General features: G+C 45.9%; 1 protein-coding gene across 2 annotated transcripts; it reads left to right on the top strand.

Annotated features, from left to right (window-relative positions):
* Positions 1–46541: 46541 nt before the first annotated feature.
* ZIC3 (Zic family member 3) lies at positions 46542–57075 on the top strand. 2 transcript variants are annotated; one of them, XM_060138175.1, is made up of 3 exons: positions 46542–47592; positions 48712–48875; positions 56926–57075. In XM_060138175.1, exons 1-3 carry the CDS (start codon positions 46542–46544, stop codon positions 57073–57075), a joined length of 1365 nt encoding a protein of 454 aa, XP_059994158.1. The 2 variants fall into 2 exon arrangements, with proteins under 2 accessions (XP_059994158.1, XP_059994157.1); XM_060138174.1 differs by lacking the exon at positions 56926–57075 and adding an exon at positions 49696–49875.
* The last annotated feature ends 14364 nt before the right edge of the window (positions 57076–71439 follow it).

The raw sequence follows: 71439 nt of genomic DNA, 5'->3' as shown, positions 1-71439 counted from the left end.
GACCCCCTTCTAGTAACCCTGCTGGGTACAAGGGACATTTGAACCTGTCCCTTGCCAATTACCCACTGGATACATTTCCACAGAAGGAAAGGCAAATGGAGATCTGTCCAGGGAAGAAGACCCATGCTGGCCAGCCAATTTACTGGATAAAATTATCCTTCTTGCTCCCAAATACCCAAGTGGTTGAAAAGGAATGAGACCGCCAACCACAGCCTCCACCTGATGCTGCAGTCATCACTGGGTGATCTCAACCACATACTGTAGCAGTAAGGAACCTGTTATGTGGACTGAATGCTTGTGTGTCTCCCAAACTTCAGATGTTGAAATCCTAACCCCCAAGTTGATGGTACTTGGAGGTGGTGCCTTTGGGTGGTGATTAGGTCATGAGGGCAGAGCCCTCATGAATGGGATTAGTGTCCTTGTAAAAGAGACCCCAGAGAACTCCCCACTTCCACCATGTGAGGATACAGCAAGAAGATAACCCTCTATGAACGAGGAAGTGGGCCTTCACCCGGTGCCGGATATGCCAGTGCCTTGATTTTGGACTTCCAGCTTCCAGATCTGTGAGAAATATATCTGCTATTTAAGCACGCAGTCTATGGTGTTTTCGTTATAGCAGCCCGAATGGACTGAGACAGGCCTTCACTACACTGCATGATCCTCACCACCTTCACCTCCTAGTACCTGTGCTGGGGTTCTGCAAGGCAGTCAGCTCTCACTCCTAAGTGGGAAGAGCTGCCTCCTCACATCCGCCTGTCCTTTTCTCTACACAGGTTTAAGGAGTCCATTCTCCGAGCTCCTCTTTTGAAAGCACCACCGTGAGTCTAACTGAAGTAGTGGGTTTGTTCTCAGCAACTTATCTCTATCCCCATCATTGGCATTAGAAGAATAGTAAACTTTCTGTTCAAGCAGCTCAGCAGACACAGTTTTGCACTCAGCAGACCATTGGTTTGAAATTTGGCTTCATCAGTAATGACCTCTGTGACCCTGATCAAGTTACTTCCCCTCTTTGATCTTCAGTTTCCTCATCTATCAAATGTGGATGATAATAGTACCTTCCTCAAGGATTGATGTGAGGAATAAATGAGCTGATGCTTTTAGTAAAACACTTAGAGCAGCGCCTCACATATAACAAAAATTCTATAGATATTGACTATTATCACTATTATTATTAATAATAAAATTTTCTAAGTATAGTTAAGCCCCACTAATTCTGAATAAGGTGTTAGTGGCTGGTGGTTGAGGGGGTAGAAAACTTCCTATCAGGATTTATTATAATGATATGAAAATCATATTTATATAGGGCTTACAGTGTGTCCATTCTAAACACCTTATATATATTAACTTAATTCCCACAACAACCCTATGAAGTAGGTATTGTTATTATTATTACTACTATTATTCCCATGTTATAGAAACAAAGCAGTTGAGACACTTGTCTGTAGTCACACGGTTGGTAAGTGACAAAGTTGGGGCATGAGCCCAGGACACCCAGCCCCAGAGCCTGCACTCAGCCCCACTGGTAAACTGCCCCTACACAGCTAACTATAGAATAATGTGAATGGAAATGTAGCTTCACTACCTCAGACTTGGGGTGGTAACCCTTCCAATCACTCACTGTATCTTCTCCTGTAATAAACGGTCACTAATTAATTGTGATTAGCACATTATTCGTGTGAAATTGTTGTAGGCAAACTGCTGCCACTAAAGGTAGAAAGTGGCAAGAAATGTATTCTTGTTCCCTGATGAGAAGGGAAATGTTTCTTCTTCCATCTTGAGTCTCTATGGCTGGGCTTACCCGACCCTTCTTTCCATCAGTGGTAGACTTTACCTCAGCACACACAAAATTAATGCTTTTATGACAAATGACTCTTGTTTATACACATAAGATTTGCTCATTAAAGTATTTACAAGGTTCTTTGAGGTTGTTTCTATGTCTTTCTCACTCGCTACCCCACAAAAGCAACCAGTCTGTTCAGTTAATTCAGAGGGAGGAAAATCAAGCTGGCTACATTTTCATTCATTGAGCAATTACAACATGCCAGGTGCTATACATGCATTATCTCAAGTAATTCTCAATCCAACCCAATAAGTTAGGCCCTATTGTCAACCCCATGGTGAAAAATTAAAAAACAAAGGGTTACAAAATTTGTTACCTACCTGAAACCACAAAGAAAGTGGCAAGAGGGGCCCCATCCTCAGTTTGATACTTTAGAGTACCATGCTCTGGTGGTCCTCTAGCTGTGTCCCTCCGACGAGGCAAGGAATCTGTGGGGCCCAGTGAAAGTGTCCACCCAGAGCTGGGCCTCCGTCCACCCTGCTTCTAGAGCAAACACAGGGATCTTTGGACCCCAGATTTTCCTGCCCAGTGACTCCAAACTCACTTCTGGAGCCTGAGGGGGACTCGTCCTTGTGTCCATCCTCTCCAAGTGCATGATGATGCTACTAGTATGACACCCCTAGGTCTGAGGAGTGATCAAGGGGTGGCTCTTTGCGGGGCTTTTGAGGAATTCTGGATCTGAGAGCTGAGGTGTATACTTGCATGGGTAGGAAGCCCCCTGTGATGAGAACCAGAATCCAGGGTAGGAAGAGAGAAGAGACAAGCTGTAGGCCAGGGGACTGATTCTCCCCCACGTGGCCATGTTCCAGCCCAGAATTCCAAGGAGTACAAGAATTTTAAGTTCCAACCCAACCTTTCTGATTATTATAAAGGTATGTGTGTCAGGATAGGAAGACAGAATATATTTTATTGGCTAGTCTGCTCATGTGTCCCAGGTAACTCTTGTTAGAGGCAGGCTTGCACCCACATATACACCAGACACAATCGTACTCTTCTTTTAGGGGATCAGCTCAAATACCACTTCTTCCAGAAATTTGTTTCAAAGGGCACAAACCAGAACTGCTATCCCTCTCTCCTCTGGTGCCAGCCTTTCTCCCACCCTGCCTGGCCACACTATCTAAGCTCCATCTGTCTTCCCCAAGAGATTGTGAACTAAGAACTAAAATTCATCCATCTGCCTGCCCCTCAGTGCCCAGCATAGTGTCTCCCGCAAATATATGTCTGGGGCTTCCCTGGTGGCGCAGTGGTTGAGGGTCCGCCTGCCGATGCAGGGGACGCGGGTTCGTGCCCCGGTCTGGGAAGATCCCACATGCCGCGGAGCAGCTGGGCCCGTGAGCCATGGCCGCGGGGCCTGCGCGTCTGGAGCCTGTGCTCCGCAACGGGAGAGGCCACAACAGTGAGAGGCCCGCGTACCGCAAAAAAAAAGAAAAAAAGAAAAAAAAATATGTCTGGAGATGCTTGTTGAATGAAAAGACAACAAAGGAGAAAATAGAGGCAGTAGTACTCCTTGGGGAGAAAGGAAAGGGTGTGAAGCAATCAGGAAAGTCCTTGACATAAAGACAGGTGAGCTGACAAGAGTTTTCTTTTTTCTTTTCTTTTCTTTTTTTAATGGAAAATTTCCAACATATAAAAAAGGAGTGAGGAGTGTAATGAAGTTCCATATGCCCTTCTCCGCTGCAGCAGTGATGAACTCACAGCCAACCTTGTTTCATCTGTACCCTCACTCACTCGCTCCACCTCAATCTTGGATTATTTTGAAGCAAGCCTCAGACGTATCTTTTCAACTCTAAGTATTTTCAGCATGAAAAGCAAGAGTTTGTTTATCCAGAATTTGATGCTGTACACCTTAAACTTATACAGTGATGTATGTCAATTATTTCTCAATAAAACTGGAAGAAAAAATTTGGTATCATCATGTCCAGCTGAGCAACCACTGGAAACTGACAAGACCTGAACAGAATTAATTTGGGCAAGTGCAGAGGCTTGCAGGACGGGGGCTCGTGCAGACTGGTAGCCTGTGTGTGAGCAGGGAAGGCAGTCTCTTCTCCTTCCCACTGTGCTTCTTGGTGGCAAGGAGCTAGGCCAGCATGGGGCCCATGGCCGTGGTTTCTCACTGAGCCCGCCATCTTTCTTTGCTCGTTGCAAACCCCATACTTAGGATTTTAGACACCTTTGTGCACATCCATGCTGACTTGTCTTAATTCTGTCAAAGCCTTCTCCCTCTCCCCTGGAGCTGTCTGGGAATTCTGGTTCATTGCTGCTGGCAGCTTTTTACTCCCTTTGTGCTTAACTTGTTGAAATACGAAAGGGGTTGGACAGTGTCGGACAATATGGCCCCCGTCACGCCACATTTTGCATTGAAATCATCTTTAAGGGCTTTGCTCCTTGACACAGATGGTCTCCATATCCTAGGAGATGGTCCTTTGGCACGAAAATGAGAAAGCTGTGCCTCCTGTGAATCAAGAAACTTGGCGAGTTTATCCGGGCTCAAGTCAAAGGCACACTTCATTGTCCTAGGGCCTCTTAGTTTCTCCTCCTGGGGAGCATTTGTGACTCCTCTGTTAACACATATATGAGTCTGTGCTCCTCTTTTCCATTTAGTGGTGGGCCCCATGCATGCTAAGGCTCCTTCTCTTTTCTGGCCAAAACCAGCCTTCACCTTTTTGTACTGCCACATGCAAGGTGACCTGCCTGAGTCCACTCCCTGCTTCCCCAGAGCCCTCCTAAGAAGGCTCGTGCTTCTTCCTCCTGTCTGCATCTGGTCCATCCTTTTATAGCCTGCTGCTAATTGTTCTGTTCTTGCCTGTTTTAGCTCTGTGATTGCCACCTCTTAGAAGCCTCTCTTTCTTCTTTAGTGACCTTTTTGGCTTCTTCAGTAATTAATACGTCTCTTACAGTAAGGGAAGTAAGCAAATCTATAATCACCCTTTCAGTCTCTTTTCCTGACTGCTTTTATACTTCACTGACTCCGTGGCTTAGAGAGCCGTCATGTCCTCATTCTCTCTCCCCCTATTTAGTAACTCTTTGCTTTCCATCTCTCTCTTATGAATTTTCCACCCACTGGGCCAAACTGACATCAGACACTTAATTCTCCTGGAAGACATTCCTTTTCCACTTCATTGATGTATTCCATACTTCTCCTTCATAGCATATATGACTACAGAATCAGCTATTTAATGAGTATTCCTCCTTGCTACTAAGCTCCAGGAGGGCAGAGATGGCATCTAGGCCACAGTAGGTCCTCAATAAGTATTTGTTGAAAAGGAAACAGAATAAATGAATGAATGAACATCCTTGAACCAATTTCTTTCAGCATATCTTCTAAAATTTGATCTCTCATTACTTTCTTTCAGTTTTATTTTATTATTATTACAAACCAAACCAATTGTTCCTTGGGAAAAACTCTTCTTCCAAAATTCCATATACTGCAAGCCAGACACTTCTTTTTTTGTTGCTCTTTTGTTTTTTCAGCTATTACATTTGCCTTAAATCCACAGTTTAAAGTATTCAATGGATTCCTGCTTTTATGGGGATTTTTTTTTCATCTGACTTTAATAGCACAATCAATTGGATCAGCTATGCTACAACGTAAACATTCTTTTTTAAAAATATTTATTTATTTACTTGGCCACACCAAGTCTTAGTTGCGGCATGCGGGATCTTCGTTGCATCACACAGGATCTTTTAGTTGCAGCCTGTGAACTCTTAGTTGTAGCATGTGGGATCTAGTTCCCTGACCAGGGATCGAACCCGGGCCCCCAGCTTTGGGAGAGTGGAGTCTTAGCCGTTGGAGCACCAGGGAAGTCCCATAAACATTCTTTATGTAAACTGATCATTTCAATATTAACTACTTTTTAATAGTATCAATAATTCTCTAGGTTCTGTTATTTGGTAATAGGAAATGTCTAATTTTGTGTGGATATGTTATTAGTGTATAGATGTGTGAGTTGCATTTAAGAATTATGAAAAATAAAAGCAAATCCAAGGAGTTGTATGGACTTGAGAATAAAAGATGTTTGAATTTCTCTTACCTTATTTGAAGATATTAAGTTGAATCTTCCAAGATTAAGAGACTCTAAGAGGAACAATTTTGATGATCTCAGAAGCATGTATTTCAAAGGCTTCTTACTAATGAAGACTAAATGTAGGTGGATGGAATCCAGCTACTGCATTTTATGTTCAAATGTAGTCAGACCTGGACTAAAATCCTAGCTTCGCTAATCACTAGCTGTGTAAGATAAACAAACTCACTTTCCCTTTCTGAGCCTCTATTTCCTCATCTGTAAAACAGGATAAACAAACGTGTTTATGCTCTACGTACCAATACATAGAACTAACAAAGATTAGTATCTAGAATATATTAAAAGCCCCTTAAAATCAATTAAAAGAAAACTAACAACCCAAAAGAAAAATGGCCAAGTATATGATGAAGCAGTTCACAGAAGAGGAAACCTGAATGGTGAATAAACACATGACACTACATTAACTCTCCCTAGTTACCATGGAACAAAAATTAAGACCACAAAAGATACATGATTACACACAATCCAATTGGCAAAAATATTAGAGTCTGGCAATGTAAAATATTGCAAGAAGACAGAGAAATAGATCCTTTCATATTTTACAGAGGGGATTGTAAATAGGAAGACTGTTCTAGCAATGTGTAGTAACAGATATTCATACTACATGTTCTAGGAATCCCACTTCTTGATATTTACAAGAAGACATGTACAAAGTTGTCCACTACAGCATTGTAATGGCAAAAAACTGGAGAGAAAATGTCCACCAACCAGAGGAGTATGCAGGGGGCTTTAACTATATTTCTGCTGTTTTATTTCTTGAGCTGGGCGATTGGTGCACAGTTGCGAATTATCATATGGTCTATGGGTCTAAGTTTTTAAATGCCTACCTCATAATATGGCTGTAAAGTTTAAATGAGGTAATGGATTGAAAATACTCAGCACAATGTTTGACACCTAGCAAGTGCTCTATAAATGTTAATTTTCTGTCACATTAACACACACACACACACACACACACACCTGCCCGCGCCTCCCCACCTCAGCCTTTACATTGCACGTTTAACTCTTTTTTTTTTTAAGATCTAAACTTAAAAATAAAAATACATTGTACTGCTTGCTTTTATTTCATTTTTATTTTTGGCCACACCACACGGCATGCGGGAACTTAGTCCCCTAACCAGGGATCAAACCCGGGCCCCCTGCAATGGAAGCGTGGAGTCTTAACCACTGGACCGCCAGGAAAGTCCCAAGGTCTTTGTAAATATCCTTTGATGGTGACACAAGACTCCAAACACCTGAGCCCACTTTGTGCATCCTCACCTTACCCTGCAGCTTCCCTCCTCTCTACTCGAAGGAAGTTTGTCCCTTAGAACTAATGAAACTAAATTCCTCTTTTTAGGATTCATTTTTCGCCTTACCTGGAGATGGAAAGTCACAATCTACTCTAAAAGGGTTCCAACTGGGGACTTCCCTGGTGGTCCAGTGGGTAAGACTCCATGCTCCCAATGCAGGGGGCCCAGGTTCAGTCTCTGGTCAGGAAACTAGATCCCGCATGCCACAACTAAGACCCGGCCTAAATAAATAAATCAATATTTTTAAAAATAATAATAATAAATAAAAGGGTTCCAACTGTACCCAGGCCAGTCCTCCCAATATTGTTTGTGAAATGTTTCGGTCACCTATTGCTATGTTAACAAAGTACCTCAAAATTTAGTGGCTTACAGCAAGGCCCATTTTCTTTGCTCCGGATTTTTCAGCTTGGGCTGGGCTCATCTGGGTAGGTAGCTCTTCTGCTGTTCTTGACAGGGGCCTCCTGTGTGGCTGCATTCAGCTGTTGGGGCAGCTAGGGACTAGGCACGGCTCACACGTCAGGATGGCTGAGATCCCCGCTCTCCACGTAGTCGGAGAGCTTCTCTCTCTCCATGGGGACTCTGCATGTTTTCTGCAGCAGGGTAGCTGGGCTTTTGACATGGTGGCTCAAAGCTCCTAAGAGCACAAAACCCAAAACTGCCAGATGGTAAGACCCAGAACAGGCACAGTGTCATTTCTGCTGCATTTTATTAGTTAAATCAGGTTCCAGCCCCAGCCCAGATGCAAGGAGAGGGAGATCTACACAGATGTGAATACTCGCCCGTCGCCTCATTCATCCAGCCTGGTGACTCGAGAGAACAGAGGTGAGCCCTCTATTCTAGCCTCTGGGTCACTGAGGAAGACAGACTGCCACTCCGCATGCTCTCCCTCCACCCCAGGCTCACTGGTAGACTCCTCTTGATTTAGAAGCTCTCTTTCAACTCCACATACATACATTGTGTGATTACTGGGTGCTGGGCATTATGCTGTGCTCTGGAAGGAACTCCAGAGTAAATAGCAGCGGTTTGTGTCCTTGAGGAGTTCATAGTGCAGCCAACAAAGAAGGGGGCTTAGAACCTATCTTCCCAGCTGACAGGAGGCGACCTCACAAACCAAATCAAGAGCTGGGAGACATCCAGGCTAGATGATGGCCACCATAGCCACTTGACCTAACAGGCTGAGCCCTAGGTCACGAAAGGGCACTGATTAGTCTAACAGGCATCGTTTTGCTAAGGGCGTGAGGTTGTTACTAGCCTGTGGCTTTATTGTTTAGATCAACATTTTTTAGATTCTGAAACTAAAAGCTAGCTACTTCTGCCCTGTACAACCTAGTACTATCTGCATTGTTCATAATAGGAGCCAAACAAAGATTTATTTTTAAGTTGAAATGAATGAGTGTTTTTTTAATGTCTAAGAAATGCTGTCATACATAGAACACCACTATTACAAAAATACCCAGTAAACCTCCAAAGACACAGATACGCACCCATATATACATACATAAAATAGCTATTAGTCCTAGATTATTTTAGTCTGCTTTTAGCCGATTACATTTTTTAAAGTTCTAGGACACTTCGAGAAGCAAATAGGCACCACTTGTACTCCATAGCTAATCACTTTTAATTCTTCCAGTAGTCATTTTGATAATGTCAGACATAATTAAATCACTTTTCAGTAACGTGGGTCTAATTCCCCCTATGCAAAATAGTCCATTTTAATTCAGGTTTGGAATCCCTGCCAGAGCTCTTGAGGCTGCTCTTTCTATAGGGTCATTATGGAAGGAAGTTTATTTTTATGATCATAAATTCTTATACAAATAGATCTCACACAATAACACGGAACCCCAGCTAGTCTTTCCCAACTGTTGTCATGAGATGTTATCATACTCCATATTATATGAATAAATAAGAAGCTGGAAGTTTCTAAACTACACCAAGTATACTGTAGGGAGTTATGAAGGTGACTCCTGGATCCCTGTTAATCTGTCCTTGCACTAAGAATCCAGATTAAATGGAATCTTATCAAATCAGGTATGAAGAAACTGAGGGCAGAGCTGCTTTTATCTTTAATGTAAATAAGGACTGGAGCGCATCTTTTTTTTTTAAGGCATGATTTTTCTCTTGATGAATGATGTGGCTTGTCTGACATCATTAAGGCCCTTTGTGTGGTTTTAATCTGCAGTTTGGATACTAGAGAGTGTTACGCTATTTTCACTCCTTAAAGTGACATACGCTTGGTTAATGGAAGAAAGAAGATGAACCCCTGAGGGTCCTCAGCTAAAAAGCATTACTTACGGGATAAATCAGTCTTCTATTTGGGTTGGAGAAAATCAGCTGAAGAGAGGTGTTGAGTGGCCAGGAAATGGAAAGGAAGTTGAAGAAAGGAAAATGGGAAGGGAATGAGTCAAAGCCACCTCCATGGTCTTGACCATTCTTCTTCACAATGGGACACTTTCTCTTCTCCAAGCTCCTCCTTTCACACACAGAGCCTGACAGCCTAAAATTGCAGGAAGTGGAGAGTTGGTAACATTAATAGCTAAAAGAAAGAAACATCCAGCCCTGCCCCCAGATAAGCCAGATACTCTTTTGTCTTTCAGCATAAAACTTGGAAAATAAGGGCATGCATGGTATGAAATATAGCTTTGTCTTAAAGTATCTAAAGAGGAAAAAAAGACCAAATTGCAATCTTAAACTTGCTGCGAAAATGTGTTTTAGTCACTGCATTTTCCTTTCTTGGTACATCTACATCCTTACAAATGGATTCATGCTGTACCAGTCACTATTCATCTTAGAATCCTTGGACCAAATCTGCAGAGAAAGATTCAGCCCTAACTCTCTTGCATATTTGTTGTTGTTGTTTAACTCAACCAGACCTGGATTCATTAACTGCTTGTCATGTTTTGATATGTGGATCAGGAATTGATCAATAGCTGGCAAAATTTAATAAAAGGAGCTCATTTCTGGAGAAACGAGCTCGTTGCCATGCCAACTATCGATCTTCCCTGATGGAGGCTCGGCAGTCAGTCACAAAATGGGCCCTGTCAGGCAGACCCTACTGTCTGTCCATAGGAAATCACTGGGTCGCCAACCTCAAATGAGTTCCTAAAAATGACATCCGGTTCACAATGGAGAGAACTAGGCTACACTTGTCTGCAGGGAAGACTCTGCCTTACTATTGCTCGAAGCACATCTATTCCATTGAGCACCTGAGAATCTTGTCACATAGCTGGTATGGAATGCAACATGATGGAAATACAGCATTGCGTTCTTCTTGTGCAGTGCTTGCCATATTACGGCCATGGAGAAAACATGAACAGCTTAATGTATTACTGCTTCATGTTTATGAAGTGTAAATGGAAAGAAATCTGTTTACTCTGTGTCATTATGTACTCGCTTCCTAGGTGTGAGAAAGATTAATAGCACCTTTATCAAAGAGAGAACTGGGTCTGTACTATGTTGTATAACATAAAGGCCAGGGGAAAAAGAGAGTGAGAGAATAATAATCAAAGAACTCTTTGAACTTTTTCAAACTCTGAAAACTCCTTTAAAGTTAAGAAGTCATCAGAATATTTGAAAATGTCACAGATTCTAATTTGGGGAATTTCATTTGCTTTTATAGGAACTAAGACATCTTTAAATATAGAAATTGCATTTTACTATATTGTTAAGTGAATAAAGTGCTTTCATATTTGTTCAACAAATATTTATTTGAACACCCACTATGTAGAAGGGAAAGCTCATGAATGTAACTTTTACCTGCAGAACAAGCTTTTGGAATCATACTGTCGTAAGGATTGAGATATGAGGTAATGGTCTCCTGTTTAAGCTTTGTCCAGCAATCTTCAAGCCTCAGGGACATGATTTCTCCCTCCCCAATCAACTGAACTCAGGAACCAGTTTGTGATGGTGAGAGAGGACCACACTCAAAACAGAACCAACCATCACATATATAGTCAATAGATTTTTGACAAGGGTGCCAAAATCATTCAATGGGGAAAGGACAGTTTTTTCAACAAATGGTGCTGGGGCAACTGGACACCCACATGCAAAAGAACGAAATTGGACCTTCACCTTACTTCATATATAAAAATGAACTCAAAATGGATCAAAGATCTAAAAGTAAGACCTGAAACTATAAACCTCTTAGAAGAAAACATTGGAGGAAATCTTCATGACATATGGTTTGGCAATGACTTTGTGGATATGACACCAAAACATAGGCAAAAAAAAGAAAAAAAATAGATAAATTGGACTTCATCAAAATTAAGAACTTTTATGCATTAAAGGACCTTATCAAGAAAGCAAAAAGACAGCCTACTGAAAAAAAAAAGACAGCCTACTGAATGGGGAAAAATATTTGCAAATCATATACCTGATAAGGCAGCCATTTCCAGGATATGCAAAAAACTCCTGTAATTCAACAACAACAAAAAACAACCTAATTCAAAAACGGGCAAAGGATTGAATGGATATATTTCCAAAGTAGATATGCAAATGACCAATAAGCACATAAAAAGATGTTCAACATCATTACTCATTAGGGAAATACAAATTAGAACCACAATAAGCTGCCACTTTTACACCTACTAGGACGGCTACAATTTTTTAAAAAATAGAAAAAAATGTTGGTGAGGATATGAAGAAATTGGAACCCTCGTTCATTGCTGGTGGGAATGTTAAATGGTGCAACCACTGTGAAAAACAGATTGGTGGTTTCTCAAAAGGTTAAACGTAGAACTACCATGTGACCCAGCAATTCCACTCCAAAAGAATTGAAAGCAGGGACTCAAATAGATATTTGTACATAGTAGCATTATTCACAATAGCCAAAAGGTGGAAAGAACCCAAGTGTCCATCAACAGATGAATGGATAAACAGAAGGTGATATTTACATACAACAGGATATTATTCAGCCGTAAAAAGGAATGAAATTTGTTACCTTGCTACAACATGGATGAACCTTGAAACATTATGCTCAGTAAAATAAGCAAGACACAAAAGGACAAATATTATATGATTCTACTTACACGAGGTACCTAGAATAGTCAAATTCATAGAGATAGAAAGTAGAATACTGGTTACCAGCGACTTGGGTGAGAGGAAATGGGGAATTATTGTTTAATGGGTACAGAGGTGCAGTTTGGGAGGATGAAAGTTCTGGAGAAGGATGGTGGTGATGGTTGCACAGAGATGTGAATGTACTTAATGCCACTGAAATGTACACTTCAAACGGTTAAAATGATAATGTTATGCATATATTAACACAATTTTTTAAAACTTAACCTGAAACTAATATTGTATATCCATTACAATTCAATTTCTAAAATAATTTAAATTGAAAAAATACTAAACTTGAGAGATAGTCTGGTTTTAAAAAAACCAAAACAGAAGCAGAATCATCTGCTATCATTCCCTTTTCTAATTAATAAATACCCTCAGCAAAGACATATTTCTCCACTTTCATCCCAGCGTCCCATGGTGCTGTAATTGTCAGCTTCCTTCTCCATCTTCCCCACTGCTGTGAGCATCTTGAGGGCAGAGGTTGGCTTTTCTTTTCTTTATTTTTTTTTTTTTACGTCTTTATTGGAGTAGACTTGCTTTACAATGGTGTGTTAGTTTCTGCTTTATAACAAAGTAAATCAGTTATACATATACATATGTTCCCGTATCTCTTCCCTCTTGCATCTCCCTCCCTCCCACCCTCCCTATCCCACCCCTCTAGGTGGTCACAAAGCACCGAGCTGATCCTCCCAGTGCTATGCGGCTGCTTCCCACTAGCTATCTATTTTACATTTGGTAGTGTATATATGTCCATGCCTCTCTCTCGCTTTGTCACAGCTTACCCTTCCCCCTCCCCATATCCTCAAGTCCATTCTCTAGTAGGTCTGTGTTTTTATTCCCATCTTATCCCTAAGTTCTTCATGACATTTTTTTTTCTTAGATTCCATATATATGGGTTAGCATACGGTATTTGTCTTTCTCTTTCTGACTTACTTCACTCTGTATGACAGACTCTAGGTCCATCCACCTCATTACAAATAGCTCAATTTTGTTTCTTTTCATGGCTGGGTAATATTCCATTGTATACATATACCACATCTTTTTTTTTTCTCCACTGTATTTTTTTTCTTTTTTTTACATCTTTATTAGAGTATAATTGCTTTACAATGGTGTGTTAGTTTCTGCTTTATAACAAAGTGAATCAGTTACACATATACATATATCCCCATATCCCCTTCCTCTTGCGTCTCCCTCCCACCCTCCCAATCCCACCCTCTAGGTGGTCACAAAGCACCGAGCTGATTTCCCTGTGCCATGCGGCAGCTTCCCACTAGTTATCTACCTTATATTTGGTAGTCTATATATGTCCATGCCACTCTCTCGCTTTGTCACAGCTTACCCTTCCCCCTCCCCATATCCTCAAGTCCATTCTCTAGTAGGTCTGTGTCTTTATTCCCGTCTTACCCCTAGGTTCTTCGTGACTTTTTTTTTCTTAAATTCCATATATATGTGTTAGCATACGGTATTTGTCTTTCTCTTTCTGACTTACTTCACTCTGTATGACAGACTCTAGGTCTGTCCACCTCATTACAAATAGCTCAATTTCGTTTCTTTTTATGGCTGAGTAATATTCCATTGTATATATGTGCCACATCTTCTTTATCCATTCATCCGATGATGGACACATAGGTTGTTTCCATCTCTGGGCTATTGTAAATAGAGCTGCAATGAACATTTTGGTACACGACTCTTTTTGAATTATGGTTTTCTCAGGGTATATGCCCAGTAGTGGGATTGCTGGGTCATATGGTAGTTCTATTTGTAGTTTTTTGAGGAACCTCCATACTGTCCTCCATAGTGGCTGCACCAATTCACATTCCCACCAGCAGTGCAAGAGTGTTCCCTTTTCTCCACACCTTCTCCAGCATTTATTGTTTCTAGATTTTTTTATGATGGCCATTCTGACCGGTGTGAGATGATATCACATTGTAGTTTTGATTTGCATTTCTCTAATGATTAATGATGTTGAGCATTCTTTCATGTGTTTGTTGGCAGTCTGTATATCTTCTTTGGAGAAATGTCTATTTAGGTCTTCTGTCCATTTTTGGACTGGGTTGTTTGTTTTTTTATTATTGAGCTGCATGATTTGCTTGGAAATTTTGGAGATTAATCCTTTGTCAGTTGCTTCATTTGCAAATATTTTCTCCCATTCTGAGGACTGTCTTTTGGTCTTGTTTATGGTTTCCTTTGCTGTGCAAAAGCTTTGAAGTTTCATTAGGTCCCATTTGTTTATTTTTGTTTTTATTTCCATTTCTCTAGGAGGTGGGTCAAAAAGGATCTTGCTGTGATTTATGTCATAGAATGTCCTGCCTATGTTTTCCTCTAAGACTTTGATAGTTTCTGGCCTTACATTTAGGTCTTTAATCCATTTTGAGCTTATTTTTGTGTATGGTGTTAGGGAGTGTTCTAAACTCATACTTTTACATGTACCTGTCCAGTTTTCCCAGCACCACTTATTGAAGAGGCTGTCCTTTCTCAACTGTACATTCCTGCCTCCTTTATCAAAGACAAGGTGACCATATAAGCATGGGTTTATCTCTGGGCTTTCTATCCTGCTCCATTGATCTATATTTCTGTTTTTGTGCCAGTACCATACTGTCTTGATTACTGTAGCTTTGTAGTATACTCTGAAGTCAGGAATCCTGATTCCTCCAGCTCAATTTTTCGTTCTCAAGACTGCTTTGGCTATTCGGGGACTTTTGTGTTTCCATACAAATTTTGAAATTTTTTGTTCTAGTTCTGTGAAAAATGCCAGTGGTAGTTTGATAGGGATTGCATTGAATCTGTGATTGCTTTGGGTAGTAGAGTCATTCACACAATGTTGATTCTTCCAAATCAAGAACATGGTATATCTCTCCATCTATTTGTATCATATTTAATTTCTTTCATAAGTGTCTTATAATTTTCTGCATACAGGTCTTTTGTCTCCTTAGGTAGGTTTATTCCTAGATATTTTATTCTTTTTGTTGCAATGTTAAATGGGAGTGTTTTCTTGATTTCACTTTCAGATTTTTCATCATTAGTATATAGGAATACCAGAGATTTCTGTGCATTAATTTTGTATCCTGCTACTTTACCAAATTCATTGATTAGCTCTAGTAGCTTTCTGGTAGCATCTTTAGGATTCTCTATGTATAGTATCATGTAATCTGCAAACAGTAACAGCTTTACTTCTTCTTTTCTGATTTGGATTCCTTTTATTTCCTTTTCTTCTCTGATTGCTGTGGCTAAAACTTCCAAAACTATGTTGAATAATAGTGGTGAGAGTGGGCAACTTTGTCTTGTTCCTGATCTTAGTGGAAATGCTTTCAGTTTTTCAAAATTGAGGACGATGTTGGCTGTGGGTTTGTCATAAATGGCCTTTCTTATGTTGAGGAAAGTTCCGTCTATGCCTACTTTCTGGAGGGTTTTTATCATAAATGGGTGTTGAATTTTGTCGAAAGCTTTCTCTGCATCCATTGAGATGACCTTGTGGTTTTTCTCCTTCAATATGTTAATATGGTGTATCACATTGATTGATTTGCATATATTAAAGAATCCTTGCATTCCTGGAATAAACCCCACTTGATCATGGTGTATGATCCTTTTAATGTGCTGTTGGATTCTGTTTGCTAGTATTTTTTTCAGGATTTTGGCATCTATGTTCATCAGTGATATTGGCCTGTAGTTTTCTTTTTTTGTGACACCCTTGTCTGGTTTTGGTATCAGGGTGATGGTGGCCTCGTAGAATGAGTTTGGGAGTGTTCCTCCCTCTGCTATATTTTGGAAGAGTTTGAGAAGGATAGGTGTTAGCTCTTCTCTAAATGTTCAATAGAATTTGCCTGTGAAGCCATCTGGTCCTGGGCTTTTGATTGTTGGAAGATTTTTAAACACAGTTTCAATTTCAGTGCTTGTGATTGGTCTGTTCATATTTTCTATTTCTTCCTGATTCAGTCTTGGCAGGTTGTACATTTCTAAGAATTTGTCCATTTATTCCAGGCTGTCCATTTTATTGGTATAGAGTTGCTTGTAGTAATCTCTCATGATCTTTTGTATTTCTGCAGTATCAGTTGTTACTTCTCCTTTTTCATTTGTAATTCTATTGATTTGAGTCATCTCCCTTTTTTTATTAATGAGTCTGGCTAATGGTTTATCAATTTTGTTTATCTTCTCAAAGAACCAGCTTTTAGTTTTATTGATCTTTGCTATCGTTTCCTTCATTTCTTTTTCTGATCTATTCTTTATGATTTCTTTCCTTCTGCTAACTTTGGGGTTTTTTTGTTCTTCTTTCTCTAATTGCTTTAGGTGCAAGGTTAGGTTGTTTATTCGAGATGTTTCCTGTTTCTTAAGGTAGGCTTGTATTGCTATAAACTTCCCTATTAGAACTGCTTTTGCTGCATCCCATAGTTTTGGGTCGTCGTGTCTCCATTGTCATTTGTTTCTAGGTATTTTTTGATTTCCTCTTTGATGTCTTCAGTGATCACTTCGTTATTAAGTAGTGTATTGTTTAGCCTCCATCTGTTTGTATTTTTTACAGATCTTTTCCTGTAATTGATATCGAGTCTCATAGCATTGTGGTCGGAAAAGATAGTTGATACAATTTCAATTTTCTTAAATTTACCAAGCCTTGATTTGTGACCCAAGATATGATCTATCCTGGAGAATGTTCCATGAGCACTTGAGAAAAATGTGTATTCTGTTGTTTTTGGATGGAATGTCCTATAAATATCAATTAAGTCCATCTTGTTTAATGTATCATTTAAACCTTGTGTTTCCTTATTTACTTTCATTTTGGATGATCTGTCCATTGGTGAAAGTGGGGTGTTAACGTCCCCTACTATGAATGTGTTACTGTCGATTTCCCCTTTTATGGCTGTTAGTATTTGCCTTCTGTATTGAGGTGCTCCTATGTTGGGTGCATAAGTATTTACAATTGTTATCTCTTCTTCTTGGATCAATCCCTTGATCATTATGTAGTGTCCTTGTTTGTGTCTTCTAATAGTCTTTATTTTAAAGTCTATTTTGTCTGATATGAGAATTGCTACACCAGCTTTCTTTTGGTTTCCATTTGCATGAAATATCTTTTTCCATCCCCTTACTTTCAGTCTGTATGTGTCTCTAGGTCTGGAGTGGGTCTCTTGCAGACAGCATGTATATGGGTCTTGTTTTTGTATGCATTCAGCCAGTCTGTGTCTTTTGGTGGGAGCATTTAATGCATCTATATTTAAGGTAATTATTGATATGTATGTTCCTATTCCCATTTTCTTAATTGTTTTGGGTTTGTTATTGTAGGTCTTTTCCTTCTCTTGTGTTTCTTGCCTAGAGAAGTTCCTTTAGCAGTTGTTGTAGAGCTGGTTTGGTGGTGCTGAACTCTCTCAGCTTTTGCTTGTCTGTAAAGGTTTTGATTTCTCCATCCAATCTGAATGAGATCCTTGCTGGGTAGAGTAATCTTGGTGGTAGGTTTTTCTCCTTCATCACTTTAAATATGTCCTGCCAGTCCCTTCTGGCTTGCAGAGTTTCTGCTGAAAGATCAGCTGTTAATCTTATGGGGATTCCCTTGTGTATTATTTGTTGTTTTTCCCTTCCTGCTTTTAATATGTTTTCTTTGTATTTAATTTTTGACAGTTTGATTAATATATGTCTTGGCGTGTTTCTCCTTGGATTTATCCTGTATGGGACTCTCTGTGCTTCCTGGACTTGATTAACTATTTCCTTTCCCATATTAGGGAAGTTTTCAACTATTATCTCTTCAAGTATTTTCTCAGTCCCTTTCTTTTTCTCTTCTTCTTCTGGAACCCCTATAATTCGAATGTTGTTGTGTTTAATGTTTTCCCAGAGGTCTCTGAGACTGTCCTCAGTTCTTTTCATTTTTTTTCTTTATTCTGCTCTGCAGTCGTTATTTCCACTACTTTATCTTCCAGGTCACTTATCCGTTCTTCTGCCTCAGTTATTCTGCTATTGATCCCTTCTAGAGAATTTTTAATTTCATTTATTGTGTTGTTCATCGTTGCTTGTTTCATCTTTAGTTCTTCTAGGTCCTTGTTAAATGTTTCTTGCATTTTCTCTATTCTATTTCCAAGATTTTGGATCATCTTTACTATCATTATTCTGAAATGTTTTTCAGGTAGACTGCCTATTTCCACTTCATTTGTTAGGTCTAGTGGGTTTTTATCTTGCTCCTTCATCTCCTGTGTGTTTTTCTGTCTTTTCATTTTGCTTATCTTACTGTGTTTGGGGTCTCCTTTGTGCAGCCTGCAGGTTCGTAGTTCCCATTGTTTTCGGTGTCTGTCCCCAGTGGCTAAAGTTGGTTCAGTGGGTTGTGTAGGCTTCCTGGTGGAGGGGACTAGTGCCTGTGTTCTGGTGGATGGGGCCGGATCTTGTCTTTCTGGTGGGCAGGTCCATGTCTGGTGGTGTGTTCTGGGGTGTCTGTGGACTTATTATGGTTTTAGGCAGCCTCTCTGCTAATGGGTGGGGTTGTGTTCCTGTCTTGCTAGTTGTTTGGCATAGGGTGTGCAGCACTGTCGCTTGCTGGTCGTTGAGTGAAGCTGGGTGTTGGTGTTGAGATGGAGATCTCTGGGAGATTTTCGCCATTTGATATTATGTGGAGCTGGGAGGTCTCTTGTGGACCAGAGTCCTGAAGTTGGCTCTCCCATCTCAGAGGCACAGCACTGACTCCTGGCTGCAGCACCAAGAGCCTTTCATCCACACGGCTCAGAATAAAAGGAAGAAAAAGTAGAAAAAAAGAAAGAAAGAGGATTAAAGAAAATAAAGTAAGATAAAATAAAGTTATTAAAATCAAACATAATTATTAAGAAAAAACAAATTTTTAAACAAAAAAAACAAAAACGGATGGATAGAACCCTAGACAAATGGTGAAAGCAAAGCTATACAGACAGAATCTCATACAGAAGCATACACATACACACTCACAAAAAGAAGAAAAGGGGAAAAAATAATAAATCTTGCTCTCAAAGTCCACCTCCTCAATTTGGGATGATTCATTGTCTATTCATGTATTCCACAGATGCAGGGTACATCAAGTTGATTGTGGAGAGTTAATCCGCTGCTCCTGAGGCTGCTGGGAGAGATTTCCCTTTCTCTTCTTTCTCACAACTCCCGGGGCTCAGTTTTGGATTTGGCCCCGCCTCTGCGTGTAGGTCGCTGGAGGGCGTCTGTTCTTCGCTCAGACGGGACGGGGTTAAAGGAGCCGCTGCTGATTCGGGGGCTCTGGCTCACTCAGGCCGGGGGGAGGGAGGGGCACGGAGTGCGGGGCGAGCCTAAGGCGGCAGAGGCCGGCGTGACGTTGCACCAGCCTGAGGCGCGCCGTGCGTTCTCTCGGGGGAGTTGTCCCTGGATCCCAGGACCCTGGCAGTGGTGGGCTGCACAGGCTCCCCGGAAGGGGGTGTGGATAGTGACCTGTGCTCACACACAGGCTTCTTGGTGGCGGCAGCAGCAGCCTTAGCGTCTCATGCCCGTCTCTGGGGTCCGCGCTTTAATCGCGGCTCGCGCCTGTCTCTGGAGCTCCTTTAAGCAGCGCTCTTAATCCCCTCTCCTCGCGCACCAGGAAGCAAAGAGGGAAGAAAAAGTCTCTTGCCTCTTCGGCAGGTCCAGACTTTTCCCCGGACTCCTTCCCGGCTAGCCGTGGCGCACTAGCCCCCTTCAGGCTGTGTTCATGCCGCCAACCCCAGTCCTCTCCCTGCGCTCCGACCGAAGCCCGAGCCTCAGCTCCCAGCCCTGCCCGCCCCGGCAGGGGAGCAGACAAGCCTCTCGGGCTGTTGAGTGCCGGTCGGCACCGATCCTCTGTGCGGAAATCTCCTCGCTTTTCCCTCCGCACCCCTGTTGCTGTGCTCTCCTCTGCGGCTCCGAAGCTCCCCACTCTGCCACCCGCAGTCTCCGCCCGCGAAGGGGCTTCTAGTGTGTGGAAACCTTTCCTCCTTCACAGCTCCCTCCCACTGGTGCAGGTCCCGTCCCTATACTTTTGTCTCTGTTTTTTCTTTTTTCTTTTGCCCTACCCAGGTACGTGGGGAGTTTCTTGCCTTTTGGGAGGTCTGAGGTCTTCTGCCAGCGTTTAGTAGGTGTTCTGTAGGAGTCGTTCCACGTGTAGATGTATTTCTGGTGTATCTGTGGGGAGGAAGGTGATCTCCGCGTCTTACTCTTCCGCCATCTTCCCCCTCTCTCTGGCTTTTCTTTATGATAGAGGCCTGGATGGAAGTGGGCTTTGGATTCAAATAGGCCTTAGAGTCCAATTCCAAATGTACCAATAACTAGCCAGGGGGCCTTAAGCCACCTCTTGAAGTCTCTGTGACTGTGCTTTCTCACCTGCAAAGTGGAAGTTGTTTTAAATAAGGTGATACATGTAAAGTGCCTGGAATCATAAGCATTCAAAACATCTCAGTTACAGGAACAACATTACTTTTAGTAATTAAAACTGGATGATGTTTAATGTAAAAAATTAATAACTTTAATCAATACAATGATCTCTATTATAATTATTATACCCAACATAGGCCTCACACATGCCTGGCTAGTGGCAGGGGAGTTTCAGGGGATGTGCTCTTACCACACTGTAATTGCCGATTGCAATGGGCTCTTTTCTTGTTTGTCTTCCCACTAGATTGGGCTTTCCTGGAGGGCTGAAACAGTGTCTTATCTCGGTATCTGCAGCATGTTGTATAGTACTTGGTATACAGTAAACAAAAATCAGTACATGTTTATTGAATGAAGAAAATGAATGAATCGGGGACTGGGTACATTGGGAAACCAAGTGAGAGAACCCCAAAGGAGAGGGAGGAGAAATGAGGAAGGAGATGATAAGGACTGCTTGTGTGGCCACTTCCGTCTATGTGGAAGTTTTCCTAGAGCTCTTCTCAAGACTTGCGAGGTCTTCTGATTATTCTGAAAGAATGGCCTTTCCTTGTTCATGCTTCCTAATTAGAATGTAGCAATGTAGAAAGTTACAAGGTATTTGCCTGTTTCCTTGTTTGCCTCCCTCCTCTAAACTGGGAGCGCCTGGAGACAACAAACCATCCTTCATTCGTCTTTGTGTTCCAGTATCTAGAGCAGTGCCTGACACACACTGGTGGTGCTCAGTGCGTGTATAACGCACGAAAGAAGCAGAACAGTATTGGATCCTATGTTCACATTTTACTTTACTAAAGAACTCTTACATTGGGAAGGGGGCAGTCCTGGCACAGTCAACGCTCTTGAATAAATGAATGAATGCATGAATGAACCTTATTGGTTAATGTTAGGTTTGGGCTTTTCTTTCCCTGAGAAGAGGGGCACAGTAAAACATTCCTTCTTCAACATCCTTTAGGCATGTTTAAATGATCTCCTGCTCATCATGAACTTAGGCTTATACAAATAAATAGGAGTCTGTCCATGCTTTCAGGATTTTAGGAAGTAGGAGATGGTAACAAATTGAGGGAGGTATAACAGGGAAAATAATAAAGGCCCAAGAATTTTCCATCTGAAGGACGTTAAAATAGCAGACAAAGGGGAAGAGAAAGAAAAAATAAGGAATGCAGAAGAGAGAAAACTCATGGATGTTTGCACCCTGCAATCTGGAGGAAAGAAATTCATAGAGCATCACTTTTATTTAGAATGATAGTGTTGTCTTATTTTGATGCTGCTCTCTCCCTCCCCTGCAGTCTCTTCCTGCTGCAAAGCCCTTAGGAAATGTTTTTGAGTTTACTGGCTAGTTCACATCCTCTCACTATTTTCAGTTTGGGGAGTCTAGGTTAAAAACAGTCCAGTGACTTGACTCCATTTTGCATAATTGTCCCTGACTTCTGAGTTCTATATTGAGATCTCCTGACTTTCTTTTAAAATATCATTGCAAGATTTCCTAGAGTGGATTTTCATCGTAGGAAATGCTTTATCATTAGGAGCAATGAGTCACTCCAACCTGGAATATGTGTTAGTTCATCATCACCAGCAAATACACCAATGTGTGGTCTAGCCAGGGAACAGTTGCCACCAGCCCAAACCTGCTCCTCCTGGTGACATAGGGCTGTCAGCTGGGCCTGCAAGCAGCCCTGCGTGGCATCCATTCTCCATGGCTGATCCTGTACTCCATCCACAGTCCAGTCAGGCCTCACAGGGACCCAAAATTTAGCTCCAGTGACAGGTTAAATCCTGCTAGAACAAACTGTGCAGTCTGGCGCCAAATTCCTTTGCTATAGAGGAACTCAGCTATAATAAATAGTGCTTGAAATCCAGCCATCAGTGGGACTTCCTGCCATATGGAGTTTTTTGGCGTGTGTGATGGTATTTCTTGTAACATAAGTTGACCTGCATCGTTTGGGGTCCTGCTGTACTTCCTTTCTGGGCATGAATGTCTGAAGAGGCCTGGTTACTCAGGCTATCACTTTGAAAGAGTCCTTCCATTTTTAAATATATGGTAGCAAAGGGAGTATTCAGATACACAAAAGTGGGAAAGCTCCGCTTTCACAAAGAAGAAGTCTATAAGTATCTCTAACTATGAAAGGCAAACTGCCTTCAATTTGTCAAATATGCCAGCAAGACAACAATGCTAAAACCTTTTGGGAATTTACAAATAAATTGTACAAATTGTACACATGGTATATCTTTATGTCTCACCGTACAACCTCATCTTATCTGTAGACACCTCTTTTCAATTTCCTTTGCAGTTTTGGAGGAAAGGCAGTTTGAAAGTTCCTCCACATCTAGGTGTGCCCCATCCACAGAGTGTTTCAGGACTTCTTGAGCCACGGCCACTCAGAATTCCCATGTTATGTGACATCATGGCTTTGCTATATGCCATTAGCACCTAGAAATAATCTATTGTTCCAAAAAGAATAGCTCTTATATCATGAGAGCAGGGCACAAACTTGGCTACATTCTGAGGATACAATGAGGAGGAGGACACAGTTCTGATCCTTCCTTGGGGAGTTTACAGGCTAATGAAGAAGGGAGTCAAGGAGCTGTGATCTGTTGTGATTCACGGTGTAGCGAGGGGCACACAGCAGATACTTGAAACTAGTCATTGATTTATTTTCAGATACACAACCAAGCCAATAACAAAATCCAAATTCCGGCCTTCTTTTGATTTGTGTATCTACTCTGCACTGCTTCTTAAAATTGGATTGAATACAGATAGGCCCCAACCCAGTAATAATTTAAGCCAAATCTTTCCCTGTGTTTTTATTTTATTTATTTATTTATTATTTTCGGCTGTGTTGGGTCTTTGTTGCTGCCCGCAGGCTTTCTCTAGTTGCAGCGAGCAGGGGCTACTCTTTGTTGCAGTGCACGGGCTTCTCATTGCACTGCAATGGCTTCTCTTGTTGTGGAGCACGGGCTCTAGGCACGCGGGCTTCAGTAGTTGTGGCTCGCGAGCTCAGTAGTTGTGGCTCACGGGCTCTAGAGCGCAGGCTCAGTAGTTGTGGCGCACAGGCTTAGCTGCTCCGCGGCATGTGGGATCTTCCCGGACCAGGGCTCGAACCCGTGTCCCCTGCATTGGCAGGCAGATTCTTAACCACTGTGCCATCAGGGAAGTCTCTCCCTGTGTTTTTATTTCCTAATTTTAAAGGTCTGAGGAGTTCTCTTATAGACACAGAAAGAGATTTTAAAAGAGCACGTACAACACCTACTCAGCACTAACTGGGTGCCAGACACTGTACTAACCCTTTAATCACCAACATAATTCTTTTTATAGATGGGGAAACTGAGGCTCGGGGAGTTTAAATAACTCACCAATGTGACACAACTAGTAAATGGGAGGGCCGAGAAGGATTCTCCACTTCTTAGGAGCATGTGAGGCTGTTTCTTGTACATAGGTGTTAACATAATTACAAATGACTCTTTCTCTTCCAATGACTGAGGCAGGACATCCCAGATTGGAATTTGAAATGCATTTTACCTAAGGAAATATGTAGATGGTATTCAGGTGTGGTTGAAATGAGGTAGAAAACATACAGGAAATTAAACCACAGAGAAAAGTCAAGTCAGAAACCACTGAACAATGAGAAGGATGTCTCTTACCACTATACCCACCAAAACAGATTCATGTTTTACAAATCTGATAGATCGTCCCAGGTGTCAATGATTGTAAATCTCGACCCTGGAAGTTTAAAGAAGACTGCTACCTCTCCAAGCCAGAAAGAAAAAGACTGTTCTCAGCAAAGTGCACTTCCGTAAAATTATATTCAGCACTTCCCTGGTGGTGCAGTGGTTAAGAATCTGCCTGCCAATGCAGGTGACACTGGTTTGAGCCGTGGTCCGGGAAGATCCCACATGCTGCGGAGCAACTAAGCCCATGTGCCACAACTGCTGAGCCTGCGTTCTATAGCCTGTGAGCCACAACTACTGAGCACACGCGCCACGGCTACTGGTCCCGTGCGCCTAGAGCCCGTGCTCCACAACGAGAAGCCACTGCAATGAGAAGCCCACGCACCACAACGAAGAGTAGCCCCTGATCGCCGCAACTAGAGAAAGCCCAGGTGCAGCAACGAAGACCCAATGCAGCCAAAAATAAATAAATAAGTCTAAAAAAATAAAAATAAAGAAATAAAATTATATTCAAAGCAAATATCTGAGCATAAGCTATGCAAAACCATGAACACTAAACTCACAGGGCCAAAGCCACATAATTCTACTTAGTAGCCAGGGCAAAGCCACGATATTTTTAGAGCCTTTTACTCCAACCACATTGTTTCTTCTTCTCCTCAGAAAGTCCAAAGCAGAGGAGAACCCAAGTGTGGATGTATTCTTCCTGAATCCAATGAGGCTGCCTGTCTAAATCCCCTACTGTTCAGTCTAACAGAGATAAGAGCCAAACTACAATCACCTAATGCCAAAAGAGTTTAGAATTCTCTTTCCTTTCTTCACACACGTGTTCAAACTTTTTGACACAAAGAAATGTACCAGCTATTAAAATGCAACTGAAGATATGCTGTGACTCAAGTCACGGTCACTTAAAGTTAGGGAGTCATTGATTCCAGAATGAGCTATTTAAAGTGAGTGTTACAGAGATTTAATAAGAACCTAAGTGGTACAAACCAACTCCAAATGCAGGGACTACACTGAAATCATTTTCTTAATTGAGAAATCTCTTACCTGTCTCATTACTTGTATGTTGGGAGATTATTTTTAATTGTCACAATACTCCTTGTGTTTGATATTTTCAGTTATGTGGATAGGCATCTGGGGACTCCAGAGTTACTTAGTCCGTGGCTCATAAGCGAAAATGGATGTGATCCTGACAGATATCAGTTGGCTAGGATTGCTAACCTGAGCACTGTCGGATGGTTCTGGAAGGTCTGGGAGACAGATGTGCCCTCCCTTGGAAGGATGGAGAGAAAAGATCCCACTGATTTTTCATCAGTGAACTCCCTGGGGAACCAACACCACTCCTTGCAATTAGGTTAACCAAGGCCAAGCAAAACCACAGGAGTTTAGAATAATTTCCCAGAGGCATCTAATGCTGTCCAGTATAGGTGCCGTTAAGGTATATAGACTCTTCAACTATGGTTGACAGATTCAGCTGGAACCTGGGATCACCATGACCCCAGGAAGGAGGTCAGGACATCCTTCTCAGGTAACCTGCTTCTACTTTCTCTGTTAGGTTGCACTTCCTCTTGATCTGAATTCTTGAAGCAATGGATCATGGAGATTTCTCATCTCATTCTTAGGAAAGAATCTTCTGCTCAGAAATAATCCAAAGGGCTTAGAAATGCCATAGCCACTCTCCCTCAGCCCCGTTCTGGCTCCACCCAGTTATTCTCTCAATGCTGTCAAACTTGATCTTGACTTTTTACGCAGGACTCTGGTCATAGATCCTTAGGAATGGAAGGGCTCGTAGGTGTCATCCAGTCCAGCTGCCTCAGATTTGCACATGAGTTCAATAGAAACCCAGATAGCTTAAGTAACTTGTCCAAGGTCACTTGGCTAGTTTAGGGCACTCCATTCAGTTGCCCATTGTGTCTCCACTTCACCACCTTCTTTGTCTTGAGATCATATTTCCAGAACTCTGCTACTGGCAGAGCTCAGGCCCAGGACTGACTCTAGGCATTCTGAAATACTGTCATTCTTCTGGGTACCTTGTTAGGGTGAGAGTTGAGTTGAGCTATTGAGAACTGGGCAGTGATTAAGGAAAGGAAAACTGATGGGGTTGCAGGAGTTCCATTTTCCCAACCCCACCATGCATGTAGCTCGAGGCTTGCCCAATGGGTTCTCCTTCCTCACCTGGTACTTCCAGTTCCTTAGGTTGCATTTTGTGACTCCTCCCACACATTCTGGACTGCTACTGATAATCCTCTTATTTTCACTTACCTGGGAACACATTGGAATGGAAATGAAGGGAAGGGCAGAGTCTCTTTGCTGGTCCACATCCCCTTGGGGCTGGGTCTTTGGCCGCCCTGGGTAGAGATGGGCCACTGGATCAGGGAAGACTTGCCCTATTTTAGAAAGAGGGGTTTCCAGCTTGGCCCTGGCTAGGTCTGAACTGATAAGGGGCTCAGTTAGGGTATCTCCAGGTGGCAATGGAGTTGCTCTTTGGGGATCTGAGGCACAAAAGCATCTGTCCTAAGTTGGTATGATGGCAGGTAGGATAAGGGGCTATAGTCATAGATTCATGTTTGGAAGAGATTTTAAAAGTAACTTCATACAACACACTTTTCTCCAAGACCCCACAAAGATGGTGAAGCACATTAACCCCTTCTAGCCACTTTGCCTGCTCTGACACATTACAGAGGAAGCCACTTTACCAGAGATTACTTTATTCATGTTAGTAGCCATCACTGAGTGGCCACTATGATGTGGCTCTATTTCATCTAATTTACCCGAAGACCATAAAGATAGGCACCATTATTAACCTTCTTTCACAGATGTGGAAACTAAGGTTCAGAGCTCTTAAGTCACTTGTGCCAGGTCAAGAAGCTAGTTAATGGCAAGACGTAGAGAATCAAACCTTCCTAAAACTGTTTGACTAAAGTCTGTGCACTGATCGCAGGACTTTTGAGAAAGAGAGAGGATGAGTGAATGAATGAATGAAGTGTGTAAGAGAGAGAGCGAAAGAGAGAGAGACAGAGACAGAGGGAGAGAGACGGGGGGCTGGGGGGGGGAGAGAGTTGTGTTGGGTCTTCTGTGGGGTGAAGAGGTTAGACTGGATTCCCCATAATCTCAGCTTGACCAGAGGGTGGGAATCAGTTAAAACTTTGCAAGGAATGGGACATTTTTAGGTGAGGCAGTGTGAGCCACTGTCCCCCAAGCCAGGAAGACTAACAGCAAAAGCCACTGCTTCCCCCAGAGCGCCCTTGAGGTCTTGTCCCAAAGCCCCTCAGGACCTACACCCGGCAAGCTTGTGAACGCCAGGGCAGTATTTATGCCCTCCCTCCCTAGATCCCCGTCCCCACCCCGCCCCGTTCCCGGCCTAAGACACTTCAGAGTGAGCAAAAAAGCGCCACCGCTTTTCCCACTTGAACTTTTCAAAGCAAAAATGCTGTGCCCATCCCCCCGCCCGGAGTCGGGGCCCTCAAGGCCAGGTTGGGTGCAGGTGGCGCTAGCCAGCACACCCTGATTCCCACTCTGTGCACAAGCTTTCTGGAATGTCTACCGGAACCGAGCGTCAGTACTTCTGTTTACACTTGACCCCGTGTTTTTCAGCCCCAAGCTGGGTGTGGCCCCAAGTAAGTTCGAAATAGCAAGCAGAGTAGCTGGGCCAGCTGGAACGCAAAGCATTTTCAGAACAGCCTCGGTCACCGGGGGCGGCGATTCTCAGGCTGCCAGGTGCGCCCGAAACCTTCCCCCAGACTCTGTGCGGGCCCGGCCCAGACAGTGGGACCGTCCTGCTCCAGAGGCGGCTCCAGGGTGGGGGGGGGGGTCGGGGGACTTCCCAGCCGCAGTCCCCGCAAGTCCGCTTCCCGTGAAGTGGGCTACTGGCATGCTGCCCGGCATGCTGGGCAGACAAGGACCCTCTAATCCTGCCTTTGCTCCCTGGATCAGCTAATTTCAACAGTGCACTGTGCTCGACAGTATCGCAGACATCTTCTCCCCAGATTCTGACGTCCACCCAATGAAAGGATAGGTGATTATCATTATTCCCAATATAAAGATGGGGGAGAAGCAGAGAGGCGACGTGACTCCCCCAAGGCCCAGGGCTGGTCAACAGCAGTCTAGACAGGGCTCTAGATCCTGTACCTCATGCCAGGCAGTTGCTGAGGGCAGACTCGGTGGGCAGTTGTGCCTCCCACTCAAAGCCTCTTTCATTTTGACCCTTGTCTTCCAGCCTCAGGAGGAAAAGAAGAGGTTAGGGACCACTAAAACCGGTTAAGAAAGGAGGCTTCACAGTTGGATCAAGTTAGGTGGTGGAGGGGCCTACTAGGTTCTAAACACTTGCAAACAAGTCACTTCAGCCCTGTGCCTCAGCGTCCTGATATGTAAAATGAGGGATAATAGTACCAACCTCGGAGGGTTGTGGAGGGGATTTCTTGGCAAGATGTACGTTCAGCGCCCTATATTTCGTAGGTGTTAAATAAATCGCTGTTTCGTTGCTCTCCCGGAGCGCTCTGAACACCCCAAGTCTCACAAAGTTGAGAAATCATTTTCTAAACGACTGGAAAGTCCAAGGTGACGTGGGGAAGCTGAGAGAGGAGGCAACTTTGAACTGGCTGGAAGCAGATGTTAATGGGGGACAACCAGTTGACATGGATGGAAGTCTAAAAAAATTATAAGCGCAAAGGGCAGAAGGGCCAGTCGGTGCACTGGGCAAACTGGATTAAGCCAGCAGATGTTTTTGTTTTTGTTTTTTTTGTGGCCAGACTTTGACAGAAAGGAGCCAGTTTGGGGGCGGTGGGAGGAGCGGTCGTGCCGGGACCCTTGAGGGTCCTCCGGCCTCCCGTGCAGGGCACCAAGTGTTTGCCCCAGGCATGCTCGTTCCTAATTCTCAACCCCAGGAGAGCAAGGGGCACGTTCCTCCCACCTGCCTCTTGGCTGGGGAGGTAGTGCGCAACGCCGAGGCAGGGGGAAGTCATGAGAAGACGCGGGCTGGAAAGCGGTGGCCGGGGCAGCGGCGGGACAGCTGGGTAGTGGGGAGCCCCGCACCGCGGACGAGCATCCCGCACGGCAGGGGCTCAGCCGACCGCCGGGATCTTCGCCTATCGTCTCTCTCTGGCCTGTGGGGAGAAGAGGTCCCACCGAGAAAATGGTCACACGGTGCGGGAAAGGAGCTATTTGTGTCTGGTGTTCTCGACCCGTGAGGTTGTACAGCCAGGCAGCGATCTCAGCCCGGCAGTGGAGAGCGAGCAGTAGGGCTGCGTCTGCACGCTCGTGGACCGCTCGGAACTGCTTGAGCACAGCCTGGGCTTGGCCTCGGCTTCTTAGCAGGAGCTTGGACAGCCTTATTTTTGCGATCCCTAAACATTTAAAGCCCCCCGTTTTTTGAAGAGGCAGCCCGGGATCAAAGTGGCCCTCTGGCCCCCAGAGAAGGGGCGCAGTCAGCCCCTTAACGTGGAAGTCCAGGCAAGGCAGGGCAGATGGCCCGATAAGCCCTCACTCCACCCTGCTGCTGCTGAGCGGCCACCCCTGTCCCTCAGGATCGTTGGGCTCAGGGACTGAGGTGAGGGGCGCTGCACCACCAATACCCCAGCAACCTCTGGCTGCTGCAGTGAAAAACTTCCCGCGCTGGCAGGGCTCTGGGGACAGAGGAGGTGGTAGAAGATCAAGTCCGTCCAGGGGACAGAAGGGCTCAAAGGAAGTTTTTAGGAGTCTCTGTGAGAGGAGGGCAAAGGGGAGAGGCAGGAGTCCATCCGTTTGCCAAACAAACATATGGTGAGCCCGCGTCTACCGCCAAAAACCAGGCGCTGTGCGGAATGCCCTAGAAGGACCCTTCCTTTTACAGGGAAGAAATCGAGGCCTGGACGGGAGCCAGGATTGTCCTGACGTCAGTCAACTTGTAGGAGCCTAGCTGAGACTGGAAGCCAGGTCCTAATTCCAACTTGAATGATGTGTGACACTGTCCCTTCTCTCAAAGGTAGACGCAGTAAATCATCGGAGCTCCTTGGCCTCTGGCCCTTATTGCCAACCGCTTCTCCAGGTACGGCCTAAGACAACAGCGGGCTCCTGGGTGGCGGTGGCGCAGGTGGGCTTTGCCAGCCGGGGAGAGCGTGGCTGCTGGAGGTAAACGCTATCCGCAAGGTCCTGGGTTCGGTCTGGGCTTCCTGGCTTGGCCCTGGGACCCTCAGCAAGGACTGGTACCCAAGCCGTGGAGGGAGCCTGGGAAGGACGCATGCGGGGGGCTCAGTCGGGGCCCGGGGTGGTGGGCGACGACAGCTCGGGCCAGACTGGGCGCTGCCTTTGCTTCAGGCTCTTCCACCAGGGTTCGGGGAGCCACAGGCTTCCCAGCGGACCGCGGCTTGTCTCCTGCGTACGCGGAAGTCCTCGTCTCCCCATCGCGGCTGTTGGCAAGCTGCCTATTACAGCCGTCGAGTTCACACTTGAACTGCTTTATGCCTGGAAGCAGAAACCTAAATGTTCACCCCGGATTCCCAGAGCCACGATGCAATATAAAAGAAGAGTAATAACGTGTTCACTGGAGACAAGCAATTCCCCGCATCAAAAGGACCCATTATGTCCAGGATTTTTTTTTTCTATATACATCCATACCAAGATTTCACCACGCTCCCCATTGCATCAAGCATTTCAGAAATTTCCGTGTGATCCGACGCTCAGAGACAGACTGGCGTGGTCCGGGAGTCACAGCAAAACCCCAGCCCCTGTCACCTTGCTAAACCGAGGCAGGTGAAACCCCTCGCGCCTGCATCCCTCCCGGTCCACAGGCTTCTGCGGCCCCAGGCGCCTGCACTGGGGCCACCTTCGCACTTGCAAACTTCGCCAAAGGCTGTGGCCAAACCCCACACTTTGTCTTACAAAGCACGGAAGGGGAGCATTGCCCCGACACAGGCTTCCCGGCAGGCTCCTCAGGCCTCCCCGAGGGCACCAGGCATCAGCAACTTTCCTCCTCACTGGGAGCGGAGGCGTCCCTCTTCCGCCCGGCGGCCCTACCTGCGGGGGTCCGGGAAGGGAACTCCGGAGAAGCTACCGACCCGCAGGGCTTGCGCTCCACGGGGCGGGGCCTTGGGGAGAAGACGAGGGGAGCCCCTGGGAGTCACGGAGCGCCGGGCAGGGTTGGGCGAGGATTCCTGCTGATCTGCACCCCAGCCACCGCGTGGAACCCGAGGCCCAGCTGAAGGGGGGCGGGGAGGGCTGAGGGCTTCTTCTTCCCTCGTTTTAGAGTCAGCCTGAGGACCTTGTCGTCACTGAAGAGACCCCTGGGAAGGGGCAGGGGGAACGGCGATTTCCCTTCCAACGGGAGAGAGCCGGGGGGTGGGGTGAGGGGGGTTGAGCAAAAATCCAGGGAACCTGGGCCCCCTCCTCTCCCCGCCCTAGGCTCCTGGATGGACCCAGGCCCCTCCCAACAAGTGAGCCCTTTGGGGAATGCTAAAGAAAGAAACTGGCAGGTGGGGGAAAGAGGTGCTCTTGGGCGCTGGAGGGGAAGTGTCGCAGTCCGGTGGACATAGAACATGTGCGCGGAGGGCGCGTGTAACTGGAGACTAGGGCGGGTCTGCAGGAGTGTGTGAGAGAGAGTGAGCGAGAGACAGAGACAGAGAAATGAGAGACAGAGAGGCAGAATGGACTCACATTGGACTATTTCGAAATGCAGACTTTTGTCTATTCTACAAATGCTTAAATCTCACAGTTTTCACTTGTTCATCCCCTGAGACCTTAGCCAAACCGCACTCTCCTGGTTCAAGTTCGAAGTGGAACTGGAAACAAAAGCAGGCGACGATTCCGGCGCTGCCGGAAAGGAGCACCACAAAGCCTCCTCCCCCGTCTCCCCTCCCGGAGCCGGGAAGCCAATGTGAAGATCAAAAGCTTCCACAGCACCCCGGCGGGGCGCGCGCCCCCAGCCCTGACAGAGACTGACTAAAGGATGGGGGATCGGGGGGAGGGGGAAAATCTGTGGGACTCCGGAGCTGGGCGGCTCCTTCCAACCCTTCCTTGCATCCAGAGAAGGCGCGGGCGTAGGCCCTCATCCTCGTGGGTTCTCGGCAGTGGTTTACGAGTTTATATTTGGCCTTTCAGAGCCGCCCGCGCCGTCCCAGCGGCTCCGTGGTCTATTAGGCCAGTAAGCGTCCCAATTGGGGAACTGTAAGCTCTGTCCGGCCCGAGGCCACCAATTCGGTACTACCGGTGGGCGTCCCTAGCCGAGCCTCTCTTTCAGGGCTAGGGTTCTGCGAGAGCTGCTGGGGCCTGAGTGGTTTCGTGGCCGCTCCGGGGGCGGGAACGGCCTTTCCCAGAAGGCTGGGGAAGTCCCCCGAACCTCTGGCTAGGATGGGGCTGGGAGAGGGGGCCAGAGAGGAGAAACCTAGGCTAAACCGGGCAAAGCAGGAGACCTCTCTCGTGGGTGTGGCCGGCCGTGCCTCCCCCTCCCCAAACTCGCGGGTCCCACAGCTCTGGAGGGGAGGCGCATCCCGAGGGCCCCAAGACTCCCTGTAGTCGAGGCGCAGCGTCAGGCTGCGCTGGGACTTGCTTTCCCGGGGCAGACCGGCCAGGAGGGCGGCTACTGAGCCTCGCCGATCCACGCCAGTGGCTGCTGGGTGGAAGCTGTCGCGCGGCCATGACAAGCCGGGTCCTCAGCATTGACCCGAGTTAGCGTCGGGATACCCCCGCCAAGTGACCGCCACCTGAGAAAGCCCAGGCGGCGCACAATGCGCCGGCGCCTCGTTAGGGCCGGGCGGCGCTCAGGGAGCCAGGCCTGCACTGTCCGCGGCCTCATCATTCATTTCCCTGGACGTGCTGGTAAAAATGCATCAAAACAGGCTGCGGAGCGCGGTATAAAAGCACAGCGGGATGAGCTGCTTTCCAAAAAGGATCTCGGTGATTGGACCGGGCTCTGTGTGATTGACAAGAGCTTAGTTTGGTAAAGGGAAGACACGCAAGCTTTCACAGCGGGATCCCTTTTCTAAAATATATCACACTAGCCTTTGAAAAGCGCCGCACACTATAAGGAAATAGCGTTTCACGGCTCGCTTTATGGTGCGATGACATTTCTTTAAAACACAGCGAAGATCAAAAAAGGTAGAGAGAGAAATAAAATGTGTTGCAAACACAATGTTTTAATTAGTTTATTCTGCGCGTTGCTTTTATCTGACGTATACATTGCGGGTTCCCCTTTAATTAAACAGCCCCTCTCAAGCGGCGGCAGGCAAGGAAGGGAGGCGAGGCGCTGCGCCCCTTGGTTCCCTTTAGGGAAAACGGAAGGGCTGGCCGGCCCCGGAGCCAGGCTCGCAGGCCCTTGTGCCCTCTGGGCCAGGATCAGGCGGCTGAGGCTTTGGGGCTTCGGGAAGCGGCAGGACCTGAGCGCCCCACGGAGGCAGAGAGGAGGGAGGGGAAGGAGAGGAGAGGAAGGGGAGGAGGTTTCCCTCTTCAGGGAACAGAATGGAACGAAGGCCGTCCAAGTAGCTCGGGCTCTGAGCCAACATCTTACCCCTCCCCCGGCGTCCCCCCAGCACCACTACTACCCCCGCCCCTGCTAGCGGCCGACGTCCCTCCTCCCCCGGGCCCTCTCGGCTCTCCAGGTTGGGCGGGTACGGGGGAACGATAGGCACCAGGATAAGCATTGGGGTCTCTGCCCACTCCCCGGCTTTCGGGCTCCGACTTCCGGCCACTTCGCCCTCCTTGGGTCCCAAAATAGCGGATCCTCTGTCCGGACCAACGGGAAGAGGAGACTTAGTCAGCGTCCGCTCACTGAAAGCGCGGGCGCCGCAAGCGCTGTTGTAAGTGACGCCTCAAGAAAGGCGAGGGAGAAGCTAAGGTAGGATGTGTTGTGAGACTAAGCAAGGCATGTTCTTACACACACACACACACACACACACACACACACACACACACTCACACAACGCGCTTACTTCTTGGGAAGCTCTGCAGACTTGAGCTCCACCAATAACTACCTTCTCCCTCCCAAACACGCCGTGGCCTGGCTTCAGTCTCAGCCCAGCCCTTGAGCCTAACACAGAGCAGGCCCATGCAGCACTCTCAGCAATATTTGCTGCTCCAGCTGGGAGGTAATGATGGTAAGCATGTTGTAGCCTTACACTCAGAGAGCACTGTTTGTTCATTCTGCGGTGAGACCAGAAAATTCAAAATATAAACCTTTGGGGGGCGAGGAGGGGGCGGAATAAGAGATGTGGATTTGGCCCTCTAGACAAAGCCAAACACAACCCCGTAAACTGATGGACTGGTCATAAGACCTCCTCTCCTGACCAAATTTGTTCCTTCTACTGAAACTAGTAATGAAAGTCAAGGTTTTCGGCCTGGGAGAAGAGATGGGGGTGAGGAGACCCACCACAGGGCTGGGATGCCTCCTTTCCACCTTTTGCTCAGAGGAAAATTTCCTTCTGACCTAATTCCACTCAAGGAAATGAGACAGAAGGCAGGATGGGCTGCTGAATACCTCTGTAGCGTGTTTGACTATGCAAGGAGGTCTGCAGTGTTGCCTCTCTTTGGAAAAGGGGAAGATCCGTTACTTCTCCCACCAATTTTTTTTTCTTTTCTTTTTCTTTGGCCCGAGCCGCGCAGCTTTTGGGATCTCAGTTCCCCGATCAGGGATTGACCGGGCTGAAAGCGCTGAATATTAACCACCAGACCACCAGGAAACTCCCAGTATATTTTTTAAGTATTGGAGTTTGAATATTGGGATTTGTGAAAATGTCTGGAAGTCATGATCCTCAGTATCAAGGACTCGTTTTAAAATCATGTACACTCTCTCTGTGTAATAGCATACATAAGCAACATATGATATGTTTGGATGGAAATGTAAAAAAACAACTGCAAAGACCATTTGATAATAATCAAAATAATTCACTTAATATGTGGTTTCTATGAATCAGAAAATGTGGTGTTACAGAGCATAGGCATAATATGCTGTCTCCATTGTATTATCCTCTAAAGCTCTTTCTTTCATTAAATTATTTGTAATGAGTCTACCCTATAAAAACAATTAAGAAAAATTAACCGATGTGTGTGATGACAAAGCAGTGCCAAGCCCACTTCCAGAGCAGTCTGCCTTCCAACCTTTTTGAGCATTATACTCAAAATAATGATTTGAACCTACCACCGCTGTAGAATAACAACGTAGCTCAAGAAATGAAGCTCATGTATGGAACTGAGCTATAAAGGACTCTCCCATGCTAGTCTTCTCTCTCTCTCTCTCTCTCTTTCTCTGTGTGTGTGTATTTCAAGGAGTTACGGAATTGGAAAATTAATAATAATAAAAAATAAGCCTCCAGTTGTTACCAAGTGATCTTTAAAATTGTTTTAGAGGGGCCGGAGTGTAAGCAATATTAAATGAAGCCTCTGAAGAGGCTTGAAGACTTTATATTGCAGAACAGGACAAAAGAAGAATACAATGGAAGAAGCCGCTCCCCAAATTAAGAAAGTAATAAACTCAAGCTGATTTCTTTTTTCTCACAAAAAGATAAACTCTTCTATAAAAGTTCAATTTGGGTATTCATCCCAGCAAACTCCAGTAACATATCTGAGTTGGAAAAGACATAACTCAGAGAGGCATGTTTACAAAAATAAATAAGCTCTGTTAGTTACTCCAAACTTCCAAGCAATCAATATAGTATTCATGAAATACCAATTCTAAAACTTCAAATCCTAGCTTTTGTTTTTAAGGTATTCAAATATTCTGTTGGTCCATGTGCAAGACTGTCACAATGTGCCATCCTTTACTCTTCTCTCCCCCACAGTGCCTAAGACAGTGTCCTGCATATAGCAGGCAAGTTGTAAATATTTTTTGAATAGAGCGAAACTAGCTAATGTATTGCTTGTGTGAATTTTAAAAAAGTTTTCTAAGGAAAAAAAGTTAAGTTTCAAATCACTCTGCAACTTGAGCTGCAACCACTTGCCCCCATCTCTCTCTGCCTTCCACAACTTCAGGGAGATGTCCCTGGAGCCTGAACCAAACTGCGCGATCCCTGGACAGCTCTGTTCCTCGTAATTGTCTAAACCTGAGAGGCCTAAGGCTCCCCTCACCAGTCGTGGCGAGTCCAGCTAGGGTAGGGAGGGGGAAGCAGAGAAAGTACTCCTGAGGAACAGTTCCAAGTGAGAGGAAATGCCTCCCCATCCACATCCACTTCTCCTTTCTTCTGGCAGGAAGTCAGGACTGGACTGGGTAAGATGGAGAGAAGTGGGATCAGAGCAGCCCTTTTGTTCAAGCAGCTCCGTCCCTCACTGTCTTCCTGTGGACTTTTTGTTCTGTGACAGCAAAACTGTAGCTCTTTAGTTGAAATAAAACAAATGGGACCAGAGCCAAGAGCAAACCATTTCTTGATCAGATGCTCGTGATTTCTTCCACCTCAGACCAGGGCACGGCAAGGGTGCATTTCTAGAAAGCAGAGAGTGAGGCAGGAGTTGAAGGTGAGGTTCTCCTTCATGGGAACATCTGGTGGGCAAAGGGAACAGATAGGGATAGCAGTCTGCAGTGGGGACTCCACGTTTACTCTCAGAGCACACCAAGTTTGTGTAGCTTAGACCTGCGTAGTGACGCCAGGGCCACAATGTGCTGGGGGAGGTTGCAGGGTTGGAGTAAAGAGGCTCCCGCCATTGACCTACCCTAGCCCAGTGATTCCCTCATTAGAATCACCTGGGGAGCTTTAAAATATAGTAATATGGTACCCCTCCCTAGACTAAGCTAGTCATAAGTTCCGGGGTGGTCTGGGCATCTGAATCTTTCAAAGATCCCCGGGAGATTCCAATGTGGAGCCGGGGTTTCCAATCCTGGGAATCCTGGCTCCATTCTACTGTTTCGGTGGCAGAAGGCAGGCAATTCCTCCCTCTTCCAAATTTGAGGAGGTGTGATGTCTGCAAAGGAAACTATAGATATTGCAATATAACTCTCTGAGAACCACAAAAATAACAGATTAGGCCAGAGTTGGAGCTTTTAAGTGTGTGCATAAAGGAAATGGGTCCCCCTCCACTCCTAGGGGGCGTATTAGAAACTGGGGAGGTCAGGCATGTGTATACTGATGTTCACAGTGGTAAAGGGCTATATATAAACCACCAAGAAGGCTAGTTTGCATCAGAAGGCAGTGGAGGCGCCCGTGGCTTCAGAAATACTTAGAGGCCAAAACCACTTCAGGAAGACTGGAGAGGTGAGAAATAAGAATTAGTGAACTTTTTGTAAAGTGGAAAAGGGGTACTTAGGTGATGGGGGGGTAGAGGGGTCTTCTGGAATGTTCTTGAGGCCACTGAGCTGAGGACAGATTCAGCCTGTGGAACTAGTACTGAGGGAGTGCGGAAAAGAATGTTCTAGGCCGTGCTTTTTTCCTCTACATTTTATAGGTAGATAGATAAGAACCTCTGTCAAGAAATGTGGGGGGCTTCCCTGGTGGCGCAGTGGTTGAGAGTCCGCCTGCCGATGCAGGGGACACGGGTTCGAGCCCCGGTCCGGGAAGATCCCACATGCCGCGGAGCGGCTGGGCCCGTGAGCCATGGCCGCTGAGCCTGCGCGTCCGGAGCCTGTGCTCCACAACGGGAGAGGCCCGCGTACCGCAAAAAAAAAAGAAAAAAAGAAAAAAGAAATGTGGGGTGGGGAAACAGGAGGGGAGGAAAATGGATGTCTGCTGATAAAATGTGTTTCACAAGGGCCTTGGTCCTGAGGAAAACTTGACCTTTTGCCCTGGAAGGGGTGTGTGTGTGTGTGTGTGTGTGTGTGTGTGTGTGGCCCATTGGGTGTTCTTGCTCAGATCGAAAGTCAGGGAGGGGGAGAGAGGGTAAGGAACAGTGTTCTTTGGGGTTCAGGTCGGTGTGGAATTTGGATCCTGGGGAGGGAGCCTCGGGTGCACACAGACAGAGCAAATTAGGAAAGGACAAGCAGACCAATCCCAGCCTCCAGTCCCACTGGGGTGGCAAGAGGTCACCACACGGGACCTCGAGGCCTGCAGGGCACGGAGTCTCAAGGTCCCCAGTGCACGAGTCCTTCCGCAACATCTGCTGTTTATGGGGGCCCTGCAGTCAGTAGCACACGGGGTTTCCATCAAGGGGTTAAGGACCTGCTCTGAGAGGGGAGGCAGGAGCCCTAGGGGACGCAGTTTGGAAGTGGCAGCAGGGGAGGGTGCTAGTCCCAGAGTTCTGCGGCCCCCTCTCGTCTTCCTAGAGCTGAGGGTTTCTCTAGGCAGGGCCAGGAGGGGGCTCGCTTTAAATATCGTGCCCTCGGGACTTCCCTGGTGGCTCAGTGGTTAAGACTCCACGCTTCCACCACAGGGGGCACAAATGCCAGGGATCAGGGAACTAAGATCCCTCAGCGGCTCAGTGCAGCCAAAGAAAAAGTCAGTCTTCCACATAGCCCCACCAAGATGGCTCCTGGCCCGCTTGAAGAGAAATGGCACCCTTGGGCCTGCCGGGGTCACGGGTCCCCAAGCTGATTTTTCGCAAACGGCACCTGTGGAAAACCCTAGGTTCAGGGAAGTCCCTCTTTCTCCACTCCCATAGGCACGTGATACCTGGTCCGGCCGCCTCTCCCAGTTGAGACAATTTAGCCTAGCTTCTCAGCTCATCTAGGCCTTCTAGGCCAGGTGCCTGAATCTTAGTGTTACCAGATAAGATACAGCTCGTTCAGTTAAATTCAAATTTCAGACAAAGAAGGAATAATCTTTCAGTGTAAGTATCTCCCATGCAATATTTGGGACATACTTATACTTAAGAAAATCATTGTTTATTTGAAATTCAAATTTAACTGAGCATCCCAGATATATGTGCTAAGTCTGGTAGCCCTACCAGAGTGGAGTGACTACTTGTGTCTGGAGGAACTGTTGACTCTGTTTGCCAGCCTGGGCCAGGTTCAAAAGGTGAAGTGTAGGGCTTCCCTGGTGGCGCAGTAGTTGAGAGTCCGCCTGCCGATGCAGGGAACACGGGTTCGTGCCCCGGTCCGGGAGGATCCCACATGCCGCGGAAGGGCTGGTCCCGTGAGCCGTGGCCGCTGAGCCTGCGCGTCTGGAGCCTGTGCTCCGCAACGGGAGAGGCAGCAACAGTGAGAGGCTCGCGTACCGGTTAAAAAAAAAAAAAGGTGAAGTGTAATCTACCAAAACCGAGTCTTGGTAGATTACAAGCGGGACAAAGGTTAAGGGCAGGGAGGAATTGCAACATTGTAGAGAAATTCCGGACAGGGCTGAAGTCCGGGAGGAAGGAAGAGGAGGGGAGAGATATACACAAGAGGCCAAGCTAAGGTTGTTGGGAGCACCCTGGGACCTTTATGGTTTTAAAGAAAGGAGGGGCATTCAAAGGGAGGGGGCCTAAAATCCTTGCCCAAGTGTACTGGCTGACAGCATTTGTCCATGGGAGAAAGGGAGGGTTTCTCGGAGAGAAAGAGGCGAGGGATGAAGTCCAGGCCCTCGCTGCGGAGGAGCAGTTGAATTGGGGAAGAGTTGTGACCTCTCTTCCTCAGAGACCCTCGGGCCTGGGAACTGGGGTCGCTTCCCTTGGGCTTCCTGAAGGCAGGCTGCTCAACGGCCTTAGCCTGGACTCACATGTCTCGCTGGGTTTGGCGGCTGCAGTTGCCCCTCAGGGCTCAATCATGCAGAAAGGGTCAATAAACTATGTATATCTAGCCAAAGAAGAAAGACAATAAAACCACCCTCAGGGTCAGAGGTCACCCAGTCACGGATTGAGATATTCACAACCCTTTTTCCTTTCTCCTCTCTTCTTGTCCTCTCATTCTCCCTCAGGCTCATCCTCCCTTGACTCTACTTTTCGCCTTTCTCCAAAGCCAAAGTTATCCCCGGAAATAACTGAGGTGTGAGGCTGAAAAAAAAATCATCTCATGCAAAATGAAGCTTGAAAAGTAGGAGAGTGATGGTGGATAAAACCCACCGGTTAGGAATACCTAGCTTCCGTGAAGGCTGCCGTCCAACCTCTAGTCCACGGGTCAGCAAATGTTTTCTGTAAAGCATCATATAGAAAATATTTTAGCTTTGCAAGCCACATTCAGTCTCTGTAGCATAATCTCCCCACCCCATTTCTTCTCCTCCTCCTTCTTTTTCTACTTCTAACTCTTTAAAGATTAAAAAAAATTCTTGGCTCCTGGGGCCATACAAATACAACAGGCCAGATTTGGTTTGCAAGTTGCTAAATCACATTCATGCTAGAAGTTAGTCTAATTCACCTCCACTCTGTTTGGGGCAGGGGTGTGTGTGTGTGGTGGGGGGAAGAGGTGAGAAGGGAGGCCCCCATGCTTTGTTTTAATATCAAAGCCCTTTCCTCCTGTCCCTTCACTAGGAAAGGACTAGAGGAGTGAATCCAAACCAAATGCAAAAACCACAGTCAATTCGATTTTTAAAATGCTGTTCCTGAACTATATAAAGTTCCTTGGGAGTTGAATGAGCCAGGGACAGCATTTCTTTAGGTGGCAGGGATTCTCACTCCAATTTGGTCAAAAGGGAAGATAACTCAGGTAATGCAGCATCTGCCCCCCCCCCCCCCCAGGGAGAAGGGGAGGAGGAAGGGGGAATGGTGGTGGAAGAGGCCTGGAATAGGTAAATGGAGCTAGGATGCTGGGGGCATCAAGGATGAGAGTCACTGCCAGAAACCATGATGTGCTACAGAGGTGCCCTTCCTGTCACCTTGGGTGCAGGATCCTGTCTCAAAGCAGAGAAATGAATAAGTAAGTACCTCAGGAGAGTCAAGGCTTCTCTCCACTTGTTTTGGAGCCGAAATCATTTACTAGAACTAATGGAACATTTAGCAGTTAGAAGGAACTTGGGACCCTGGGTAAATGAGAGCTCCAGAATGTTAGGCAAGCTTTGCACCCCAAATCCATTCTCCTTCCTCCATCTCTTCAGGTGACTGGGGAAGGACTTGGAATCACATATCAAATGCATCATTGCGTATTTCTGCCCCTGCCTGGATCTCTCTCTCCGCTTGCCTAAGTGCTTTCCTACCTACAAAGTGTTTTGATCCCAAGGGAAGGGGAAGTCTTCTTTCAATGTGACTTGTCCTTCTGGCATCCAGAGCCCCTCCCAGTGTACCTTAGAGTCTGGAGGCTAACATCTAGGCACCCCCAGGGCAATAAAGGTACTCATTGGCCGCAGGTCCTGGTGGGCCAGGACCACCGCTCACCATGAGCCTGGCACCCAGACTTGGCTAGTGACAGAACACCGCCCACTGCCTAGGGTTTCACTCCATTTCCCGTATTTCCAGGGCTGTCTTCATAATCTCAAACTAGATTCTGATAGCTCTAGTTCAACTTCCTGCCTTTCTCCAAGTTCAACCCTATTTACTTCAACCTGTGTCTCTGAAGTTCAAATATCTATCTATCGTTTATCTGTCTATCTATCTGCACAGCCTTGATTGACAAGTACAATGAATGAAAATGTCTCATTCCTGTCTGGTTTGCATTTCATTACATTGGGCAGCGATATGCGGTGGACTGCAGAGGACAAAGACAAAACAGATTTTTAAAAAGGGTTGGTTAACAATATCTATTTGTTCATTCTATATTGAATTTAAAGGTATCCAGGACTTATAAAATTTTTGTCAGATGATGAGAGGGTAGTGAAAACTCTGATCTAGCCAATAAAATCTGGACCCCAAATGAGCGGTTGGTGAGAGTGTCGCCTAGTCCCGGAGCTCCCGAGATCGATAGTTTAGCTCAGCCCCTGAAGCCAATTAAGAGCTTTATCTTAGCATAAAAATAAAGAGGAGTTAAAAACGCATTCCTTTCCCAGCTTTCTTCCCCCTTCATTTTTTATTGCGATTTGCAGTTTTTCTTTTAAAAAGATCTGGGACTCTGAAGAAAGGGTGGGGATTGATGTAAAGAAAGTGTCGTTTACCAGGGAAAAAAATTGCGAATAATGGTGAGTTTCAAGGACATGTTTCAACGAGAAACACTTTGTGCCTCGCTAGGAAGAGGCAGGGGCACCAAATTCAGCGTCTTGGAATAATTCCTTTCCTGGATTCAAAGATTCATTTATTGAAATAAATCAGGAAGCATTGGCAGAACGGAAATCCCCTTGCTGGGTTTAAAGGGTCTTTAAAATGTTGCGAGTGTTAGATTGCAAGTCTTTTCTAAATACAAAACAGAAGAAAAGACCGCAGTGTTTCCCTTGGACTTAAAATTGCTAGGTCTCCGACTTAGGATAATTTCATGTCCGCCACAGAAAATGTGTTTAGGAAGAAATTCTGCCCGATAGCACAACTGCTGTACATGTTTTGTTTTTTAGTAGGCTGGATTGAAGAGAAAAGTGCTGCAGAGTGGGGCTCTGGCTTGTATAGAGAAACCAGTTCGTCCCTACTGCCCCTCTGGACGTTCTGTTTCCCTCCTGCTTCTCCAAGATGGATCCTAAAATTCTGGCTCAAAAGCTTTGCTCGTTTGGCAATGATCAGTTTCTCTGATTTTATTTATTGCTTCAGATTTGGGCATGAAAATAAATCTTTTTCCTATTTACTGTTTGAACTCAGTGTGAGGGAAAGGATCCCATTATATTTCCTATCCGTACAGACATGTGGATATTTAGACCAGACCACATACAACTGGGGGACGCATAAAAGAGATTTATTGGTTAATTTACGCCGCCTAATACACATGTAAACCCCAGTAAGCCAAAGCTGCCGAGGGAGCCTCGGTTCTAGCGTAAAATAAGAACCACGACCCCTGGATTCCAGTCGCCCTGCCCTGCCCTGCCCTGCCCAGGGATTCTTTCCTCTACCTGAGAAACGAAGAAACCAGAGCTTTCTTCTGCCTCGCCTCAGCCTGTGTGCAGAAAAAAACTTTTCTTCACTTGCCTCTTTCCGCCACGACTCTGCTCTCAGACTCAGCTCCCTAAAGCCCCCTGTCCCCCGAAGTTGTTCCCAGGGTCTCCTCCGAAAAGTGAGTTGAGGGGCGCGGGCTGCAGGTAATCAGGAGAACTTTGCTTATTATTATTATTATTATTGCCCAACAGGAGTGGTTTGCTTTGCTGGGGGGGGGTGTTTTCTTTTGCAGCAACTTGCTGTATCTGGAGGTATTTCGCTTTCTATCGTGTTCCAAGGCTCAGGGTTCCCCCTCCCCAAAAAGAAACCTCCACTCAGACCAACCGAAATAGAATTCGAAATGGCCTGCCTCTGCCCTGCTGCTCACATAGTCCCCAGCCTTGTCCTCTTGGGGGCATCGGGGGTCCCTGCGCCCCAACGAGCAACGACACCCCCTTAGAGTCGCACACTCGGGCTGGGCCGGGCTGCCCCAGGAAGGACTCCACCGCCCGGGGTTTTGGCCTGGCTGAACCGCCTCAGGTCGGCCCCTTAACAAGCATCCCCCTCCCCACTTCTCGGTTGATGACCTAATTGAATTATGCCTTTTTGTTCCTGGGACTACAGAGCACGTGCTGGAGGCAATTAATTATCGGAATGTGGCCATATCAAAACGGACACTGGGCACCGGGTAGGTCAGCGGCGGCGACATCCCCTGCCCTGCGCTCGGGACCCCTCCCCGCAAAGGGGCAGGCGAGGCTCCCTCGGCGCCCTCCTTCCTCGGCTCCACGCCCCGCTGCCAGCCCGGACTCCCAAACGCGCCGGGCCCCTGGTTCTCGGGGCACCTGGCGGGGCTCCCCGGAAACCCTCGCATCTGCGCTGGCCGGGTTAGGACTCGGGAGCCGCCTCCTCCCCGCCCCAGAGCCCCGCTCTCCTCGGGGCTGGCGCCGGTAGGAAATCCAAACTTTTTCAGACCAACTGTGCGCCCAGGGTCCGTGGGGCTTGGTGGGAGGTGAAGAGAGGTAGAAGGAAGGGAGAGTATTAAAGGGGGAAGGGGGAAGAAATGGGAAAAAGAAAGAAAAGCAATCATCCCTTTTTGTAAACCTGACTCCAGGGAATTCATTTGCATGATTTAGGCTTATTTGTTCTTCAGTGAACATTTCCTCCCCCCCGCCCCGCCCCCCCCGCAAAGAAACCCTCTGCTGAGCGGCACGGAAGCCAGTCTTGGAGAGCTGTTTTCAGTAGATGTAATAATTTAAGTCAGCAGTGAACTCACCTTCCAACCTGGGGAGAGAGCTGTGATGTAGAGGGAGAATTGGGGCGAGTTTCAAGGGAGGGGGTGACTACGTAAGTGCGCTACCGGCAGGGTTTCCCCCCAGAAAACTGGCAAAGAAAGAAGGTGAAGTCTTGACCAGGCCAGGCGGATTGGGGGGGCAGGAAGTGAAAGGCTGCAGTTATAAAGCGCTGCTTGAGGCGGTCTCGCCAAGCGCCTCTGAACTTGATCAGATGTTCGGTTTCCTACAGAGACATGGCGGCCAGGCTGTGAGGCTGCCTCAAGGCGCAGACTTTGGGGCTCGGCTCTCTTCGGGGTGTGACAATCACAGCCATCTTTCTCTCCGCCTTTTCTTTTCACTCTCACTCTCCTACAGTCTTCGCAAATGCCCTGCTGGACAAAAAATGAGTGGATTTATAGCCCTGTCTGAACCTGCTCATTATGTCCAGAAAGACCTCGCACCAGACAGGAGAGGGGACAGTGATCCCACACACAACCCTGGAAAGTCAATCCTTAAGGGTAAGAAGTTCCCGAGGTCACTATATGCTTCTCCAGGTAGGAGTAGAAGAGGGCAAAGCCTTGGCAGTTCAGAGGGAAGAAAATTCCACCTCACGATCCCCATTCCCGCCCCCCACTTTTGCATTTGAAAATGTTGAGAATTCGAAGCTGTTTAGCCCTGTGGTTTGAAAATGGCACTGATCCTGTGTGTGTCTAGTGAGTTTGCTGTGTAGTGTGCATGTTTGGTGTGCACAGGCTAAGTGTACACTGTGCATGTTTAGTATTTGTGCTTCTGTGTGTTTGCTGTTACGTGCGTGTTTATCCTGTTGTGTTTAATTTGTTGTGTGCCTGTTTACTGTTTTATGTGTAGTTTGTTGTGTTACTGGGTTGTGTGTGTTTAGTGTGGTGTGTGTGAGCTTAGTGTCTTATATGTGTTTGCCGTCTTATGCCTGGTGTGTCGTGTGGGGGGGGATGGCGGGGACAGTGGTGGGAACAGTATACTACAGCCACGACTCACAAACCAGAGTCAATGCGCGGCTCAGACGGAAGTAAGGGAGATGGCTCTAACTGTAACCATTTCTCCTCCTTCGGGCCTCGGCCGGCCGGCAGCACCTTCGGTCACAGACGGCGAGCTGGCCGGCCTGGGTCCGGGCTCTCGGGGACATCAGGGCCCACCGTGGCGCGTGAGGAGGACGCGGCTAATGGGCCGCGAGGGTGGAACTGTTGTTCTCGCCCCGGGATCCGCGCCCTTAGGCCGCGGAAGGGGCACATTCTCTTGGCGTTGAGGCGGAGCGGGCCAAGCGGGGCTGGACGTCCAGCGCCGCGCCGACGGTGGGAACGATCCTCGCGCGGCAAAGAGTTCATTTGGCCAAAGCGGGTAAAGCTTGCCCGAGGGGTGCTCGCCCGCTTCTGGCGGGAGGGAAGCCAGGGAGAGGCCCTGGCTCCGCCCTGCCGGTCGCCAGCTTGAGCCTGGCTCCAGTTCCCCACGGCAGCGCCAGCCCCGCGGAGCCCACTCGCGGGCGCCCGGCCGCCGCCGCCTCACCTGCCAGGCTCCCGGCCACGGCCCAATCAGCGGCGGCCGCTGGGCCGCGGCTGCCATGTTCCCCGCTCCAAGCTGCCAATCAGTGTGGCGACAGCCAATAGGCTGCGGGGCCGGGGGTCAGGTGACCGCGGGCCAGCTGGCTCCCCATTGGCCCTCGCCGCGCGGCCTCCCGCTCGGTTTATGTGAGAGGAGTGAGTGAGTGACTTTATCAGTCCAAGGACATTACTCTGGAGGCGAAGAGGCTGGGACTGGCGCGGCGAGCCGCGAGGACCGAGCCTGCCTCCTGCCCGCCGGCCGTGAGCTGGCTCTGCTTCTAAGCGCAGTCTAGCCGTGAGGCCCGTGCCGAGGGAGCCTCCTGGCCCCGCGGTTGTGCGCTCTCGGGGAGAGGAGGGGTGCCCCGGACAGGATTGGCAAACTCCGCCCTCCACTTATTATTTTGCTTATTTTTCTTTGTGCGCGCTTGTTAGTTTGTTAAACCAGATCTAGTCCCAGAGTCTTTTCTCCTCCCTTCTCCCCCCTCCTCCCCCCTCCAGGTCCTTCTACTTCCCCTCCTCCCTCCTATCCCTCTGCAGGAGACTCGCAGCGACGGAAAGTTGCAGCCCCTGGTACTGCCTTGGGGGTCTCCCGACAGTGTCCAACCGCCTCCACCCCTCTCCGACTGCGACACTTCGGAGATCTCCTTCGCCCGCACCCTCGTTTCAGCCGGATCGCTGGTGACCAGAACGCCCCACCCATGACGATGCTCCTGGACGGAGGCCCGCAGTTCCCCGGGCTGGGAGTGGGCAGCTTCGGCGCGCCGCGCCACCACGAGATGCCCAACCGCGAGCCGGCGGGCATTGGGCTGAATCCCTTCGGGGACTCGCCCCACGCCGCCGCCGCCGCCGCTGCCTTCAAGCTGAGCCCCGCCGCGGCTCACGATCTGTCTTCCGGCCAGAGCTCGGCGTTCACGCCGCAGGGTTCGGGTTACGCCAACGCCCTGGGCCATCATCACCACCACCATCACCACCATCACCACGCCGGCCAGGTGCCCAGCTACGGCGGTGCCGCCTCCGCCGCCTTCAACTCCACTCGCGACTTTCTGTTCCGCCAGCGCGGCTCTGGGCTCGGCGAGGCGGCCTCGGGTGGCGGGCAGCACGGGCTCTTCGCCGGCTCGGCGAGCAGCCTGCACGCTCCGGCTGGCATTCCTGAGCCCCCTGGCTACCTGCTCTTCCCCGGGCTGCACGAGCAGGGCGCCGGGCACCCGTCGCCCACCGGGCACGTGGACAACAACCAGGTCCACCTGGGGCTGCGCGGAGAGCTGTTCGGCCGCGCCGACCCGTACCGCCCGGTGGCCAGCCCGCGCACGGACCCCTACACGGCCGGCGCGCAGTTCCCTAACTACAGCCCCATGAACATGAACATGGGCGTGAACGTGGCGGCCCACCACGGGCCCGGCGCCTTCTTCCGTTACATGCGGCAGCCCATCAAGCAGGAGCTGTCGTGCAAGTGGATCGACGAGGCTCAGCTGAGCCGGCCCAAGAAGAGCTGCGACCGGACCTTCAGCACCATGCACGAGTTGGTGACACACGTCACCATGGAGCATGTGGGGGGACCGGAGCAGAACAACCACGTCTGCTACTGGGAGGAGTGCCCCCGCGAGGGCAAGTCCTTCAAGGCGAAGTACAAACTGGTCAATCACATTCGGGTGCACACGGGCGAGAAGCCCTTCCCTTGCCCCTTCCCAGGCTGCGGGAAGATCTTTGCCCGCTCCGAGAACCTCAAGATCCACAAGAGGACCCATACAGGTAAGGGGGAGGGCGGGAGGGCGGGCGCGGGGTCCGCCGCGGCACCGCGCCACGAAGCCGACTTTCAGCGCGAGGGAGCGAGGGGTGGCGGCGAGAGAGAGGGGCGGCGCCCCGCCGGGGCCGCTCGAAAAAGTAGCGCTGTCACTGTCCCTCCACCTCTCGCCTTCCCCGCCCCGCGGCGCTTTTGCCCAGTTCTAGCTTCCCGGGCAGACGGCTCTGCGGTCTCAGGAACTAATTGGAACCTTCTCGCGCCCAGGAACAAACTGGCGCCGCCTCTTTTTGTCTCTTTCTGGGTTACTATGAAGGGACTCCGAACGTGTGGAGAGGAATTGCTTACAAGCGACTTAGTCTCGGCGCACAGTCGGGGGAGGCAACCATAGAAATGCTAATGAAAACTAACTTTCGGTTACTTCCGCTCTTTTTTACCATTGATTGGCACATCTCCTAATTAAATGATACTTTTGTCAAACTATTTTTATTTGGAGTTCCAGGTTCAATTCAGTCCTCCGGGAGGAAAGTTAAAGTAGAAAAGGCAGCACAGTTTCGTGGCTTGTTCAGAGCATCTTGTAAAACTGTCCGGAGCCCCTGGATTTATATAGTTTTCCCTTTTCGAACGTTAAGTACGACGACCCAAGTTTTTTAATACTGGGCTTAGCAAAACCGCTGTATTTGAAAGAGGCAAATTAAAAGGTACAAAGGAGGAACTAAAAGGGATTGTCCCGTCTCCGGTCCATTGTCCCGCCCAGCCTTGGCTGCAACGCCGAGATATCGGCGGAACGGGGCTGCGCTTGGAGGCCCCGGGCCGGGTAGGGGGGTACCGCTACTCAGGGGCAACTTTGGAGGAGCCAGGGGCTTTCCATCCCGCGCGAGAACAAAGGGCCGGGCAGGTTCTGGGCCGGCCCTGCCCCACCCCCGCCCCCGACCACCACTCCCCACCCCAGCAGGCTCAACCCGCGCTCTCCATTTTTCACCAGGGAAAAGAGATGCTACAGCCGCCCCCAGTCGGCGCTCCCTCTCGGGAGGGAGGACCGCCGGACGCTCTGTCTCCCGCTGCTCGGCCCAAGGAAGCTCGCGGCCCCTGACCATATTTACCCCCCTTTGCGTTTCTGCCTTCTGCAGGTGAGAAACCTTTCAAATGTGAATTTGAAGGCTGTGACAGACGCTTTGCCAACAGCAGCGACCGCAAGAAGCACATGCATGTGCACACCTCGGACAAGCCCTATATCTGCAAAGTGTGCGACAAGTCCTACACGCACCCGAGCTCCCTGCGCAAGCACATGAAGGTAATTACCTCTTTATTAGCGGTCGGCGGTTTATAAACACTCGGCCCGACACCGGGTCGCGGAACGGAAGCGCCTGCGCTGCCAACCCTGTATCTTCCACGTTAAATCCGATTTGCTCCAGCGTTGACACCTTGAACCCATTTTGGGGACCCGGAGGGGGGCGGGGGAGAGCACAGTGGGGAGGAGGAGGGAGCGGAGGGAACAATCAGTTGTTTATTGGGAAGCTCTAACCGAGCTCGCCAGGGCTGGAGGTCTCAGTGGCCGCCTCTACCCGGCTCAGCCCGCGGTGGGAACCGAGAGTGCCCGCGCCGAACCCGGGGGCGGGTGGTTCATTCCCTCTTCGGCTTTCGGTAAAACAATAGGGCCGAGGAGCGCGGTGGGATTCCCACGCATTTGTCTGAGACCTCGCAGCGCCCAGGGCGCCCGTGCCACCTTTCTCTGTACCTGCTTTTCCAAGCCAAAGCGGGCTTGGCGAAACCTGGGCCCGGAGTATTTTGTAGGGCCCCAAAGACTACGTGCTTACCCCGCTCCATCCGCGGAGAAAGCATTTCTGAAGGGGCATGAATAAATCAGAGTGCTTTATTCCTTTTCCATAATGCCAGTCTTAGGACTCAGACTGTTTTGTTGGTGAACATCTTGGGGTTTTCTAGACATGGGTAATGTGGAAATTAAAAACAAAACCCCCAAATCAGCAGCATTTCTCTTTTAAGTGGGTCACTGGGCGGTCTTGCTCTTACAGTGCTCTAATTCTGCTCTTGTTTTTGCTTGCACAATGCCAGTTGGAATTATATTCATTATAATATATACATGTTAATTTTAGGTTCATGAATCTCAAGGGTCAGATTCCTCCCCTGCTGCCAGTTCAGGCTATGAATCTTCCACTCCACCCGCTATAGCTTCTGCAAACAGTAAAGATACCACTAAAACCCCTTCTGCAGTTCAAACTAGCACCAGCCACAACCCTGGACTTCCTCCCAATTTTAACGAATGGTACGTCTGAGGACAAACACAAACACAAACCCTGTTAACCATAGAATGGACCAAATGCATTTAAAAAAGAAAACTGAGACCAATCAGATGGAAATGGAGTTTTAAGGCAAGAGGCCATACATAGGGCTACATCTTGTTAATTGCAATTGTCCAGGAAGGTTTTGGGGCAAGATCCCAAAGTAGCCATGCCCTTTTTTCTCAGGATTAGAAAATATGTTTTGGCATTTGAAGGATTAAAAAAAAATCTTCTCACTGCTTTTTCCTCCCTTTTCTCTTGCTCTCTGCTCACCCCATCCCTAAATGCCTTCAGTTCATTTTAACTCTTGTCCTGTTTCCTGAGAGGAAGTTATAGAAGGCTTATTGGTGGTGGTGGTGGTGATGTTAAAACTGATGGAAAAATCTTCGCCTTAGTGGTGATTGTTTAAACTCTCACAGTCTTAAACCGTGCCAAAGTCCTGTTATGTCTTGAACTTTTCCTCAAAGCATTACACTTGTGAATGTATTTTTGTCTAATGGGGTCGAAACTGTTGTTCAGTATTTTTTCAGGCTGAGGATGTGATGTTACTCTACACAGATTGTGACGTTTAGTATACAGTTGCCTTTTGTAATAACTTTTTTTTTGTAAATACATATCCATTGATGCCATATTTATCGTTTGTAATTTAATTATTGCTACAAGTGCCGGGAACTGAACAATATTTATGGAAAATGTTTTCTAACAAATTCTGTACAGCTTTTGATTATAACCGCTTTAGCATTAAATTTTATTGTTTTGAAAGAACACAATTTACAATTTTTGAACCACTGACTCCTTTCTCTTGTTTTGTAACAGCCTCCTTCTACAAAGAGGAGACGAGAGCAAATGAAACTTGTTTGTTGGTATTTATAACTCACTCAGATCCCTTTTTTAATTGTTAAATTATTTTTCTATTGCAGTATAGATTCTTTACAGTGTCAGTTTCCATCTGGGAAGACCCTCCTTTCTTTATCTCTAGCTCAGATGGTTGTTTAACTGCGAGTTTAAATGTGTTTGTCCTGGATTTTCGGCATGCAAATCAAGTATTACTGATCAATTCAGTTAGTGGCCATGACATCTCAATCTTGTACTTCAAAGACTGAGAAGCTGGATTTAATCATCCCTGCCCTACATATATAAACATAAGGTAACCTAATGAGTTTTCTGTCCCTTAGTTTTTTTTTATTATCTTGCATAAAAATGAACATTGCGGCAAGATGCATGTCTGTCTATTCTATTGAGAGATCACCCATATACCTATATATGTTTGTATCTATGACGTATCTAATCTGCCTATCAAATCTATCTATCTATATATTTTCAAAAGTAAGCATATGTCTGAAACAGTGGTGATGAGTAAGGGCAGTCGAGCCGTGCTTACTTATGATTAAAGTGCTTCTTAAAAGAACCATAGTCCATTTACAATTTTGGAAGGCAAAGGCTGGTTTGTTTTGCTGTATATAGTTCAATTCGTAATTATCACAATTATTCATAACATTTTTATAGCGGTGTAATAACTGCAGCGGTTCTGAAATATTATGGAAAGAAAAAACATTTGCAAAATATGTATTTTTAAAGTTCATGGTTTGTAGGCAAAGATGTTAAGAGCATTGTTTCCATTAAAATCAATAACAATGAAAAATGGTTGTTTGCTTTGTGATAAAATATTAACAATCCATTTAATCTTCAGCGAAGCAACTCATTTGGACAAACAGTTCTCTTACAGTTATATGAAAAAGAAAGTGATTGTTGCTATTTGGGGGGGGTGGAGTGGGTAGAGTACTGAGAGAGGTTTTTTTTGTTTTTTTACTAATTTAGGGTGCTGTTTAATATTGAGAGCCCAATCTCTTCATGAATAACCAACTTGCAAATCAGCAAATAGAATGGTGGAGATAAGGAATTGTGAAGAATTTAGAAATGTAATGAATAGGCCAAGTACCTCCTTCTCTTGAAGGGGCAGTGCTCTAGGATTTTTGGTGGCAGTCAGTTTGGTATTATACATAATCATTTTGAATTCTAGAATTTTGTTTATTGTTCTTTTTGAAGAAATAAAGTCTTGGCACATCTATTTATAACTTTTTGTATTTGGTGCCTGATTTTCTTCCATGTTCAAATAAATCGACCTTAAATTGAAATGCTCAGAGAAGTTCTGATGATTAAACGAAACTTTGATTCCCTGGACACAGTTGAAGCAGTGTATTTTAAGTTATCTACTGATCTTTGTCAACAGTTAATTATTGACAGTTTCTAATTGCAAAATGCTTTGGATGCGATTTTTTGTTTGTGGAGAATGCGTTTTTTTGCACTTTCCTCCACCAATAGACAAGGCAAGGGTCTGAATGCCATGAACGGATTGGGATGACTTCACAAGTGATGAGCAGGTAACCTGGTCAGTCTACCACTCCTAGCCCAGACATTCCAATCTTGACCTTGACATTGAGGGTGCTGGACCAAATTCCTATTTCAGGATTTTTCCTTCACTTCAAACCAGAGACCATTTAAAATGCTCAGCAAGTTTTCAGAAAGTGCATACTCATAAGATTGGCTCTAAATGTGTTCCAACTGAAGTCTAAATAATGTTTTTCTTCCAAAATATGCATCTAACTTCCACAGTTTACTGTTTTCTCTATGAATTCCCTCTCCACCCCCAATGTAACCTAACCTTAAATGGCAGTAGAATGGTTGGTTGAAAGATTTCAGAAACTTGCTTCCCCCACCCCTCCGCATTAAATATATTAAACAAACATCTCCTTAGGACACAAAGAAGAGTTTGCTCTTTCTTTACTAGGCTTGAAATTACTCTACCATAAAAATTTACAGTAGAGCGTTGTGTCCTAAGAGGGGAAGATGCCAATGAACAATGATGATAACCTATATTAAGATAATGTAAAAGTTTTGCCCCTCTACATGATTTCCTCTAATCTGGGTGTAGCATCATATTTCTCAAATAGTCTATCCCTATGCCCTTGTCACTTGTTGCAAAGAAAAGTTTACGTTAGTAGAAAACTTTTCACAGATTTTCTTCCTATAATCTGACTCTGGGAGTGCACATTGACATTCTTGAATTTTCAGTAAATACCTTAAAGAATATGCACCCCCCACCCCCCAACAAAAAAACCTTGTAGCCCTAAAGATAGATCAGCTGGAAACCATGAATGTCAGCTGGGTTCTTCGTAATCGACCTGTTATTTTACTTCTTGCACCTGGTAAGACCTTTGTGAAAAGTCCATCTTTTCCAAAATGGGTGGTTTAGTTTAAGATTTCCACGTTGGGTGGGGAAGGGGAAGGTGTCTGTTTCCACGCAGACAGAAGTCTGGACTTCATCCAGTTTGGAAGGTTAAAGATCAGGGTCCAGGCTAAGCAGGGCAGTCGGTCTTAGCTACTGCGGAGGTTGGAGAGTTAGCAGGGACCTCCTCCGTTCACAAAGCCTCCCAGGAAAGTTGTGTTCAGGACTTCCTCGCCCCTCCCCCCCTCCGCGCTGCCTGCTGTCTCCTCGCCTCTTCGCCCCTGGCTCCTTCTCCTCCCCTTATAAAACCCCCCAAACAAACGAAAAAAGTCTAAGGGCCTCTTTCCACTTAAGTTTCTGAAAGAATCGCTACCGGCGTGCTCATCCCCTGAAGCGCGGGATCTCCGCCCGGCAGCTAGGCTGGTTTTCTCTCGGGCTGTCTGCCCCCTCGGGGCTCAAGTCTAGTCAGGCTTTGCCCCGGGACGAGGCCAGGCGTTGCGAAAGTCAGGGCTCCCGCTCGGGGTCCCTGTACACACACCAAGTTCTTGCAAGGCCCGTTCGAAGCTGGGGCCGGGGGGAGGGGACCTCATTTCCTAGGGTCAATTCTCCCGCGGTCTCGGCCTGCTGACCCTTTGACCTCCACCTACAGGGCCCTTGGCGGCCGTAAGCCGGCGGTCGCCCGGGCTCCGAGGACGCTTCGCGCCCCGTCGCCTTCCCGGCCTCATTAGGCCGGCGGGGCTGTAAAGCAGGAATCAGCCGCTACCTAATCCGGACCTGGGGTCAATACGAGCCCAAACAATGGTGAGCTCCGATGGCCACAGCGCAGGGCTGGCCGCAAACTTTGTGTTCCATTCATTTTCTTGAGGCGGTGCGGTGGGGGGAGGGAGGGAGGTACTCGCACGCCCGAAGGCCGATACCGGCGCCCGGGGCTCTTAAGCGAGCGTTCTCGCGCTCGGCCCTCCCGGTCTCGTCGCCGCGCCAGGGTTTTGGAGGGGGTGGCAAGGCTCGGGGCCTGGTTGGCGGCCCGCGCGAGGGCCCAGGGGCGGCCCCCGCGCCAAGAACAGACTTTGAAGTGGGTTTTTAGCGCGCACGTGTGAGAGCCGCGCCGAGGCTGGAGCGGTGACCCGCTGGGAGGAAAGAGTAGGCTCCGGCCCGGGCCCCAACCCCTCCCCCGCTCCCCGTCGCTCCGGCCTTTTCAAGCCGCGGCCGGGAGCCCGCCGGCCTCCCCCGCCCGCCCCCACGCCCGCCCCCACGCCTGCTCCCGAGCCCGCGCCGCGCGCAGGCGCACAGCCGGCAGCCGTCGAGTCGGGTTTCGCTGCGAGGGGCGGCGGGGGAGAGTTGAAAGCGGCTTTGCAGCGCCGCGGCCTCGGCCGGGCCGGGCCGGGCCGGGAGGGGGGCGGAGGGGAGGGCTGGTTTTGGGGGCGGCTCTCGGGTCAGGAACATGGCGGCCGGATGCGAACCCCCGCGGAGCGCAGCAAAGCGCTGACTGCGGGCTGCCGAACTGTTGTGTGGTTTCAACTCCCTTGTTATTCCTCGGCTAGGAGCGCCTCGCGGGAGAATGTAGGTCGTGGCGGCCGAGCGCAAAATTGTTTAAAAAAAAAAAACAAAAAACGGAAGCGAAGAAGTTCTTCCAGGGCATACTGGGCGTGGGAAGTTGGCGAGTCTTCTGGGGGCTGGGGTTCCCGGGGTGGGGGGCGGCTTGGACCTGAAACCCACTCGAGGCCGCCACTCCCTCCAGTCCAGACTGAAATCGTTTCTCCCGGGCCCTCTGGGGTGGGGGATGCCATTTTGAGCTTCGTGACCGTGTCGGGATCCCCCAGCACCTTCGAGTCTCGAAATGCCAAGGAGTGGACACTGTTCTCTTCCAGGACAATGGCGGGGCTCGTGAGCGGAGCACGGAGGCACCGTTTCCAAACCAAATGCCCTGGATTAGCGACACGGATGTGCCATTGCGATTTCGAACCCTACACTTTCCTCAGGCCCCGTTTTCTGCATATCTCATTTAAACGCGGACCTATGAAAAACAGTACTGTGTACGCTTTTGTGTGTGCTGTAACAGCTGGTGGTCTAACGAAAAAAAAAGAAAAAAAAAAAGGCCACAATTCCGAAAACTTTCATTCAGCTTTTGCTTAACTGCCTTAATACTGGCGTGTGAAAGAACCCCTGGTAGCTCTGGGATCTCGAGTCCGTGTTTTCTCTGCAGAAAAATGTTGCAGATTCGCCTTCAGATGTCTTTCGTGAGGAAAAAACAATGTGGGGTTTTAAAAATGTAGTCATTGACCCCCGTCTCCTCTAGAAAAATAAGCGGCACGAATTCTTTCAGGTTGCGTCTTCGTGGAGGCCAGCAGCTAAACGAAAAGACAGCCTACTGGGGCTGCCCGCTGTCGAGTATTTGGGCTCCTGAAGGTGTGGGGCAGCTCCCGTGGGCCACCTTGGGAAGGGCCCCAGGTGGGTGGGCAGGTCATTAGCAAAGCTGGCTCAGATTTGGGGGAAAACTACAAAACAGTGCCTTTATCTGCAGAGAACAATTGATGGGGTTGTCTTTCCTCCTTTTCAGTGCACAAAGAAGACGGCTTTGGAGCAAGAATTTGGAATATGCATTTAAGTTGTCGCGCTTTGCATTGGAAACCCGTGGGCAATTAAAATAAGCCTGCCTTGTAGTGTTTTCTGTCCTTTTCTTATGTGTGGTTTCTGCAAGTCAAAGGGGCTGGAGTCCCTTCTGCAGTTTGGAAACTTGTTTTGAAATTGCCACCAAACAGATTTTTCCCCCTTTGGGTGAAGTTTCCTTACAGGGCTCAGCCACTTCACCCCACCCCCGGACTGGAATAGAGTGTTGACATCTTTGAGAGATCAAAGGGAGTAGATGGTGCTTGCTGTATACTTTATTTTTTCATGCTGTAGTTTGAACCCTGAGGTTTGAGCTTTTTCCTGGTTAAATCTCTTGGTACCAAAAGTGTGGCAAATGAAAAGTTCATTAACTTGAAAAATCTTTAGCCCATGGGTAGGCAGTTTGTCTCTGAGAACTGCAGCGCCCAGATTGTCTCTAAGGTTGACTTTAAAATCAAGCTAAAGATGCACTGGTGAACGATCTCCCCTGGATACCTGTGGTGTGCTTTGGGTCATTTGATATGGTAAAACTGTGGTTGATTTTCATAGGAGTTATGTGAATGGAATTTCTGCAAAACTAGACAAGTGATAAATTGGTAGAACTCTTATATTTGTTTGAATGACAACTCCAAAGGGCACTGCTTTTCCCACTGAGGTTTGGTTTCTACCATAACTATTGAAATTTACAGCTTGAAAAACTGTTTGCAGGAAGCATTTAAAGGGGGGAGTGTTCAGAGCACTTGGACTGATAGTAACTTAACACAGGAGCAAAACTTTTTTGAATAAGATTCCTGTTGCCAAGAATCTGTTAAAACTAAAGAAAGTATATTTCTTTAAAAATCATCTAATAGAGCAAACAATTTTGTATATTTTTAATGTGATGACAGTTCAACCCATTTACTGATCTGATTGAATAGAGAAACGTGAGCTCTATAGTAACTATAAAAATAGCCTTCACCAGCTGGCAAGTTTCTAATGTTCTCTAATAAGATGTGTATGTTGTCTAATGTGTTTTATTAAAACACAACCTATGTAAAGACCATACCTTTGATACCTTTGAACATGAGGTATTAAAAATAAAGGATTCCATCGTGTTTTATTATAAGCTAGCATTTAAAATGACATATCCAGTAATGTTTTATGAAATTTTTCTAAGAGTAAATGTAGCTTGTTTTGACCTATCTGCAGTTCACTTTTTGTTTTTTTGCCAGTGTTGTCCTGCTTGGTATCCGGGACAGTCTCTAATTCCTGATGAAGAACTTGATACTGACGTTGGTATGCAGCAGCCAGCCCTCCATAACACTACCTATCCTAAATGCAGGGTTAATGCCGAACCTACTGTGCAAGAAATGATTTACTGATGAGGTTTCAAAGAAAACCACATCAATTTGGATGTCTGTTACCTTGAAGTGATCATTTTAAGAGTAGTAGCTTCTTCCCTAGGTATAAAAAGACTATTTTCTTCTTTTGGTGTATTTCATTCTGTGTTGAGCAATCATTTGTGAAATGAAAAAGCAAAAAAGCACCCCCCCCACACACACACTCCCCCAGCCAATTTAGGATCATAAACGGGAAGATGGAGGTGAAGACTAGCCTAATCCATAACCCAGTGCGTATTATCTCATACATTGTGTTGACCTTGTTGAAAATCTCTTTCAAATATCTGCATTCCACATGTAGAACTAAAGTGTTTAAAACTAGAAATATGAATGCTTGTTTTGTTAATTTCCTATGTTTGTGTTCAAAAAGCAATATCTAGGATCTCTACAATTGTTGTTTGACTTAAATAAAACCATTTAAATTATTTTTTGTGATTATTTTATTACAGTGACAACTATAGCCCCTAAATAACCTTGATTAACCTGTTGAATTGGGACAATTTATATTCTATTCACATTTTTCATGATATACCTTGGCTTTCACTGAGCGATAAACTTGGGGAAAAAAACCCACTGAACCAACTCCAACCAACTGTTTTGAGCTCACAGTGTTTTCCCAGAGGGACTCAGGGCCAGGTGCTGGGGAGGTCAGGGGAAGAGTTCAGAGTCAAGGATTGAATGGGATGATTAGAAGGAAGAACTGGAGGTAGGACTTTGGAGAGAAAAGAGCATTTGAACACCGCTATTTGGGTGAGAAAGAGAGGGAAAGACAAAGCCGAAAATAACCTTAAAGGAGAAAGGAGGGCCTCTGGAAAGGGGACATTGCAGCATAGCACATTACATGTACATTATTCAGAAGCTCCAAAGTGGTTCTTGGGGCAGACAACTTGGCAACCATTGATTAGAACACTTATAGAATCATGGAATATAGGTGTTATTAAAGCACAAGTTGTCGTTAATTAACTGTAGTGCTCGAGAAGATGAAGACACTTCAGAGAAATTCTTCGAACTCCAGATACTTGATTTCTCATTTTACATTTAACGTCTGTAATCTAATGTAATCTGTGAGTGGCCATCATTCTATCTATTTGACGTGATTATGCCATGATGAGGTATTGTAAAACTGCGGACTGATAGAGTATATTGCTATTGGTTCTTTAGATCCAGTTTTATTAAAATTTCTGCTAAGTAGACTGATGATACTATAATTTTTTAAGTAGAGGGGAAAACTGCTCATCTCCCTCTGATTTTTGTTGTTCATTTACATCAAGAGTAGGCACACAGGCCGGTCAAGAAAGACTATGATTCTTTGATTCTTAGCTCCCTAGAACTTGACATTCTTATATCCCCCCAGAGATATGTTGGTAGAATTTTTTGTTTTGTTTTTGTTTTTAAGAACAAGAACTGCGTTCTTTCAGACAGGCAGTGGAGTGTTATAATGGGATTATTAAAAAAGCCCTTGGAAAGGTAAACTACCAAGTTGTGCATGAGCCAGCTGCACTATGATAATAATACCTCCTAGGGTTATTCTAAGGGTTAAACAAGAACATGTCCATAAAGAGCCTGGCACAGAGTAGGCCCTGGACAAATGTTAATTCGCTTCTTTTCCTCTTGCAGGTAGCTATTGTTTCATTGCTTTGGGGTAGTTTCCTATTTTTAATATTATGGAATATTTTACTAAAAACAGTGATTTGTACTGGGGTGCAAATTAATGCAGTTTTCAGACAATAGATGGAGAGTTAGGGCATATAAGAAATACTGCATTTCATAAGCATAATCACTAGATCAGGCATATGGGTTTATGAACATAGCTATGAATATTTAAACACATAAAATTAAAATGTTATTAAATGCCTGTTGTTCATTATCTTCCGATGAATACACTTATTCTTAGATTAAAAATAAGTTGTGTGCTTAAAAATCTGTAAACATAGTCATTTAACGGTTTACTTTTAATTTGACACAATTTTTACTCGAGGCAACAGCTTCTTACTATATGTAAATTAAATGACAATTTTACAATGTGAAAATTGGCATTCACATTTAAGGATAAGATTAAATCTCGTGGTGTCTTAAATTATTCAGTTTCCCCGTACTAAATTTATGCTAGTATTGTGCGGGTGTGACTATAGAGGAATGAGACTGATTTTCTTGTGGGGCTTGGAAGCTAGCTCTGAAGGCAGTTCCCAAAGAGGAGTCCCCGAAATGTTTTGACCAATGTCAGCATCCTTAGAATAAGTTTATGGACTCCCTAGGTGATGGCCTCACTTCAGTTTGTTACAAAACAAACATCAGCCCCCAGTCATTACTTTACAGCCATACTTTTGGTTTTACTATGTTTTTAAAGGGTACCCTGATTATTTTATGTTAATAAAATTGAGGCTTAAATGAAAGTGTAGAAATCCTCTATTATCGCATGATGAAATGTATTTTTTCTCAGCATATGTCTATTTATGCGGTAAAACAAGACAAAAACACCCACACACTAAGCTCTTCCCAGATGAACTGGTCTGAGTGGGAAGTATTTCCTTCCCACTGATTTTGGGGGCTTGGAGCTTCCCTGAGAGGCTGTACTGCTAAATGTTAATGGTTTTTGTACGGAGGCCTGGGGGACTTTTCATTATTCCTTTTTTCACCGGTTTATCACCTTTGTCTATTTCTTTCTTCTTGACGCTGCCCTATTAAAAGCGGGGGTCCGCCGTGGTGTTAATGTTATTTTGAGTATTGGTTGTTTGTCAGCGAGTAGGAGCAAGGTTATATTAAATGACCAGTTTGAAAACTGATGTCTAGTGCAGTGCTGTAGTGCCTCCCGTGGCCGGATCCTCCTATAGGTGAGATCACTCTGGAGTCCGAAAATCAAGTCGCTCAGTACAGCCTTTTCCTATAGAACCGGGAAGGGGGGTGGGGGCGGGCAGGAGAACACCCTCTTACGTTCTTAGAAAAGAATCTAAGTTCCTGCTCCTATTTGTGTGTGTGTGCGTGTGTGCGTGTGTGTGTGTGTGTGTGTGTGTGTGTTTTGTACTCTGGGGGGAAAAAGTCCATTTTAAAAAAATTGGGTCATCAGAAACTTCATTGAAGAAATGAGAAAAATGTTATTGCCAATGATTCCCTCTGTAAATGTCCCAGAGTCGATAATAGGAGGCTATTTGTAGTACAGCTAAATAAATGTATTTTAACATCTTGATATAAATCCAGTGCATGGAAATTGCTTACAAATGATTCACTAATGTTACCCAGCCAGAACTTACACGGAAAAGCTACACTCATATTCTATTTTTGCAGCTAATCATCCGCAGAGTATGTAATTGGTTGGGCCAGCTGATAACATATTTTTGGCGACTTCACTCTTCTTTACAAAAATATTTAGCCAGGGTATCCACTGAGATGTGACATCTTATTGGTTGTGGTGATAACCCAATACAGAAGGTGTTCCGTTAACTTCTGACCATTGACATATTAAATGAAGATGTTCAGTTGAGCAACATCAGTGATTTCAATTGATTCATCAGTCGCCAGTATCTAGCAGCCATCATGTTTCATTTTGCTAACAAGCCGATATCCCACATCTGATGCCAACAAGTCTGGTCTTTCAAACAAATGACATGTTTGATAAAGAAATCTTTTCAAAATCATTATGCACTTCAGCATTTGTCTTTTCTTCCGGCACAGCATCTGTGCATCTGTTCCATCAGGCGTCTATTCCTTGATCATTTCTCAGCCTTCCATGATTTTTGAGCCTGATTTGCGGGTATTTCAAGGATGTGAAATGAAGCTTCTTCCATTTGAATGTTCCAGCGAAACACAATGTTTATGTTCAAGGCACTAGATTTAATCTTGTGAATGAGACGGCAGGGAAGCGTTCTCACAAGACTTTCTGATAAGACATTGTTGTGAAAGAAATCGAGTGGGGGAGGGGAAAGAAGCCCTACTTTAGGAAAAAACATTAAGGGCATCTTTTTTTGTTGTCTTTGCTATGGGTACTCGAAACTTCACACCACTATTACAGTATTGAAAAGCTTCAGACCTTTAAGGCATCTCTCTGAACTGGTGAAATGAAAATTCGCATAGTCCAACTGGTTAAAAATGGATGCAATTCATTCTTTAGTGAGCCCTGTTTAACTGCATAATTTGCTTATATGCATAAAACCGAGGAAGTCTTAATCTCTAGTTTGCATGTATCTGGACTGCATGCATCTGGCTCCATTAGGTTCCCTGTAATTGCATATTGACTAATTGCATAATACAGCTATCTGAACGCTGAATTTAAACCCAAATGCTTCTATTAGCACTGTAATCACTTTGGATAAGTGAATAGTTGGAATATAGTACTTGAAAATCACAACGCAGCACAATAACCACTTTCCTATCTGAAAAGAAGAAAATCTAAAAGCAACTTTGAATTTATAAATTAACCAGTAATGCTTTCTCTTGGGCAAATGTTAAAATCAGAAAATGAATCAGTAATTGATAAATGCAGAATCTTCTTATGTAATATTTTATCAAATCTTCTACATTTGCTTCTTTTAAGTGTTTTAAATTGAACATCCACATGCAATATAAATATGTTAATTAAAATTAAATCATTTTGAAAAGGTAATTGTGCATTTGTTTTCAATTTGCATTCATTTCTTTAAATGTACGGCCTGGGGCATTTTGTGTTGGCGTGGGGGAGGATGGATTCTGTAGCCTGTGCTAATTGAAACTTATTTGGTGCATATGTGTTGTTCAATAAAGGACTCGCGGCTTGTGTGTGCACACATATAACATTCATTTAGACTAAAAGCGTGTGTTTATCGTCGTCCGGTGTTCAAAGCTGAAGTTCCTGGTAGAATCCAGAGAGAGCATCTTTAGCTAAAATAGGTGATAAAGACCACTTCTTCAGTGCTAGAAAAATATTGCAATTTCTGTGCTAAGTGTAGGTTGAATGGCTTAAATATTTATGTTTGAGTTTTAAATGTATTGTCTCGAATGAAAGAAATGGGGAACCTCATTTGTCCTCAAATTGAGCATTAATTAGCCTCCAGCATGTGTGGTGGATCACGGGCTTTTCCCCCTCTTACTTAAATGTTTCAATTCAGGGCACAATCCAAGGACCATTCTAGGAACTTCTCTACTTTAAGCTTTTTTTTTTAATGTAAAAATGATGTGTATTTTTGAATAGGTAATACATGTACATGATGAGAAATTCAGAAGTGTACACAGTGAAAAGAATGTTCTTTGCCCACCGACAACTCCCAGTCTCCCTGTTTCCGTCTCAAGAGACGGTCATTGTTTCTTATGTTCTACTTCAAGCTTTGAAGAATGTTCTCAGGCAAGACTTTCACTACCTTCCTCCTTGATTTCGTTAGGCATTCTAAATCTCAGAGAGTGGTTACATCTAATCGAAGCCAAAACTTTAGTCATCTCAGAAAACATTGAATATTAGTCGGGAAGTTATTGTGTATATTTAAACTGGTCGATACATTAAATCGACTGGATGTTCTGGCATTGTATAGGGACAACTGTATTTATATGGACAAGATGAAGTGGGAGTCAGGAGATTATACAGAGAGCTGGGTGTTAAAGAAATTGAGCTTTGCACCTACTCTGTGCCTGGCTTGCACAATGTCCAACCAGTAAATGAGTGTTGAATAAATGGATGAATATAACTCAAAGGGTGTTTGCATGGAATATACTATGTAACTTCATTGACATTTTAGTTTTGCTTATTTAGGTATTTCTGCAGAATTATGAGGGTCACAGGGCTGCCAGCTATGTGGCCTGCAGGTCACCTGTATCAAAATTTCTTGGACCCCGCTCAGATAAACAAAACCAAAGTTCTCAGTGTCAGGGCCTGGTGATGTGCCTTCAAAACAAGTGGTTCCAGGGAATTCCCTGGTGGTCCAGTGGTTAGGACTCTGTGCTTTCACTGCCAGGGCTTGGGTTTGATCCCTGGTCTGGGAACTAAGATCCCACAAGCTGCACTGTGCGGCCAAAAAAGAAAAACGGGACAAGTGGTCACTCCAGCTGAATTTGATATATATGAAAGTTTGAGAACCACTGTTTTACAGAGAATGGCAAAAAGCAAAACTCCTGAAACTCTTTCCTACCAATTTATCTACTTGTTCACCAGTGGTCTTTTAAGATTCAGTATATCAGTATGGCCTCCTCAATTAATAAACTCCAAAATGACTTTTGCCTGAGGCAAAATATTTTTTCCAGTGCGGACAAGTGTCTCAATTCTGTCTACTTCATTTTGCCAACGTAGAACTGCCAACCATTCAAAGACACATAGAGGTAGATCTGAGGACAAATTGGTATCTACAAGCAGGGGGTAGATTCCTCAGCGTGTGTGTGTTTGATTTAACATTTAACTTAAATGCAAAACCCAAGCCTTTTTGTATTTCTGATCATTTCCCATTCATTATGCCAAAAGTCCTCCTCCAGATTTCTGCAGCTTTCTGTGTCAATGATCATGACATATTAAAAATGGTAACATTATAAATACTGTGCCCTTGCTTTTTTCTGTAATGAGTAAGAACAATAATTCTTTCACCTTCCCTACACTTCTGTTAGACAGACGTTACAACAGTTTTAGTCGGAAGGAAAAAGCAACTCTAAAGTTAACTTTTAGCATTACGGGTGCTAAAGGATTGTTTTTTCCATTATATTAAAGAAAATACCTGCTTGAATGCGGCAAGTTTTCTAAGCCATCGAGTGCTCTCTGCGGAGTCTTTTCAATACAGGCTGTCCCAACAAATGAGTTGGAAATGAGTTATGTTCCAAAATTTACTTTTGAAGTTTTAGGTTATTTTCAATTCACAATTTTATTTTTCTCTAGAATCAGTGATAGAATCCTTGGATTACCTCACCGAAAATTCTTTTAAAATTCTTCTCTTTGAACTTTAACTCACAATGTAGTCAGATGATGGTACCATAATAGTGTTTGGTGACCCAAGTACAGATGCCAAAGGGATACCTTGGCTCTCCTTCCCCAGCTGCCCAGATAAAATCGGGTCAGTAATGGTGGAAGGAGGAAAATAGGAGCCCACCTCCTCTTCTTCTGTATCACCCTCTTTTCTCATCCCCTTGGGTCTGGGGTGGGGCTGAGGAGAGCTCTGGAATTGGAGTGTGCGCTGAACTGGGTTTCTGAAGTAGGATGCAGCTTCTAACAGCAGGTAGGGAGTAGATAAAGGGAATAAATTGCCGTGAGTGTTGGAATTTGTAAGGCAGCATCTTCCTTCTTTTCAGAACCACCCCCCTGCTCTTCTTCCTATTCTGCTTTGAAAACCTCTCCCTATCTCGGTTTAAAGCTTTGGTTTCCTAGTCAGATACAAAGTAAACCAACTGATTCTACCCCAAACTAGGTAATAATGAAAGAGTGAAGGAAAAGTATTTCAGCAGTAGTCATTTATTTTTCACTTCACAAAAGGAACTGTATCCTTGAGTTGATTTTTGTATTTTTTGTTTCAGCGGTAACCAATTATTTTTCACTCCAAAAAACAGAAACTGCATTCTCAACTTTGTGTTTGTCTTTGTGTCCCACGTGCTTTCAAAACATGCACATTTCCTTAAAACAGCACCTTAATTCATATCAAGCCTCTACTATCTTGAGGACAAACTACAATAATGTTTACCTAAACACTGTTTGCAGAAAGGAATTGTACAAAATCAGAAAGGAAGCTCTATTTTTGTCTGTGGCTTCTGGCTTTTTTAAGTTACCATTTCCTGAGAACTCTTTGTGCTTCCTAATTTTAGGCTAATTTTGTAAATCTTCCAATTTCTTATACTTTTTTTAGTACTGATTTTTGTGTTTTTCAATGTGAAATTTTCTACTAAGGCTGTCAGAACAATTTTTAGTGAAGCAAATAATGGAATAGATGTAATACATTTGCAGTAAGACGCAGTAAATGTTTTGCCATTTGACTCCAACCTGATGTTAAAGAGAACACAGGTATGACAAACCGAGACCTTTCTAATAGCTTTGGAACTCTAAATTCCTACATATTCAGGGATGCAATTGAAAGGCCACCCTTACAGGCTGCTGTTATGAAATGTCCTTATTCTTTCTTGTCCCTTGGACTCTGGAGAGGATTAGGGAGGTAGCTGACTGCACGCTCGGTAGACGGTCCCCTTCTTAGTGCTGCTGCCGCCGAGTAGTTTTCCTTGGCAGTTGGTGAACTTCCCTGGATTTTTAAAGACTCTCCTTATTGTTCCATCAAATGCAATTTCCTTTGTCTCTTCAGTTCCTTTTCTGCTGTTTTCAGAATAGGGCTTAAAAGTAAGATAAAAGGCCTGATACTTTTCATCATAAAAAGTTGTAATGACAGGTCTCACTAATTAAAGTGTAACAATGGGAAGATTAGCCTTTCAGTCTGCATTGTGTTGAATCTGTACTGTATTTTCAAAAGCCCTAACTCAGAACATATTGGAGCACAACATCTTTAAAATATAAACATTCACACATGGATTTTATTATACTATGCACACCAAATAGAGGCACAGTACAGTAAGGCTTTCAGAACGCAGTAAATAGGAGAACTTCCCATTTCGGCACAAACCTTTTCGGTACTAACCATTCTACTACTGAAATGGGAAAGAACGGATGTAGAGTTGGAGGAACGCTCTGTGGAGCCAGGCTCTATGCTAATTTTGTGCGAGGAGCTTTCCTCTGGATTCCCTGGTATCAGAGAAGCAGAGCATATGTGCTTTTTACTGTGGCGTTTCCTTCCCTCAGTGAAAGAGCACATCTTCAACCCTGTCTTAATAAAGTAATATTCCTTTCTTGTGGTTTCAATACCACCACAATGTGCCTGACGCATTATTGGAACATTAGTAATTCCAAATATTTGAAGCTATGGAAATGTATTTGATGTGTAAAAACATGGTACACAGTGGGTCTTCCTCACTGGGGATCAGAGGATAACATTGGTCTGCGTAGCATCTAACCATGCACTTTTCTAGAGATATAAAAATAATCAAAAGAGATCTAGAAAAATCTAGTTGCAGGAGGCCTGATAGGAAAGACCAGAGAGCGAGTAGGAGAGAAAATACTCATGTTTGCATCAGGTTGCAAAAAACATTTAATTTAGGTGTTTAGATGTCTTTAAGATGAGTGATTAGGTCCTCATTAAGAAACAAAACACATGTGCAATTCTTTTCTTTCTTTTTGGTTAAACTTCTAGGTTAGGTTCAAATTCCTGACTTGAATACAAGTTAAGTATCTCTTATTTTCTGGAACATACTGTTTTTAAAAGAGGTTCCTGGTTCACACTTCGTCACCTTTACTTTCAATATCTTTGTCTTAGGCATTATGAAAGCTGAAGTGTCTGAACCAGGCAGAAACGTTGGGCATGTTTTACTGTATTTCAGCTGTGAAGATATAATACTGTGGCTCTGCTCCAAGTTGGAATAATCACAGTTCTCACTTTTAAATGTTTGCATTCGTTAGGGAAAACTGAAACGCCTAACAGAAGAGTCTCGAGTAAGGTGACTGTAGCTCAGTCACAAGGGGAGAAAGGAGACAAGGATTCGAATAAAAGGGTGCAAATTAAAACTACGTTCATTTTGTATAATATTGAGAGATTATCCTTTTCTTCACTTCTTGGGCTCCAGAAATTGACTTAGGAGGGTTGTGTTGACATTCCTTCTCAATTTTTAGATAATCAGTACCCTCTTCTTTCTTGCACATCTGCCTCTCCCCTTCAAGTTCTAAGGACTGTTTCGCCTGGACTGTTGTCTTTCCTCACTAACTGATCTTCCACTTACCTACCCCCTTCAGGCTCTCACCACTCTCGTTCTCCACCCTACTGTTGGATTAATCTTCCTAACACCTAACACTGATCCTGTCATTTCTGTGCTCCAGAGCCTTCAATGGCACCCCATTGCTCATCAAATTAAGTACAAATTTCATAGCTTGATGCATAAGGCCCTTCTCACCTAGGCCGGCCTTATTTTGCAGTATACGTTTCCATACGTCCAATGGTCCAGTCGAAATAGACTCCTTGGGAAGTAGTTTGAGATAATAGATAAGAGAATATTCTGTGGGAGTCGGATCAGAATTGCTTCTGTGTGATCCAGCTGTGTGACTTCGGTGCCTCTGCTTCCTTTTCTGAATTTCATTGTCCTCGTTGATGGGGATAATACAAACACCTGCCGCATAGGGTTGTTGTGAGGACTGAACAAATGATATAAACTTCAGACATTTTGGGGAGTAACAGGATATTTTAGATTATTTCTATCAACCACCCAATGGTTACTTGTTGTGTGATGAGTATAGATAGAGCTGATCCTGGAGGGAATACGGAACCGGCTCTGAGGTGTCTGAAGCAGCCTGAGAGATGCTCTCACTGGCACTCTTTAAGTAGCTCAGGATGAAATGGGGGTGGTGGTGGTGGGGCCAGATATTTATACACGAAGTTAAATGATAAAAGAGTTCAAAAGTTCATGGCCATAATACCAGAATAGTCTCGAGACCACGTGTGAGCAATTGCCAGGTGAACAAGATTGATAGTAACTGTTGCGATTTATTGGAAGGAGACATCATGATGGTCCAGGATGGTCGAGGAGGGCTTCCAGGAAGAAGAGCGCTTTGAGCTGGGTAGGTTTTAGATAGGAGGACAATTTGCACTCCAAGGGTAGCAGGTCCTGGCTTTGTTTGGGGGAGCTCCGCTTCGATGAGCTCCTTTTGTCCTAAAAGCCTTAAGTCTTTGTTTAGGAGGAAACTTACTTCAGAGTGAGATGCTAATCAATCTGTTTGGTGATGTAAATTGGGTTTAAACAAACTACTCTCCAATAGAGTTAGAGAATTTCCCTCTTTCTAAAGATGGATTAAGCTTGGCTTTTTCCACCTCCCCCCACCCCCGTCACCCCCCCATCCCGTCTCCCCACCCCCGTCACCCCCCTCCCGTCACCCCCCCACCCCAGCCCCGGAGATGGGTGTGGTTTTTTGCCCTGAGATTTTCTCACAATAGACTTGGAATTGAGATTAGTTTGAAGCAGGGGAGGTGTGTACATTTGATTTTTCTTTAGCCTTAAATTGGAGGAAAGGCTGTGACAAGGAGCTGAGCCTGGGCCTGGCTTAGTGCTGGCTAAAATAGAAGAAAGATGGCCTCACTTGGAATCACTTGAGACATGTTTATGCCAGCCTTTGGGAGACAGACTGTGGACTCCTGATTATCCATCTGGGTCATGGTGTCTGGAGATACCAGGGACTAGGTTTCCTTAGGAGGAAATGGAGAATCTCAGTGTCATTCACTCTGGGGTGGGAAAGTGGGCCAATGATCTTAGGTGGCAGGAAAGGAGGACTTTCTCCTTTGGCTGGAGCCAAGGGGAGCTGGGTCTGGAATCTTAGCCATGGGAACTCCTAAAGGTTCCTTTTGGTGTGGATTTTGAGCCGGTACTTGCTATAAGGATATTGCCAGGAGGTGGGCTAGAAATTGAACGTGGATTATAAATTACAAGCTAGTAGTTATAAACTACTACCTCAGTCACCTCTATGCCACCCTCCAAGCATTCAGTAAAGTTCTGTTAAAAATTACAGCTTGGACTGAAGGAGTTAGGGAGAGCAGGGTCCTCTCCTTGAAGTAGGAGTAGGGGAGCCATCTGAAATAGGCTCTCGCAAAGTTTCTTACTGTCAGACATTCCGATTCAGTAGTTTGTGGTAGGGTTCTGGAATCTGTATTTTTAGCAAATTCAGGTGATTCTGATGCACAATCAGGTTTGGGATCCACTTCTGTAGGCTGAAAATATTACTACCACTTCTTAGTGGGTTTCTCTATGAAGTGTTAGAATACCTTTAACTTGATGGAGAGAAGTTGTGAGAGTGACGTGCAAGATAGAGTTGTATATGTTAGACTTGGAATCATTTAGATATTTTACAACAAGAACAGGTTCATGGTGTAGTAACCCCACCACCACCGCAATAAAGATGAAACAAAATAGAGGTGGGCAATTCTGCTCTGACCACCTCCCTCACAGGGCTGCCAGAACCAGCTTAAGAGTGGATGGGCGAGGGGCAAGGCTTGATCAGCACAAGCTGTCATACAAATCTCAAGTGCGCTTAAGTGATGAGTATTACTTTTTTAATCCAAAAAGAATCTATGAAAGCGGGATTTTTTTTTTTTTTTTTTTTGCGGTACGCGGGCCTCTCACTGCTGCGGCCTCTCCCGTTGCGGAGCACAGGCTCCGGACGCGCAGGCTCAGCAGCCATGGCTCACGGGCCCAGCCGCTCCGCGGCATGTGGGATCTTCCCGGACCGGGGCACGAACCCATGTCCCCTGCATCGGCAGGCGGACTCTCAACCACTGCGCCACCAGGGAAGTCCGAAAGTGGGATTTTTAAAAAATAAAACCAGGAAAAAGTTATGAGAGAATATATTTGGGTAACTTAAATCTCATACTACTCTATAGGGGATGAAGATCCTTTGGTTGGGCAAATAATCACTCTCTGTTTCTCCTTTGTATAGATGTAGAATTATTTATGGTATTTGCCTTGAGTGAGGCCCATATAACGGAGAATGTCCTAGAAATTCCAAAACTAGTTATATGAAAGTCATTTGAGAAAATTTGACACCTACTGCAAAACGTTTGGAAACTTACTAATGTTATATCTGCCACTAAAGTGCCACATATTTCAGACCATCAGCTTTTTTTTTCTTGACACGTGTTATATCTTACCAATGACTAGATGTCATGGGAAATTATTAACCTAATTTATATGATTTGAAAGTGTTTCTTTTACTATTGAAGAATATGCAGAGTTACCTTTTGCCTTCTATAAGGATAGAGTATTTCCATATTCTTTCAGGTATTTTAAAAGAAGCCCCAGATAGATTTCCTACCATTTGAGCCTCTATTGTGGGCCTTTCACACCACCAGGTTTACTTGACCTTGGCTCTAGTGCACTGAAACCCCAAGTGTGAACACTTCTCTTTCCCAGGAGCTTTAACTTCAAATCCTCTGAGGACCATTTGCATGGTAATACTGTTAAGCACTAAGAAACAAACACTCATAAACTGTCTTCTGACCATCCTTCCACCACACTTGCATGTAGCGCATTTGTCCGTTCATTCCTAGCTGCACTGCCATGTGCCACTCTTTATGGAGAAAGCATTTCTTTGATTGTTTTACTTCCCCAATTCTCCCCGTGTGAGAACTGCAGTAGGGAGCTCTCGCTTTGGCCTAGCAGATGGGCACAAAGAAACTCTGTTTGAGGTGTGAGCTGACCTTTCTTGAAATTTGAGATCAACTCCTACTTGGATTTGAACTTTGAAGACCCAGAGATAGGAAGTTTCCATGTACGGATCAAAACACGTCAGAGTAGGACCCATTGATTTGGGCTGGCAACCTTGGCAGGTAGGATTACTTTGCTCCGCAGCTCGGAACAGTGTATCCTGAGCCCTGAAAAGCCACCTCACAAATGTCTACTGACTGGTCCTGATGGTAACTGGAGAGAGCGTGAGGATAAATCAGTTCAACCTATCTCCACCACTGGAAAAGCAAATCAAAGCATGTCCTAGTGAATATCATCCTTCATTCCACAGCTAATATTTGTGAGAGCCTGTTAGGTTCACAGCAGTGTGGCAATCGCAAAACAATATATAATTGTAGTAGTGTCTGCAGGAGGCTGGTGCCTAGTGAACACGGTGGTATCTAGCAGAAGCGGCATTGGCGCCAGTGGGGAGCACTGGTGCCTGGCAGGGGTTGAGAGCAGGAAATGAGGAAAGGAAAGGTATATGCCGCATGGAAGCAGACCTGGACAGCTGATGGGGGCTCAGTCATGAGCCAAGGTGAGATGCTGCTTGGAGACTCCCAGAACTACCTGAAGGGCACTTTACAGCAGGACAGGGTCCCACGTGAGCAGATAGGGACAAAAGCCAGGGAAGTAGAGATTCCTGTGACCCTATTGTGCCTGCAGGCTGGCGAACCCTAAGGAAATTCAGGTTACATGATCTATTCATCGGTGCAAGAGACATGGTTTCCACTCTTAGGGAGCTTCTGCACACAGCTTAGGGACTTACACACATGGCAATAAAAGAAAGATTCTAAAAAATGATGAGGAAGACATTGCTGGGGCCCATAAAAATGAGTAGGTTCTCATAGTGGTACAGGTGGGTACTGAAGAACCCGTAGTATTCAGAGAGCTGGAAAGGCAGGAAGGGCCTTCCAGATAGGGGTCCTCATGATCGCAGAAGGTCAGGCCATCATCACGTGGGGTCCTGGGAGGTAGGCCTGGCACTGTAGTCTGGGCCAGGCTGTGGGAGTGTGTCGACTGCCCAGCTGTCCTCTGGAGTTGGGACATTTAACAGTGGAAGCACTCGAGGCTTTGGGCCGGCACACTGCTGGGGATTAGGAAACTCTGTATAGG

This window comes from Lagenorhynchus albirostris, chromosome X (assembly GCF_949774975.1).
Source record: "Lagenorhynchus albirostris chromosome X, mLagAlb1.1, whole genome shotgun sequence".
Lineage (NCBI taxonomy): Eukaryota > Metazoa > Chordata > Mammalia > Artiodactyla > Delphinidae > Lagenorhynchus > Lagenorhynchus albirostris.
The sequence above is the reverse complement of the archived record's forward strand: the minus strand, read 5'-3'. Positions and strand labels throughout refer to the sequence as shown.

Bases quoted from the DNA above. Each gene is read 5' to 3' on its own strand.
- ZIC3 (XM_060138174.1), top strand. From the start codon at position 46,542: ATGACGATGCTCCTGGACGGAGGCCCGCAGTTCCCCGGGCTGGGAGTG. The intron at 47,593-48,711 runs GTAAGGGGGAGG...TGCCTTCTGCAG, and splicing joins CCACAAGAGGACCCATACAG to GTGAGAAACCTTTCAAATGT. The intron at 48,876-49,695 runs GTAATTACCTCT...TGTTAATTTTAG, and splicing joins CCCTGCGCAAGCACATGAAG to GTTCATGAATCTCAAGGGTC.